At 41.2% G+C, this 68848-nt stretch overlaps 1 protein-coding gene across 1 annotated transcript; it reads left to right on the top strand.

Moving 5' to 3' along the window:
• The first annotated feature begins 11454 nt into the window (after positions 1-11454).
• Positions 11455-62751, top strand: MAP3K9 (mitogen-activated protein kinase kinase kinase 9). The gene is made up of 11 exons (XM_086462333.1): positions 11455-11755; positions 17084-17497; positions 39799-39979; positions 48626-48774; positions 52275-52450; positions 54919-55159; positions 56314-56436; positions 57191-57344; positions 59396-59508; positions 60164-60979; positions 62270-62751. Exons 1-11 carry the CDS (start codon positions 11455-11457, stop codon positions 62749-62751), a joined length of 3150 nt encoding a protein of 1049 aa, XP_086318459.1.
• The last annotated feature ends 6097 nt before the right edge of the window (positions 62752-68848 follow it).

Raw genomic sequence — 68848 nt, 5'->3', positions numbered from 1 at the left:
ATGCTGATGACAGTCATACATTTCTGACCACATCTGCCAGAGAAACATGCAACCTTCACCAAGCCATACAGGCCTTCCCAGAACAGCAATGACTGCAAAATGGCCTGGAAACACTTTTCTGGAGATAAACAATAGAAATGATCTAACATTAAAAATAACCCTAAAGGCAAAAAATCAGAAACGACTTCGAAACAAAGGAAGGGTGGAGTAAGGAACACTTTTGGAGAGATTTATACTCTTCTTCGTGCTGCTTACAGAACCGAGAAATGTCAGTGAAGATTGCATCAGAAATCTGTAAGCTATACGCCTATAGCTGTTACAGACAGTGTTCTAAACATTATAGAAATTAGCGAACCTATTACAAAATTTGCAGCAGTTAAAATTAGATTTGGAGTGATTTATCTTTTTGCCATTGTTTCAGTGTATGACATGACATGAAAAGAGGTTTTGTTGCAAACAGTATTTTAACCACAAAACGCTATTTTACAGTAGAAAATGTACTTCCAAGATTTAATTCAATACTGAGTGTTACACAAATCATATGAAAAACAGTCTCGCTGTGGTAACAGCAGAATTAAGCACAGGTGGCCAAAGTATTTTGACTCTTGGACTGAATTTTGAATTTCTGGTACACACTGCTGCTTCACAGTTATGTTGGTAGCAATGCAACTAAATGTTTTATTATAAATCTTTAAATGGCATATGATGGAAAAGAAGCACAATAACTTTAAAAAAAAGATATATAAGTCAAAGCTTCAGGTATTTTGCAAGCTATATATTGAAAAGCATCTTTATTCACAACTATTGCTTCTATTGACATCAGGAAATCTGCACACAACTTGATTTTTTTTTAAACACAGAAACACTGTAGGATCTTGGTCTTACAAGTAAACAGTTTGGAACATATAATAATCCAACTTTTCACTAGCCTCCCTTCTGCCTTACTCCTTACAACAGATCTAAACAACACACATTTTCTCAAAAAGACTTCTATGTGATTGGCAGGCCTGGTAGAAGCTTCTGTTGGATGCTATTCTCAGTAGCTTATTGCATCTCCTGGTTCTATGAACCTCATAGTCTCATAAACTTTGAGATAAGTGCTTAAATTGTCAGATTTGCCCATAAATACAACAGAGAAATTAGGGGGGACTGAGTTTAATGGAGTGATGAAAAAAAATCGGCTCTAGGCTAAAAGTGTTTAATAGGAATGGGGCTGATGACTCCAGAAAATCCATCAAATTCTGTTAGTTGGAGCAACCTTCAAGGAAATTCAGTAGGAGGTGGCTGCGCAGGCAGAGTGTGTGGCCTTGTGTAGTCTACAGGAAAAAGAGAGATTTCAGTACTGAAAGCTTATCCTTTAAAATAACACCTTGTCTTCTTCCCACCGATAAGATAGCAATAGCCATTGTCTTTGTGATCGTTCTGTTTTTCTAACACTCTCTATCCAAAATAAGGGTAGAAGTGTGCTGAGAGTTAGTCAGTCTCTGTGGGTACAAACCTGGAAGCTGTCATGTTCTCTGAATCAGTCGGTAGCAGAGCTGAGGAAAAAGCCAGGAGTCCTAGTGTGCATGTACAGTTACATTTGAATTAAGACTAATTCAAACTTTAAGTGAAAATGAATTAACCTGCCTCACACTACTGCACAGTTTCTAAGAAAAAGAAACAAGACTACATCCAAAAAGCATGTGTTTCTTTTTTCTCACTCGTCCTCACCCTCAGGATCTGTAATGGCACATGTAGGTCCCACAGAAAATTAAAAAGGGTAAACTGGAGGGCAAACAGGAAAGAACTGAAATCAACCCCGGTTTCAGAGGATAAAATTTGTTCGGAGGGGGAAGCCACAGGAAAAGTACGGTAGGAGTAGTACGAAGCATGGACCATGAGAAGAGGCCTTCCGAGGAGGAACTGGGTGTTTAAGGGAGCCTGTGGACCTAAGTCTTCCAAGCCTCCTCGCAGACCTAGATGAGGCTGGCTTCAGTGGTGTCATTTGTAACAAAATGCAGGTAAAGAGAGTTCATTCTTCTACTGAGGGCAGCCGTGAGATCGTTTCTCACATATGCTAGGAGATGACTCGATGTAGTTCTATTTTCAGTGCTATACCCCTGGTGGGCTTACTGGCTGTGGGATATACACTGGGCCTGGCAAACTCCTTCCTGGATGGGTGAGAACTCGAGCAGATGAAGTGCTCATGAGCGAGATGACTCACAGTACCTCATTCCTTCACTATTACACAACTTGCCTTTTTTCCAGAGAAAGGTTTTCTTGCACATTCTTTCTGTGATTTTTTTTTTTTTCTGCTCCTTTCAGTAAAAGCGCCTGCCTTTGTCATGATTTCACCCTGAAATGAGCAGGGAATTGAATAATGCGACTTGGCAGCGTATCAAAGGTCCATTTTCTCAAGGGGAACAGGAAAAGGTAATAATGGTTTGAGGAAGTGGAGAACAAATATGCCCTATGTAGACTGCAATTGTTTCATCCAAGTGAATAACAACAATGAGCTCCGAGCCCTGAGGAAACAGCGTGCGGCTCCAGCAGGACCGAAAATAGTCTGGGCGAGAATTTCTTCATTGTTAACCGCAGAATGGAAAAATAGGCGGCCTTTACGCGGCGGCGGAGAGGTGGGCGGGCGGCGGCAGGAGGGGTCTCAGCGAGGCCGCCGGGCGGGCAGGGCGGCGGGGCCGGGCCGGGCCGGGAGGGCCGCGAGGTGGGCAGGGCCTCGGGGCAGGGGCGAGCTCCCTGCGGCACAGCGGCCGCCCGGCGCCCCCCGGCGGCACGGCGGGACGCGGCGGGGCCCCGGCCTCCTCCTCCCGCCGCCCCGGGGCTTCGCGGGCAGCCGCTGGAGGGAGGCGGGGCTTTTGCCTTCCTCAAGGCAGAGTTTTCATCCTTCTGCTGCGTTAATTGAGACCGATGAGAGTATCTGTGCCAATTAGTTATGGCTCCTGCCGGCGTGGCGATCTCGATTGTCCCTCACCGGTAAGAACGACCGAAAGTAAATGCTGGAAGGTTACTGTAAATGTCGTGTTGTGGCGTGTCTGAGAGGAGAGACTGCCCAGAGCTGATCCTGCAGCTCCTCAGCACGGGTGGCGTTCCCTCGCACAGCCGTAATGAGGCCTGTCAGGGATCCCCTACCCCACACAGCTCCGTAGTTTGCTAAACCTTTCCTTTCTATTATCCATGCAAAGAAACCACAGTGCAGTGTTGGCTGTTTAAGGATGGATACCTTCTACTAGGGTTAGGTAGGCGAAACAATTTGCACACTAAAATTGAGCAGAAAGGAAGCATATTTCTTTCTTTGATGGTATTGAAGCAGCTATGCTGTATTAGAAAGGATAACTGTGAAAATGGGGAAATGAACTTTTTGTAGCCATCAAAATGGTCTCACTGTAACATATTTTGCATATGCATTCAAAATAATATAGGCAAATAGCATGCTAGGTTTTCCTGAAGCTTATTATAAATGGTGGGTTCTGTCCAGCGTCTCGTTCCCACTGGTACTTACCTGCAGCCCCAGGGAGGTGCTTGCTTGTGTTGTAGGCCTCCGTCCTTCTAGACTCCCACAGGAGCACCATGGAGGCTAACAAGAGGAGTTCCTGTTGTGTAGTGATGGAAAGGCTCTGCTGGCATGAATTCAAGGTGAACGCTTAGCGAGCATTAAAGCTGTGAGTGAATTATGTAGCTCATTCTATTGAGTGCTGGTTCATCGTTACCCTGTTCCCTGTTAGCCTGACACAAGTTACAGAAAAATAGAAACAAACAAAAAAAAATCTGAGAATTGCAAAACCTTTTATTGTGAATCGTTTTCAAATCCCCTTTTCCTATAAAGCCAAGTGTCTTGTTTTGAATGCAAGGGTCAAAGCTGACTTCAAGAAAGATCTTACTTGTCTGTCCATAAACATTGTAGGTAGAGTCTTACCTGAGGCTTTTTGGGATTGAAGCTGAGACTCTCTGCTTCCCAGTGATACTAAATTTCATATTCCAGCAGCAGTGGAACAGGAAGACTTATCTTAAGCAATATGTATATGCAGAAAGCCTGTCATTCATACACTAACAAATCTTACTCTTACAGGCCCTTTCAGCAGCATAATTTGGAGGCAAAATACCACACCGTGAGAAAGAAGGAGGCATGTATGCTTCAGAAGGTAATTAAGTTTAATGTTATCTTTTGAAAACTCCTCAGGTACCAATTAAAGACACTCAACAGTCTGTAGTCTGGAACTGATCTGTGTAGGCTCACTCCATGAATCATACTTCCCTCATTCTACAAAAGCTTCAGCTGTACAGTGAACTGCAACAGTGCCTTGACGGTGTGCAGGACCACAGCCCACCAATTAGGGAAAGCAAAGAAAAGGTAAATAGATAACTGAAATTAATTCTGGAGTGTAAAGGCAGACTCCTTGAGACGGTTGCAAACATGAAATCCCTGCTCAATGGGTTGGTGTCTCTGGCTGCCTATTGATCTGGTGCTGCCAGTAGTGAGAGATGGCATCACGATAACAACATGATGTGTCTCTGCCCACACTGAACTAAAAAATCAAAACAGAGTTATGTCCATTTCCATGTAAGTACAAGGAAATCCCCTTCCAGATGCCTTACAAAATATTGAATGACTACAGTATTTTATTTGAGTTTAGTCACCAGGTACAGGCTAGACGCTGTATGGGAGAATCAAGACAGAAAATTTTCCAGTAGAGAGTCATACATTTTTTGAAAGTGGCTCCTCTAACTAATTCTGCTAAGGATTTAAACTGTGATTGCAAATAAAAGGAGACAGCAGGCAAATGTTGCTTATTCCTTCAAGACAGCATGGAAAAAAAGTTACAACTGCTGTGACCTAGTTGGTTTTATTTTAGATTGAGGTTTATTATTCTGAATATCAAGTTAACTTACTAAATACAAATTAGAGAAAAAAGACATCAGCCTCAATCAACAAAAGGATTATTTTACTCCAAATGAAAAGGCTATCTATTTTATGTCCTTAAATTTGTAATGACAGATTTAGCAGAGTTGTGATTTGGGAATAAAGCTGTGATATGGATATGAATGCTGGTATCTAATGGATGTTGTATGTCTCTGTATGGTGTAGGAATGAAGTTTGCATCCGTCTCCTATGGTTTGAGTTCAGACGCAGGATTCTTCATTTTTGTGTTGTGTTTCTGAAGTTATTCAAGGGTGGCTTCAGCGACCTGAAAATTGGCCCAAAGGCTTTGTTTGACAAACTTAAAACCGCAGCAAAACCACGGACTAGCTAATATCTTGTTTTCCGTGTTGTTATTTCCAAACAAAACCTCCTTGCCCTCACAAACAAGGGAGGCTTGGTCATTCCTTGGGCAGCAGGCCTCGAAGGGAAGCTGAGGTGCTGCAGGCAGCGCAGAACACTGAGCCAGTGCTGCACCATGCGCTGGCTGTGGCTCTCAAGGGTACTGTGCTGCTGCTTCGTTTTTCATATGAAACAAAAAGGAAGATCGAGGCCACCAGCACTGATAAAGATTTCGGGAACATGAAAGGTTTGCTGTAGTGTCTTTGCTGAACTCTGGTGGGAGCGTTTGCACCGCACTAATCTCAGTTCCTCTAGTCGTGTAAGTTAAAGTTTCGTTCCACGGACCTGCGAAGCTGTGGTGCGCTGTTGCCAGTGTGGCAGTGCGGTTCTCGTGTTCCTCTACAGGAGCAGCAACTCAACCAAGAGCAAATTAAACAAGAGCTATAAATGTGGCTTGGATTGAGATAATACACAGTATGCAAGTGGTAGTTATACTAAGCCAAAGTTAAAAATTATTTCTGTCTGTATGTCTTTTAGTGTAGGCAGAAATCTTATTTGGAAGTCTTCCTTTGTTTTATTTTTCTTACAGGGATGCTGATAAATGTATGAATGCTTCATGTAACACGTGAAATTATACTGTGACCTGTAATAAGTCATGTAATCATTGCTATATTTTATTATCAAAACAAATTCAAACTAAATTTAAAAGTCAAGCCTGTCTGTAAAATCTACTGGAAGCTCCAAGATTTTGGCCCAGAATTTCCACTTTTCAGTGTTTTTAGTCTTCTTTTATTTTTCAGGTCAGCTGTTCTATGGAGAAAGAAGATACAACCATCTGGGAGATTAGCATATATATTTTATGAAGCAGAGTAGAGCGCTCTCTTTTACTGACTCAGATGCTGAAGACCCAGATTTGCAGCCTGCCTCCTAGCTAGCACAGCACAGTTCATAAAGCTTCTGTTACCTCTCTCCCCTGCACGAAGAACAAACCTATGCTAAAGTGATATTTTCAAAGTGGTACTGCTCTAAAATGGGGAAAAAACCCACAGTCCGGCTTTGCAGCTGTGCAGACAGGCAATTTATAATGACAGAAGAATCCATTTGTCAGTAAAGCTTACATTGTTTGGGGAGAGATTATCAGCAATTGTTGAAATAAATCTGTCTACTGGCATGAAATGCATCTCCAGAGTGGTGTATATGGTTGTATCTGTGGATATAACCACGGGACACAGCTGAGATACATCCTCTGAAATGTATAAAGGCCAACTGAGAGCATTAGTGCTGGGTTAATTTAAGATGCAATATAAATTACCATGGGATGTGAAAGGAGTGAGCTGCACTAAGCAGATGTGTCGAGGAGCATGTCCTTAATCTTTTATACTTTCATATCGTACTGGTAGAGATGTGTTTTCATCATTGTTGGACTTACAGTGGTTTTCTAGTACTGCGGTGTAGTTGGACTGTGCTAGTACATTTTTTTCTTTCTGGACATTCCTCTTCCTCTTTTTTTTTTTTTTTTTTTTTAGCATTCTGTTTTTTTCCCCTCACAGAGCACAGAGACTAGGAGTCTAGAGTGCCAGCGTTTTGATATCCAGTGTAGATTTATAACTATGGACTGTCACAGTGGTCACCTGTTGTTATAGAGCTGGTAACTCCAGTGAAGAGAGAGGAAAGGCATCCATTGAAAGAGAGAGTACTAGTGTAGTAGTCTGAACAAACATCTAGGAAAGACAAATCAAAAGCTGAGATGATCATCCTAAATTTATATGAATAATGGAACTGAATAAGCAGTGTACTTCCCATAGCTTCTTAAAACCAGGGCTGGGAACAGACTGACCTTTATCCTCTAATCATTTGTTTGGTTTTTAAAATGTAGATGCAAAAATGAGCCTGAATTAATATCCTTGGTCCAAAGTTCCCAGTTTGGAGGAAGTCTGAACTACATTCAGAGTATCACCTGCGTTTTGTAGCTTAGAATCTCCTTTTTAAACATATTATAACAAAATCTATGTCCAAACTTTGGGAAGCACTGAGTGTGTATTCAGACACAGGCTTTGAGAACTGGATCTGTTGTATCTCGAATCTAATTCCTGTTAATCAGATCTGCTGAATAATAATGGGAACATATACGGCCTTATTAGAAAACACGTAAGAAAAAAACCCTGCAGTGTAGCATTTAGGCTGTATGTTCACCAGAAAGGCATGCACCATTTCAAAAATCTTTCTGTATCCTGCAAGTGCTAAAATGCCATCTTTCGCAGACTGCATGCAGACAGTCTTTAATGTTCTTCTCTTCTGCCTTTTGCCAGTTGCTGAAATGTGAACTTAACATTTACTGATTCTTCTGTTTACCTTGATCCTAAGAACAGCTTTCCCAGTCTGGCCAAATCTTTTCATTCAGAAACCAGTCTCTGACATGGCTGGTAAAAGATGCCAAGAGAAGTCTGTGAGAAGGGGAAAATCCTGTCATGGCTCTTCAGAGCATTTCCCTGGACACTCTCCCAGCTCCAGGCACTGGCTGTTCTGGGCTTCCTGAGAGACGAACACATCACCGGTGGAAAAAAAAAAAAAAAAGGAAGGAAAAAAAAGGGGAGAAAAAAAAAAAAAAAAAGCCAGATGTCTTTGAGAAGCAGAGCTGACTGTGTACTTCGGTATCAAGGTGTTCCACGAGATGGCAGGGTTCTGTCTCGGCAGGGTCACAGCAGGCAACCCCAGCCTCTGCAGGAGTCATTTTTCTCCTATCACAGCGCGCTGGTTTTGGCTGGGATGGAGTTAATTTTCTTCCCAGTAGCTAGTACGGGGCTATGGTTTGGGTTTCTGCTGAAAACAGCGTTGATAATCCAGAGATGTTTTCGTTATTGCTGAGCGGTGCTGACACAGAGCCAAGGCCTTTTCTGCTCCTCACGCCACCCCACCAGCAAGTGGGCTGGGGGTGCACAAGGAATAGGGAGGGGACACAGGCGGGAGAGCTGACCCCAGCTGACCAAAGGGGTATCCCACACCGTATGGCGTCATGCTCAGCGTGTAAAGCTGGGTAAGAAGAAGGAGGGGGGGACATTCAGAGTGATGGCGTTTGTCTTCCCAAGTACCTGTTACAGGTGATGGGGCCCGGCTGTCCTGGAGATGGCTGAACACCCGCTGGCCGATGGGAAGTGGGAAATTAATTCCTTGTTTTGCTTTACCTATTAAACTGTCTTTATCTCAGACCAGGAGTTCTCGCTTTTACCCTTCTGATCCTCTCCCCCATCCCACCGGGGCGGCGAGTGAGCGAGGGGCTGTGTAGGGCTGAGCTTCCAGCTGGCGTTAAAGCACAACACATAGTTTTCACCATCAGTAACACAACTCTCTACTTTAAACCTATCAGTGCTCTGTATGCAGTGATCAAAAGAAGTGTCAAACAGCTGAAAGACAGGAGACATCTATTTTCTTATGTCTCACTCAAATTTTTATATTACAACTTTTAAAGCACAATATTCACATAAAGCATAGTGATTCCCCGCTGTGTGAATTAAAGAAATATTTTTTTTTTTCCTAAATAAATTTGGACGGGAAAATATTGTGTGCAACTGAGGCTGTTTTAACAAGGGACATTAACATCCATCCTTCAGATTCCATCTCAGTCATCTATTATTTGAACACCAGAGATCATGAAGACAGCTCTTTGTCACCCCTCAGCTTCCTGATCAAGACAAGCTAATGTAACTCTGGGCTGTTGCTGGAAGAGCTACCTCTGCTGTCCTTTTGACCTGTCCTGCATCCTGCATCCTTACGTTGTGTTGGCTTTAACAACTGTGTGTACAGTCCTAGCGCAAGTCAGATCAACCTAAAAAGCTGAAAACTACCGGCTTTTACTTGGTGGCTTAGCTTTCAGTTAGATAAGCTGAAACTGTACAGCCACACAGTCACTACTGCTGCAATCAGGAAAGCAGGTCAAGGATGTGACAAGGGGCAGGAAAGTCCCGGAGTAATAATGGATAAGCTTACGCTAATTGTGAAAACACACCCTTAAGTAACAAAAGAATAGTGGAGAGGATGCACCCTCAGCTCTGGCCTCACTGGCAGGAGGAGATGGAAGATACAGGAGAAAATGTATCAAAATGTATGAGAAAAAGGCTCATTTCTTGGACAACTTCAATTGAAAACTAGTGCTGCAGCATGCCCAAATCTTGCGTGTGTCACATTGAAACGTTAGTTCCAACCTCAACTAGATATATTTTGCTCTTTAACAAAATAAGGGTATTAATATACCAGCTCTTTCCAGGCAAGGTATTTTTGGTTTCTGTCAGAAACAAAGGCTATGAATTGTGTGTGAAAAGAAGAAAGCAATTAGAAACATTTCAGTTCCCTGCAGGGTTCTCTGAAATACTTGTTACTAAGTTTCAGTTGGGTGGAGGTGTTTTCCCAGAAAACAGACAAGCAAATTCAAATATTTTATGAACAACAACAATGATTTTGAATTACCTCTTTAACCCAGAGCACACTATTCTTATGATCTTCTCATTCTTTTTAAAGCCTAAACCCTGGTGCTTCCTAACTGCAGGAGCATAGTGCTAAGACAAGGACAAACAAATAGACAAAGCCCCACTGCACAAAATTTAAGAACTATTAGCAGTAGTACATAAAACAAAACAAATGCCTCACTAGGGAATGGAGAATTAAAAAAAAAATTCATCTTGCAGAGAAGGATTGTGTAACTCCATTTACAAAAGGCTGAAGAAAAAAATAAGCCCACCTGGGATTGTCCTTCAGCATCAGCAGGCCTTGTCACGGTGAAGCATGAACAGAGACTTTTCATTTCCAGTTTTACCACTGAAAATCAAATGAGGATTTTGAAGAAAGTTGGAGTGACATGGAAAAAAAAATCTCCCTTTTATATCACTATGTATGAACAGATTCTGTTGACAAGATCTTCACAAGCTGTAAAAATGTTGGTAGTGGGGAGAAGGAATTTGTATTTTCAGGGCCTAGAAGCTATACACGAATGGCGAGAGTGAGAAACAAATTCTGTTCTTCATTTTTTAACAAAGGCAGGCATGCACCCGTATTAACCTTATGCAAAAATCATGCCACTAGACTAGATATGGAAGAATATGGAGTAATTGAAAACAGGGACTTTCTTGGCCTCTGCTTTGGTTTCTGGCCTTCGCCCCTGCTCCAGGTGCCGCCGCCACCGTTATGCCGGTCCCTTAAGGTGCAGGGGGGTCAGCGGGACAGCTGGCAGCAGGGCCAGGGCCGCTCCGGTGGCCCAGGAAGGGTGGAAAAAGCGTGGTAGGACAGGCAGCTCTGCCTACACACGGCCATCACCCCAAATCCCAAACGCCGGCACCCAGAGGAGACCCGGCCTGGCTCGGCACCCCTCGGGACCCCGGCGCCCGGGAGCGGGGGCAGGCGATGGAGCGGCCCTCGACGCCGAGGGACGGCAGTTTTAAGAGAGCAATGGTGTTCCTCCGGGCACCGCCGCAGGGCGGCGGCAGGCCCGGCCCGCTCCGCTCCGCTCCGCTCCAGCCCGCCCTCAGGTGCAGCGCCGCAGCGTCCCGCCGCCAGCCAGCCGCGCGCCCCCGCCCTCTGGCCACCGCCAGAAGAAGGTCGCCCCGCCCACCCCGTCGCTCCACCCTCGACCCGTGTCATGCCCCTTTCACCAGCCAATGAGAACAGGCGGGAAAGGCGGAGCTTGGAACGCTTACTGACAAGCGCCGCGAGGCCCAATGGGAAGCAAAAGCTGACGAGGCGGGGGCCAATTGGGGGGACACCGGTGAATGCGAGACTCCGAGGCCGGAGGCTGGGCGGGGAGGGGGCGTGGCCAAGGGGCGAGGGTCCTCTATCAGGTGAGGGTAGTGTTGATGGGCGGTAGCGGCGGCCAATGGCGAGGAGGAGGCGGAGCCTCCCGTCCCCTCCTGCTGCCGAAGCTGCCAGAGGGTCAGGTGGCTCCGGGATGCGCGGTAGCGGCGGCAGGCGGAGGCGGGCGAGGAGGAGGGGGAAGATGCGGCGGCGGCTCGACTGCACGCACTGCCTGCCCTCGCCTCTTCCCGCGCTGGGCTGAGGCGGCCCCGCGCCGGCCCCCCCCCCCGGCGGCGGCGGCGGCACCTGCTGCCGGCAGGCGCCGGGCCGCATGAACAATAGGCGGCGGTACCGGCCCCGCCGTCCCCCGCAGCGCGCCCGGCTGCCGCGGGCGCCTCCCCCTATGGAGCAGCCTCGCTATGGAGCCCCTCACAGAGCTCAGCCAGGAGGGCGCGGGCGGCGGGGAGCCGCTGGGCGGCGGGCCGCTCTGGACCGCCGTCTTCGAGTACGAGGCGTGCGGCGAGGACGAGCTGAGCCTGCGGCCGGGGGACGTCGTGCAGGTGCTGTCCCGGGACTCGCACGTGTCCGGCGACGAGGGCTGGTGGACGGGCCAGATCGACCAGCGCGTCGGCATCTTCCCCAGCAACTACGTGAGCAGCGGCGTGCAGGGGGCCGGCCCGGAGCTGCGGGCCCGCTACCCGCCGCCCCCCGCCATACAGCGTAAGGCGAGCCGGGCCCGGGGCGGGGGGCTCGGCGCCACCCTTGGGAGGGAACCGGGATAGAGGCCCGGTCCCGGCCTTCTTGCGGGCCTGGGGCGGAGACCGGACCGGCGGAAGTCAGGACTGCCGGGGTGGGATGGGGTGGAGGGAGCACCGGCCCGGCCCTCCCGAGGTCCCTGAGGCGAGGCGGGACCGTCGCCGGCGCGGAGGGAGGCCCGACCCGGCCCTTCTGCTGGCCCTCACGGGTGCTGGGACGGCCGCGGCGGGGGAAGGCCCGGCCCGGTGGGGAGCGGCCGTGGGGAGGCCGCGGGGCCCGGCTGGCGGGAGCGAGCGGGCCCCGCGATAGCCCTTGACGCGGGAGTGGAGGGGGCTGCGGCGGCCTGGGGCTGCCCCGGGCCGGCGGCCCCACTCGGCTGGTCCGGAGACGCTCCGGCCCTGTTGTCCGGTCCGTTCCCTTTCCCACCCGCAGCCGCATTCCTGCTGCTCCAGTGCCCTTCTGTCTTTCAGGCTAGCGCCTCTCTTCGGGGAGGCAGAACCTAGCTCAGCGTGTTAGCCTTTCACTGACGCCAGGAGCCGTTTCCCATTGTTAAGTCCTCTGTTTCCAGGGGCTGGTAAATTTGCACCAAATGGCTGAAGCTTGATGGCTAGGCAGTGGTGGAGGCGGTGGTGGAGTCACTGGGGACTCCCGGTGACTTTCCCTTTAACAATATCCTTAAGGAAAGGCTGCTGGATAGGAAACAGTTGCGTTCTGCGGTGTTGTTTCACTGCTAATACTTGTTCAATATCTTCCTTTCTGATGACCAAAAGCTTGTTATTGCTGACTTAAAAATTCCTAAGTTGACTTGTGTTACCACATTCTTCCTCAGCCATTTGCTTTCTTGCAAATTCTGATCTGAAATAGCTGTGGATGAGTTTTATCCAAGTGTGTATATCTGGGCCTACCTGATGGTTGCTTCACTAAGTTGCGATGCTGAAGGCACAAAGGGATTAGTTTGTTTCTGTGAACTTCAGTGTAGTTTTGAAGCCTTTGTTGGAGCCACAGAATAGGCCCATTTCATCTCTACATTTTTTTAGCCCCTATGTACAATTGTGGAAAGAGAAACAACGTGGAATGACTGTTTCTAGATCCTGTTTGTTTATCACTACTGACAATTCAGGCTTTTTTTTGGAGGGGCACAGAAAAATCTTCAGACTAGTAGTCTTTTCTAGAAAGTAAAAGGAGTAAAAAGATGCTTTGTCCTATCTAGGACATATCTCCAAGGAATACAGCTAATAGCTTTTTTCTTATTCTATGTTCTGCTTGAAAGCATTTAGGCAAAAACTCCGTAATTCATAGTATTACTGCCTTTGGGATTGTGAAGGGACTAGGTTGGGCAGCGGTGGTGTTTTCTTTCATGCTGGAACAGTATAGATAAATTATTTTTCTTCTTCACATGCAGAAAACACTGAATGCTTATTAGGTTTTGCTGTTGAGATAATTAGGAGAACCATTTCTACAGACTTCTTGAAGCCTCAGCTCCCCTCTTATTTTGGCTGTTCAAGTGCAGGCTTTGTAACTAGGGGTTCTCCTGTCTTAGTGCACTTTCTACAGTTTGATAGTTCAGGATCAGTTGTGGAGCTGCACATTCCCCCTTTATCCTTCTCGTGCTACAACATGACTATACTAGTTCTGCACTCTCAAGTCATCAACCATACATTCATGATAGAGTAGTTTATTGCCCTCCAGTAAGTTTTTTAATATGCTAAAGGAGTATGTTGCTTTTTTTTAAAGAAACAATGCAGTTTGCACAGGGGCTAAAGTTGGTTGCTGTTGAATTGGATTTTCAAGTTTAGTGTTAGAAATGCTTTTGCAAGAAATGATACCGACTTTTATTGCTGGTGATGATAGTTTGATAGGCATTTGGAATAACAATCTACTGTTAACTTACTGGGATGTGAAGTATTAAAAGTTCTGCAGGAGCAATGCAAGGTGTTATGCCAGATGTGCGCTTCTGCACGGAAGCTGGTTTTAGTTGCTTTCCTAAAGTTTATCTTCGTGTTTGAGTGTGAGTCCTAGAGATTCTGCTTCCACTGAGAGCTGTAATAGTATAGCTAGTAATTGCATGCTGTCTTTCAGCCATCCCTGTAGTGTGCTTGAATCTTACCTCAGGGGTCTTGTGAGCCCACTGAGGCTGTCAGCAGTGGGCTGGCTTGAGGGACCCTCGTCTGTGCTGTGGGCTCTTACGCACGACAGACTGAATGAAACAGCTTAATTGTGTGGTGTGACAAATGCTGATCAAACAGCAGCTTCTTTGCAGTGGTAAACATGGCCACTGGTTCATGGTGTACAGGCTCTGTAATTCCTTATTGGTGCCCAGAGGAATGGTGACACTTAAGCTCTTAAATTTGGAGGCAAAGAATGTGCGTTAAACTTTCCTGTTTCCCTTACAGTACAGTACAGCATATCTGCCAAGTTAAACTGCAGTTTGGAAGGGGGGATAGTGTGTTTAGAAAGGTGAAGAAAAAGAAGTATTTTATGCACCAAGGTAGCTGTATAACTAAGTCTGTGGAAACAAAGAGACTAATTCAGCATAGAAATACCTTTAAAAAAGCAACCCCAAAACTTCTCTAAAGATGAGGTGTGGGTTTGTTTTGTTTTGTTTTTGTTTTTTTCTCATTAAGCTACCCAGCGAGCTGGCCAATCTGCCTTAAAGAAACGTGCATTTTCAACGTAAAGCTAATAAAAGACAACTTTCTTTGCAAAATAACTTGCAGTGTAGCACGTTAAACTTCCCCTGGAAGCCTAATTCTCACCGTTTGACGTCCCACACGGGTTCCAGTTCATTTAGGCATCCCGCAGGGGTGCGTTTTTCCCGAAGTGAAACGGGTGGCAGCGCACGGAAGCGTTGTGCTTTCCGTACCTTCGGTTTTGCTCTGCCGCCCCGTCGCGCCCCGGCAGCGGGGCGAAGCGCGGCAGGGCCGGGCCGGGAGCTGCGGCGGGGCCTCCCGCCCCGCCCCGCCGGCGGAGCTGTCCCTTCAGCACCGCCCGTGCCGCCGCTTGCGGGAGCCACTCGCTCCGCGGGTCTCCGGTGCCTTGGGAATCCGGCCGAGGAAGAGGCTGGCTGTGAAAGCCGGCAGCGGGGCGGGGGTGGGGGATGGTGGTCTGTCGGCCTTGCTCTCTGGCCTATGCGTTTGTTGGTTTTCAGTCTTTTCATTGACCGTGACCCTAGGAGCGGGTTCAGTGAGCCTCCTGCCAGCAGCAAAGTTCTACTGACTGAAGGCAATAGGACTCGGTGTCTGATTTCCTTAACTCTTTTTGTCAGTGAGAAATACCAGAGCAGCTCCTTCTGTGTATTCCATTGACAGGGTAGTCTCATATCTTATTAGTTATGGTCATTACAGTCTTGTTCTAAAACGTCAGTGTTTTGGTCAGAATCTACTCCTTCATCTTTTCTAGTAATGTCTAGCTTCTGAGCATTTGAACACCAAAGCTGCTGCTGGAGGAGTGGAACCTTCTTTGTTGTGTCAATCCTTGAGGTTCAGAGCGTTACCCAAATGATGTACTCAGTAACAGACAAATAAATTCTTCTTGTGTTCTGGACTGGAAAGGGCCTTTCCTCCTTTTGGGAAGACTTCTCTGGTCAGTTTTCTGTCTTGTTTCTCATTAATCTTTTTTTCCCGGAACACTAGGAAAAAGAGCACAGGCATCCTTATTACACTAGCTAAGGATTCGGATGTACTGGCTCTATAGGAAGGCTGATGTTATAATCCCTGTATGTGGTCAATTCCCTAGCTCATAGGTTTGACCAATTCACAAAAGTAAGGCAGGCTTTTAAAAATCATGTTCGGGGAAGATGGGGCTTGGTCAAAAGAAAGAGGAAGAAGTTTGCAGCTGTGGACAGCAGAGTTCATAGTAACTGAGACATCTTCTACTATAGGGTTATACTTAGGAAAGATGTTTTATTGGAATAAGTAAAATATTTTACTGAAACGGAATGTAACGTGCTCCCTTGCCTAGCATGACTACATAATTTCTTTTAAAAACAGTTTTATGTGTACAATGAGTAACTACAAAGTCCAGTAATATAATACAGTGCTCTGAATTAATGCCTACATCAAGTTAGTCCATTACAGACTTAACTTCCTTTCTACTAGACAAAGCAGGGGAGCCATGTCAGATTTGCCATTTCAAATGCAGGAAGGTGTTAAAAGTCTTGGTGACTTTCTGCTTAAATCCTCGCATTATGGTATTTTTCCTTTAAAACTTTCTTTGCCTCTAATTCGTAACCAGCAAAATGTCAGATAGAAGGGCATCTGATATCTTACCAGTGGCTTACTGCTGCTGTAAATCAAGCTATGTCGGCGTGTTTCCTTTGGTCAGTGTGTGGGTTTTTTGTTCTCCATTAGTCAGTGCTTCGATGGGTTCCTTTGGCCATCTGTGAGCATGAACTATGTTTGTTGTACAGGATACATCTTCTCATTGCTTCTGTTCCCGATGTAATTTATATGCTGAATTAAGATATCTGCATCTGTAGATTTTTACTATACAACGCCAAGTAGCCACCAGTTACAGTGGCAGCCTGTGAAGTGTAGCTGTCAGTGCATGGGAATAGAAAATGATGATTCTGTTATTTCATGTCGTTTCTGTAATAAAAATGCAGTATGCATTAATCAAACACTGTTTTTCTTATTGCTAGCTCTGCATACTCAGTATGTGGTCTGATCCATCTGTGATACTATCGTCAGTAGCGTCAGAATTGGTTAACATCTCTTGTGGGGAGTGAATCTGCAAAGCTTGTAGAGGTGTGGAAGAATAAGCGTGATTTGGGAAGGACTAAAAGATTGTTAGTGGCAGCTGAATGAGAGACATTCAAATAAGGGGCAAATGGAGGAGAAGGTGCATTGTGTGAATTTTAGCTATCTCACATTAAGCACTGTACAGTGAGGTCAGTGAAGATTTGCCTGTGGGTGTATTTTTCTTTTTTTTGAATCTTGTACTGTCATTGAGGGCAGGAAAGGAGGGTTTATCCTTAAGGGGTGTCACTGTTATAAGCGTTTAAGTGTGTTCAGAGGAGGTTATTTTATTGAGTGTGTCATTCATCACCATTCACAGTGAGTACTTCATACAGGTTTTATGATACTGCAAGATCTGTTTTACTACACTGTTTGGCAATGAAAGATTGTCAGAAGGGTTTACTAGTTTAATTTGTATTGTTTAAGAGTGAAAATTGGTCCTCCAAGGGTAAGAGTGAGGTTGGGCAACATGGACCTTCAGCTGCTGTACGGGCTGCGTAGTTGCTAAATGTTTACATCTTTTTTTTTTTTTTTTTTTTTTCTCCTCTTTCCCTAGTCCTGGAGATCGACTTCTCAGAGCTTGTTCTGGAGGAAATCATTGGCATAGGGGGCTTCGGAAAAGTGTATCGAGCTGTGTGGATAGGAGATGAGGTTGCTGTCAAGGCAGCTCGCTATGACCCTGATGAGGACATCAGCCAGACCATTGAGAATGTCCGCCAAGAGGCCAAGCTCTTTGCAATGTTAAAGCATCCCAACATCATTGCCCTCAGGGGCGTGTGTTTGAAGGAACCTAATCTTTGCTTGATCATGGAGTTTGCCCGTGGAGGATCGCTAAATAGAGTGTTGTCTGGTAAAAGGATACCTCCTGACATACTAGTGAACTGGGCAGTACAGATTGCGAGGGGAATGAACTACCTGCATGAGGAAGCAATTGTTCCCATAATTCACCGTGACCTGAAGTCCAGCAACAGTAAGTGCTACACAGTGAACAGCCAGGGTGCTGGGATGTAGTTTTGGAAAGATATCGTACAAAGAAGAGAGGGGAGTAATGTTAACTTAGCGATCCTTTTTTTGTGAACCACTGTATCCTCTAATCCAATCCCAGAGGGGTTTATTTTTCTACAATATGGTGCTACAGACCACAGGAAACATGTAAATGCTTTCACTTTGTAGAAGCAACTTAAATGATGGGATGCAAAAGCAACTGTAAATGGAGCATGCTTCTCTAGTACTTCATATATATATATACACACAGTGTCTCAGTTTTATTGGCATTTCAGCAGACTCTTGTATGTCGGAAAGTCTTGTTGAATTTAAAATGTGTATTCTCCTTTCACTTTTTGGAAGGATAAATGCTCCTTTGGAAAGATAAATGCTCCCAAGTTTTCATTTGACTTGCTAGATTTTGCTTTATAGATGAGATGCAAGCCTGTTTTCTATATGAGAGAATTAACCCATCCCTGCTGAATTGGATCTTCTCTGTAACCCTCATAGAGCTGGTGTTGACAGAAACATTGACTCAGGTAAATGAAACGTCCCAGTGGGTGCGGTTCTACACCCAGGATTTAAGCTGATCTTTGTGGTGCTTTACATGGGATGCAGCTGACCCATTAGAGCATGGGGACTGAACTTTGGTAGTTATGATTGTGGAAATCATGGTGAATAGCTGCTCTGTAATACTAATAGCATTATTGTCTGCCACTTGGGTATGGTTTTTGTAGTGTCTTTGTCTTTCCAAACTTAAAATTGCCCTGAAGTCAAGTGCCTGCATAGAACATTATTTATAAGCCTGGGAGCAAACTGCTGCAGTGGTTTAAAGACTATCATCTCCTTTCCTGATGCCTGCATGCAGCTGTTTATCCTTTCTCTCTGCTCGTCTGTGTCTAGATGGCAAGAGCAAACATGTACCTGCATGTTGGCTGCAGTGGTTTAGATAGGTGTGTCAATATGAACTCCTTTTCATTTACAGCTTGTGTTAAGAAGCAGTGCTGTGAACTGGGTGGCTGGGATGCAGGCACATGTTCTCTTTCGCTTTGAGGGCAGTAACATCTAGCAAAGAGGCCTGACAGATGGGGAATTTTAATATCTTAGATTCACTAGAGCTAGCATTAATCATTACAATGCTGTAAACTTCCAGGCCTTGCGGAATCTTCTTGTGGTTTTCAGCCTCAAATCTTGTGGTAGTGAATTCACATAGTTTGTTGTGAAGGGGACAAAAAAGTATTAGCTTTTGTTAGTGAGTTTGAAAATAGGAGTTGTGAGAGCTTTCAAATTAGTTTCTGTAATATTCTTCTTATACTATTATAAGTTTCCCTTTTTGTTAGAGTAAGGCAATCTTAATGTCTATAAAGATTTTGTAATGTTTAAACCCTTCCCTTATGGATGGCAGTGTGTATGGGCATATTGATAAATGCTATAAATGATTGGCTTGGTTAATGGATGACTGGCTGCATCTGTGAATAATAAATAGTTGCTTTTAAGTGTTGGGCCTTTCCCTCTTACCTAAGAAGATATTTACTTGCTTATTTTGCTAATAGGCCATTAAGACTTCAATGCGTAATGCTATCTGAACATTTTTGAGGTTTAGTACAGAAGTTATTTCTAAGATAAAAAGCTGTTAGTTCCTGGTATTTTGCTGTTTTATTCAGACTAGAGACTGCTACTTGTAAAGGGGCAACATATCTACCAGAGAAGCAGCCCAACTAGAGGGACACCAGCGCTCAATGTCACCAGCCAAACACAGATATGGATGCTAGAAAACATCTGTGCTGTCAGCAGCTAGAGTAAATGTCTCTTGTCACAGTGAATCAGCAGTACATGATTGTGCTGCACTGTCAATGGTCAGTGAGTATTTGAGGGTTTTGCTACATGTGTTACTAGAATTTTCCTCTTTTGGGAGGAAGCAATAGCAAAGGAAGAATGAGTGGGAACACCTGTGGAAGGATTCAAAGACATCCTGTGTTTGAAAGGGAGAGGCAGAGAATTTACCTGGTGGTCTTGACCAAAGATACTATCAGACCTAGTACAGAAATGATGGGTATAGGAAAATTTTGGCCCAGCTAAGTCTGCAGAAAGCAGTAGTACATTTGGGAAATTAAATGTAGGAGCTGGTACTGGAGGGAAGGATTTTAGTATTTTAAGAAAAATTCATTGTTTTGTAACTCTGTTTTGAAGTAAGATGAGTTAGTAACCTCAGGTATGGGCTTGACATATTACAACAACTGTTTACTTTAGTTTGGCGATATAGAGTTCTTTGTTCTGTGGTGTGTGGTGGAAGAGAAATTTTAAAGTATACTATTTTAAACATTTGAAAATGTATATTCTTTTCTGGTTGTATCTATAAAGCAAGCGTCATAAATGTTAGATTATGACAACAGTGGAGCTTTCTGGGGTGGGTGTGGGAACATGGACTGTTGGTCTCTTCTCTGTGGGTTTTTGTTTGGATTCCCCACCCCCCCCCCTAAAGTGTGTATTATCTATACATGCAGATAGATTTAACTTGTGGTTATCTGTAGGATAAACAACTTTGGACTGCCCAAGTCATGTCTTTCCTGAATGCTCTGTCACTGCATTACTGAAATCCTGTTTCCATTATATGTAATGAGCATCTTGGAAATGTCTCTGCTCTGTCTTCTGTGTAAAGCTTTTTACAAGTTCTGTAAATGTTAGTGGACTAAGTATGTTATTGCATCCTGATTTATATATGGCTTGTGTTTTCTGTGTTTTTCTGAGGTACTTGGTTTTCTCAATTACTGGGGGTAATTAAGAACAGGTTATGTTGTTAGGTTTGTGCCTGTGGAATTACAAGCTTGTAGCATTTTCTCTGCACAAGTTATCACCCACCAACTGATAGGCAGTAATGTGTCTCCAGAGAAGGAACAGCTTCTGCTTGCAAGAACTTGGAAAAGATTCTTGCAGACACATTCTTTTCATGTACTAAACATCTGCAAGTGCTGTAGAGCTGTCATGGGAGCATCAGCTGTATTGATCTACTGATTGGTACTGCCTATGTTCAGTAATAGATGATGATTCTCATGCATCTCATCTTGCCTTCAAGCACCAGCTGGGACCTGCACTATTGATCTGAAGCTGCGGGATGAGTTAGTTTGAGAGTTAGGGAATAAGATGGGGGAGTGGGAAAGAACAGAGTTGCCTTATTTAACATCAAATTTTCTACTATTCCAGTAGAATTCTCTAGTCAGAGAATGCCTTGCTTTCAGATGTCTGCCTATATTTAGGCAGATACAGAATGCATAAGGACAATACTTCATGAATAACCTTTTAAGAAGGTCATGCTACATTTTGAACAGTAAAATAAGGGCACCTTAATACAAGTCTGAGAAATTACCCCATTATATATGTATAAGGATTTGAAAAAAACCCATCCTTTTTAATTTAAACTATTGCAGCTTTGTGGACTCAAGTAGTAGGTACGAAAACAGTGCTCTCTACAGTTATCAACATTTCTGATGACATAGTGAAGAACATAAGGTTTTGATTGCTTTGGGAGGTAACTTTGTCTTGTATAGAGGCTGAACTTCCAGGGATTATTTGAAGATTCCAGGAGGTGTCTGTTTCTTGAGATTCTCCATGTCAGAAAGCACTCTCCAAACCAATTGTCTGTTTTCCTTCTTTTAACCAAAAAGGTGGACAGTTCTGTTCCATCATTTTCCTTAATTTTTTTCTGCTTTTCATAACTTTACATTTAATGCTAATACATTAAGAGTGTGGGAAAAGTGCCCTGTATGTTTTAAGTATTGTGTTTGAGGCAGATTTTTATTGTAAATCTTGGAGGCTCTGAGGGCTGCCTGTTTCTTTGTTTTGGAGAAACTATCAGGGAAATGAGTACATAAAGATCTTTACAGAACAAATTGCACACCTGTGATTATATTTTTAGAGACCCTGAAATTCTTTTGCCGAGTGTCAGTTCAGTTGGCAGTGCGTCTGGTAGGCAAGTGATCCAGTAGCATTACCAATTTGCATGTCAGTTGTTACACGACTACACGAGAGAAAGAAGATAACCCAGGAAAGCTATTTTGTTCTGCTGTGTGAGGAGATAAGTATGTCTCTCTTTTTTTTTTTTTTCCTTCTTTTTTTCTGGCATTTGATTCGAGAGATTCAATTTATTCCATGTGAAAATTAATCTTATTTATCTGACAGAATCCTCTCTGGCTTCTTTTTCTTCTCTCCATTTGGTGATGTTGGTAACCTTTCCCTCTTCAGCTGCATGTTGGTGCTCCACTTGAGTGTATGTTACAGAACTGGTATAGGCCTCTCCCGATACGAAGTCTCCTAAATAATCTAAATGCTGAGCTATAGAAAACAACTAAAACAACTAGGAATGCCCACTGAAGTCAACATCGCTGTGTTTTAGCACAGCTCTTAGTTTCCCTTTCTCTTCTCTGTGATTTGAGTCTGAATTCTGTCCAGAGGAAGGTGCTTGGCGTATAATGCTTAGGATCAAAAAGGGCAGTCCTGTTGGTTTTAATGAAGTATTGTAAAAAACGAAGCTGGTCCAGTTTGTTTCTTTTGTCTGTCCATGTTAGGTATGCCAGAATTGCTATAGGAATGATGCCAGTTAACTAATGCTGCAGAGAACTAGCAAAAGCATATTTGCTCTTTTTTTGACTGGCTCAGCAAAATACGTTTGCTATTTGCACTACATTGAAAGATTTTGCTGAGGGTGTTCATGCCAGTTAGCAAAGTGCTTTATAAAAGTCACCATGTTTGTGTTCCACAAAGTGGCACAGAAGATTAGCAGCAGTAATGTGGCCAAGGTCAAAGAAAGAGATAAGGACAGAGCTCAAAATAAACCCCAACAATTCTGATTCAGTCAAGTCAGTAGTTCTTCCCTTCTAGTTCTTTGAAGGTGTTTACCTCTCCTACTTTTTGGACCACCAGGGTAAACTTGTGGTATCCTGAGGTTCAAAGCTCTAGCTTTCTAAAGAATTCCAAACTCTGCTTATTTATTTTATGCAGTTGTTAAGCCTTTTTCTGTTCATAAAGTTGCTAACAGAGCTGGCTTTCCCATGGTCTCTTGACAGTTGTTCCTCGGACTTATAATATTCTTTGTTTTTCTTTTAAAGTATAGGCAGAATTTAAAGGCAGGGATTCCTTGTGACTAGTTCAAATCCTACCCAAGGACAACAGGACTTGAACATTACATATCAGTTTTGATAACATGTGATTAGTTATCTCATTCTTTGTTGCAGTATTCACATCCCAATCCATTCATGATTGACACTCTTCTGTTGGTCTTTTTGGAGAAGGAAAAGTACTTAATGTAAACTTCTTCCTCTGTCTGTCAGTGTTGTAGAGGAGAGCTCTTCCAGGTTCTGCTTAAAGTGTGTTGGCAGAGCGGTCTGGAAGTCTGCACTGTTATTGCTGCTTCTGGTGCTTCAGTGTAATTTGCTGACTAACTCTGATGTTGTACCTTCTAGCAGAATGGATTTCCTTTGTCAGTGCAATTAAATGAGTGTGAGTAATGCTTCATGTAAAGTATAGTGAAACTATTTCAATGGCATCTGAATACTTTACACTGGGTGAATAACTGATCTGGCCTTAGCTGGGTGGTCCCTTGCACTGTAAGAGGAAAGTGCTAAAAGTGTGAGAATGGAGTGGGACAACAACAGCTGGGAGATTAATGCAGATGTTCTCCAGTTTGGTTCAGGGAGCAAAGATCAGTAAACATCTGTTTTTATTTTTTAGATTTAAAAAGCATGTACAGTAAAATCAAGCCTTTTAAGCAGCCTGAATATACTCCTAAGGGTGATCAAAGATGACTTTTCAGGTTCTGCCCTTAAGCTATTATTTGATTCCAAGAACACGCTATACAATATTGCTAATGGTGCATAACTCCTAGTTCTGGTTACTCTGCTTATTTCTCTGTCTCCCCAGAGTATCGTCAGCCTTTGTGCTGATATACTGGTCACTTGTATTGTGGTTTAAAAAAAAAATCCAAATAACTGTAATTTTTTGCGTGTGGTAATATGGTGGTGAAATTCATGCCAGTAATACCACAACTTTTTGTTGAACAGAAGGAAAAAATATTTTAATTTCATGTGTTATTAGTTCAGAAGATGGAAACTATACCTGAAAGTGATGCTAATTTTTAAGCTATTGAAACACTAGGAATTCACAGAAGTAGGGTGACAGTTTACTTTGGGGGACTTTTTCCTTAGCTTGTCCAGATTAGTGCAACTACTTTCCTCTCTGAGAGGTTTGACAGATGCTTTGATGTTGCAGTCTTATTTTCAGTAAGTTTTAGTAGATTTCCAAGAGTTCCAAATTGAAAATGAGTCTCTTGTAAATGGCTTGTGTTAGTTGAATATGAATTGATGTTTTCACTGTTAATTGCAAGTCAAAAATTGAAAGACTTCATGGAATATGGAATAAGTTTGATGTCTACAAGAACACTGTGCTATTCTGTCTATGGAAAGTACCAAAAAGTCAATTTGACAAATGGAATCCCTTATCTTCATAGACAAGAATGGAAAGAGTTCCTCTAATTTTTAAGAAGTTAAATTGTGTCTATTACTTTTAGAAACCTAACTGATATACTTTTTATGTCTTTGTGCCACGGCATATATTTTTCTGCAGGATTCTTTCTGCTTCTGAGGAAAAAAAAGTAACCAAGAGTTATGACACTAAGCACTTTCTCCAAATTGTGCATATGGAACCATAGAACAAATACAAGCAGACCCAAGCACCATCATGGAGGAGCTGTACCTAGGCATCTGTGTGCTGCTCCCATGAATTTGCTGTCTGACCATCTGTGACAGATCTGGGATAAATCTGTGGTTTTTCTGAAATTCCTAAGTAGCAAGTCAAGAGTGAGAACAGCCTTGTTGCAGGGAGCTTGAGTAACTTTTTCAGCTCTGCTTTTTTTGATGTGCTGCTCCCGCGTCAATAACTTTAATTTGAATTTTGAGATACTTCTGTCAGCAGCTTCACTCTTGCTTTTCTCCTAAAACAATTCCTTTCAGAATTTCAACATAACCGAAGCAAACAAACTCACTCTTGAAGCATCAGGAGTTAAGTGCAGTCTTGCTCTTTGAAGTGATGATTCATTACCCAAGATGATTCGTTAATTTTAAATAATAATATCCCATTTTGAAGATGGTGCATATTCCTTTATGACAAGACAAGGAAAGCCTTCAGCTGTTGGAAGGAATGCAGGATGTAGCACGTCATTTTAAGTATCTGTGTTTTGGTACATGTTTACTTTCTGATTCTAGGGTAGTTTCAGTTAGATTGGTGTGACTTTGATTTCCAAAAGATTGCCAGAGTTGACTGGCGTATCTGATAAGTGCTTCTTAATTGCCCAACTGCTAATGGAGGAGTTAATTCAGCCTTCCTCAGACGTGAACTTTTTGCAGACACAGAAAAGAAGTAGTACCAGAACCTCATGCACTAAGAAAAGAAACTATCGCAATGCGGAAGGATTTATAAATATGTCGTTTAGTTTCATTGGTGAGAAAAGGGCTCACCTGTGTGATAGTAAATCTTTGAGTCCCAGCCTGTAGAAGAGTCGTTATGTGGTAATGGCAGTGTGGTGCAGCATTGTTTAGGGTTCTCTTCAGAAAGAAGTAGCCAGAGGATAGATATCCCTCCTATGAGCTGCGTTACTACCACACGCAGCCCTTTCACTCTGCTTCCTAAGAGCATTGTTATATTACTCAAGTGTTTATTATAACACTTTTTTATTAAAACAAAAAATACCCTCCCAAAACACTGAATTTTATCTAATGCACACAGAGATTCCAAATTATCTCTGAAATCCTGTATGTGCTTTGAATGCTGTACTACTAAAGTCCTGGGTGATTTTTAGAGCTACAAGCCAAGCTTCTAGTTAGCTGTACAACATCTTCCTCTGATGCTTCATCAAACAGGCTTCTGGACTTTGCTTTGGCTGTTGAGAAATGTTAAGATTTGCTGTTTGTATTACAACTGCAAACCTTAATTTAAAATGTGAGCATGGCTTCAACCTTGCTGATGCATAGACTTCTTGTTTAGATGTGCAGCAAATGATAGTCAGTGTTCCAATAGCTCCATTTAGTAGTAACACCTAAATATTTCTGCCACTAAGATTTAGCTTATTGCAATGATTGCTGTTCTTAAATTTGGGATTCCTGGAGGGTTCTCGGGGTACTACAAGGAAGTGTCAGTATGGATAATTGCTGTAAAGGTCGTATGTGCAAGGGCAGTGGCATGTATGTGAACCAGGCCACGTGGTCCATCTGCCATGGAAGTATTACAGGATTTCCTATTGTTTCTTCTCTTTGAATATGGGCTTAGGAAAAGATGTTGGAGAGAATAGTCTTTAGTTGCTTTTGACTTCACATTGTTGAAAGATCCTGAAAATAAGAAAAATCCCATAACTTTAAATTAATGGAACTCAATATGCTTAATTCTGCTTGTTGTCAATCTTGCCCTTGGATTTATTGATTTGCTTTTTCTTGTTTGATGTAATCAGTCACATAGTGTGTGGCTTTGATAGGATCATGGCTGTCTGGTGACAGGGATATTACTGACGCTTCGTCAGGGTACTGTGTAGTCACTAACAGAAATCTAACACATCAAGAAATGAACAGCTTTCTGATAGCTTTACTGCATGAGCTGTTATCTTGCATGGACTTTCATGGGCAACAGTGCAGGACTAACCTCTTTCTTGGCAGCTGGCAACTTGTTCTACTCAGCTTAATGTACAACTCTGCAGTATTCAAGAAAGTCTGAATTTCAGCGTTGTCAGCTGTAGCTTCGTGTTGATTGTGCGTCTCAAGTCTTTTAACATTTGTTCTGATGAATGAAAATGCTCCTCTTCCTTTTCTTAAGGTTTTTTAATTAAATCTGATTTGAAAAACAAAACAAAAACAAACCACAGAACCCACAAACAAACCCCTCAAAAACCCAGCTTCTGGTGTGGTTTGTGCTGCTGCCTGTGAATTTTTTGTCTTCCTTACCTTCTAGGTTGTGAAGTACCAGCCTATTCCAGGAATAAATAGTACTTGGTGTTATTGACTGTTTCATAGAGGTGTCTGAGTTGAAACCAAAGCGGTACAGTTCTGAGCTACTTTTTTCATCATGAATTTCATGTTTCTATTTGCCTGGAAATGGCTCCCACTGAATCAGCATTATTATTAAAATCTCTCTTCAGTTTCTTGAGTGACAATTAAAATGATGTCACTCATGTGATTCTGCTCTTCGCTTTCCTTTTTTTGTTGTTGCCTAATACAGTTCTTGATTTGTTGCAAGCTTTCGAACTGATACGATTTGGTGAAGCACTGTATTGAGTACAGATACAATTATATTTTTTACTTGGAGCATTTGACTGATTATGAACAGTACAATAACCCATGCGGGAGCTAGAGGATTGTTCCAGCATAATATTTAGTTTGAAACCAGAGCTGAACAGCTCCATTTTCCCAGGAAACTCACCTGAGTGTTCTCCAGGAGCATTCAAAGTGTTTTGTATCAGATCACTAAAGCGATAAGGCTTTTTTTCAGCTTGGCTAGGTGAAAGGATCGATTCTAAATATATCGTGGCTCTGGAGGCCTTTACGATCCCCTCCCCCCGTTATGCATTAGCTCTTTAGAGTTACTGTACTGCACGGCTTAACATCCAAGAACTGCTGTGCTGTCACATCCATCACCTCCTCTAGGTTGATAGAAGACGACAGTTGGCCAGCTTTATGGATTTGCTGAACCCTCATGCATACCCAATAATTAAAAAGCTATTGCTTCCAAGGTATATAAATTTCTTAAATGTGTTGTTGCTGGATGGTTAGTAATAAAAGAGAGAAAATATTTGGTTATTGCTACAGGCGATATTTATATTGTTTGTTTTTCCTTCTAAGATGTGAAATTTTGAGTGAGTTTTAAATTCTGTACTCTACAGAATCTTATGCAACACTTAGCCTTCTGTACCACAAACAAATATTAGAATAAAGATGCAGTCCTACTGAAATGAACGGCAGAGTACCCGACAGAAGGTAGGTAAAGGCTGCATGCGGAAAGCCCGGACACAGTCCATGTGCAGATCTGTTAATCACTTTAAGGACTTTGAATGCAGGATCAAGAGCAGATTGCTCATTATCTGGATACTTGTGAAGCAAAGCTGTGCAGGCTGACTATGGAAGGTAGAGCTAAAATTGCAAATTAGATTTTGGCAAACTGCTACAGTATGAGGTCTCGTTTTGGAGTGAGTTTTTGGAATCCTTTTCCAGAAGTTTAGTTCTGTCCTCAAGGCAGTGTGCCAGTGTACTGCTGGTAGGACTTAATAATTGAAAAAAGGAACATGTGGCAAGCTCAGTCCCTTGTCCCCTTTGCAATAACACTGCTTTTTTGACTTGGTAGGCAAACTGCAGACTTACTAGCTAGCTTCTGGCTCTCTGAGACCAGGACTCTCAGACAATGCAGCATCATGAAGCACTGTATTAAGGCTGACTTTTTATTTAACATCCAGTATTTCCCACCACCATCATCTGAGCTGAAATGTATCTCAGGAAGTTTTGATATTCATGGGAGGGGAAAATGGGATTGGAACAATCATAGTAAGTTCAGTGAAGCCATCTTCTATGCAAGGGTATTTTTGTTGGCTCTATGGATACTTTTCTCCTTCAAATAAGGACTTTTCAAAAACTCTAGGACTGTAGTTAATATTTGCTATTACTATAGTATCTTCTAAATAAGAACTCTAAAGATTTCAGAATGCATTGCATTTTTTCAGAGTACAGTGGAAGTTTTTATTAATTTTTCAGATAAAAGCAAGTATAAAAAGTAGTAATTGGCCCATGCAAGAGGTGAAAGATGCTTATCTCATTTTTCTGAATTAATCCCCATTAAAAAAAAAAAAATCCACATTTGCATGAATTTCACAGTCTCCCAGCAGTTGAAAGTGTTTGGACTGGAAATAGATCTAGAAGGAAGTTGAAGGGATTTGGACAAAGTGAAGATTATACCTAGATTGTGGGGAGATGAATACAAAAAAATACTATAAACTGAAATTGGCTGTCCCAGCTGTGAAATTCCAGGGTGTGTGTGTCAGGGAAGAAATTAAAATTCAAGTGTAGTACTAATATTTTAGTGTTCTAAACCTCTGGCTAGGAGTAGAAGTTCTCAGAAAGTGTCTTCGGAGCTGTCCTAGCTGGGATAACTTTATTCTGTGGTCTGAAAAACAAACCCTTAGAAAACACATGGGGTTGAGTGAGGAGATTCTTTGTTCAAGACAAGGTTTCCTGTAACAGATTGGCTTGATTTTGGACACATTCTGCCATGGGTGGGTGGGAGAGTCTGGATCCTGTGATATTAATCAGACTTTTTTCTTCTCTGGCATATCTTCAACTTCAGTAAGCCTTTAAATGACTTCTGAAACTTCTGTAAAGCAATTTTTTGATAAATTGGGAATTGTTTGGAAATGGAAATACTCTGTTTCCTTCAACTCTTGCACTTGAGACTTCTGCTGTATTGCTGGCAGAGAGAAGTTTAATGGTAGTACCTCCTCATACAGGTCTGGATTCCTCTTAAATCCTACCATGGAAAAGACTTACAGCTTTTAGAACTGAAACCCTGCTCATGTTTTGCATTTAAGGGTCTCGGAGTGAAAAAGCGTCGGTTTCTGTAAAGGTTTTACTCTGTTGTTTTCTTTTCTGTAAAGCTCTTGCACCTGGGATTTGATGGACTCTGTGTCTGATACATCTCCTTACAGTACTTGAGTTATCTAAATGGAGGAAGTGGATGTGCAGATGCTTATCCACTATCTGAAAAACTTTTGCCATTTTGCATTTTGGTAAGTGAAGCCACAGTAAGCTGTTCTGTTTGCAGGATGGACGAAGAAATAAAATGTGTCCAATATTCCCACCCACAATGAGTACTCAACTGCAGCAATGGCCTTTCACACTCCAGCTATGACAGGGTAAGCATTAGTTCCCCTCTTTGTAGCTGGCTGTTGATCTTACTGAAAACAGTGATCCTGCAGTAACAGGTGAGCAAAGGCCTATGGGGAAAACAAATCTGCTACTAGGCTGTTGTATCCATAGGTGGTTGAGTTGCTCTGGAGTGATCTTGAGAAACACACAACTGCAGCAAAAATGCATGGTATTATTCTGGGAATGAAAAGAAAATTTAGGTGGAGTAGTGTCATTCCATGTGAGTTTGAATTCCTTTGCCATTTTTCAGCCTTTGAGGTCTTAAGTAGCGGTCTTCTTGCTTCAGTCTAGCAAAACAAGAATAGATATGGTGAAGCATTGAGACTAAAGGAGAAATCTAGTTGAGAGTCCAGATAAGAGTGTGGGAGACTGGGGAAGAAACTTCACTAAGTCTCTGCAGGTAGTTGGGTGGCTACTTAGTGATTTAAATATTAGATTAAATGTTTCTACACCAAATAAAATAACAAAGATGACATATTTATCCTGTGTATAGTCCTTCCTCTTGTCACTGTAACCCATCCATCACTGTTGCTGCCATCTAGCTCTTGGACTGTGTAACCAGCTGATGTGGCTCTAAGGAGGCAGAGTACAGCACAAAATGAGTAGGGGCTCTTGGGAATGGGTGTGAGTGGGATGTGCTTGCAGGCTAAAGCCTTTTGCTGGAGTTTTTTATCATGTCTTGATATGATTTGCTTTCCTCATTCCTGGAATCTTGGATGGCAAAGCATTTGACCCACAGCAGTGCTAATGTTGGTGAAGACTGAAACAGAACTACTGAAGTGCACTGACACTGGATTCAGATATTTCCACCACCTTTGGGTTTTTCAGGCCTTCTCAACTGTACATCATCAAGTTGCTGTCTCGGTCTGGTCACATCAGGGCCTCTCCTGGGACTTTCACCACCCTCTCTGTCTCTCGGTCCGGGAGCTCCGTTTAAGCTCAGGCTAACTTGAGGCACCTTCATAGTGAGATTTTCTTATGGTTCTGGTGAACAAGCTTCTGATGCTTTCTTCAGACTGTTCTCCCAACCTGTTTCAAAGCACCCCTATCCACCCTAGCACGCTAGAAACACTGTTCATGGTAGGTGTCTCTATGAAGAATTGATAAAGCTTCAAAATATAACAACAGAACCCAAGTTAATGTTGCTTTATCACTAGGTAGTAGCCCTGTGGTTTCATGGTTTGCCTAGAACTGTAGTATTTAAATAAGAGTGGCAGATATTCTGGCACTAAAATACTGACTGTATTGTCTCAGTTGGGGAAAAGTTATATGGAAGTTAAATGTGAAGCCAGCAATCATCCATTGAGTCAGTTCTAAAAAAACTTTCTTAATTTCCCTTGTGAAAACTTTACTTCTGTGAAAGTAATCTACCTCTTTAAACTATCTTTTCATGCATACTGGAGGTAGTATGGTGCTGGATGAAAATGACAAATCCAGCTTTTTTTCCCAACATCAGGGATCCTTGTCTTCTAGCCTTCTCCCTTTCTTATTTCTTTCTGTATGCTTTCACTTCTTATTGCACTGAGTCCCTCTCATTTCTTTTATTTCTCCATTCACTTAATGATTCTAACCATTTCCATCAGGTTTGATGTTCATTAGCTAACAGATTTCTGTTTCTGTGTGCCACGCTTAATGAGTAGCGTCAAGCACAGGTAACTGACTATGTGAATGTAAGCTGGACCTTACAAGAGACAGTCTTGGATTTTTTTTGCAATTTCTTTTGTGTTTCTTAATACATGCACATACAAACACTCTGGACTGGGAAGGGGAGCATGAAGTTGCTGATACAGCTGTTGTCATGAAATATGGGGGCAATGGGCAGTTTGGTGGTTAAGTATTGTGGTGGTATTGCAAGGTAATGTGGCTTTCCTTGGTATTCTGTTCTTACCAACTTTTGCCTCTGAAGTTGGGAAGTTCTTTATTTTCTTGGTGTGCTGTGAGCTAAATAAATCGTGAATACAACAGCAGAGTAGTTGAAGACAATGAAGCCAGTACGGCAGAAAATTTTGGTATGCCTGGCTGTTCGTGCTATTTTGTGCAGTAGACAGCAGCCCATTTCCTCTACCTTCATATAATAAAAATGGGCTATTTTTGCTGTGGGTGATCACGCTGTAATAGTTCCTCCCTGAATGTTGTTCTGCTTCTGAAGTGATGAGTCAGCTTTTAGCACAAACAAAGCAAAGGAGCATTCTGTTCAGCACTACACTATGCAGATAAACCTAATCCTTTCTCTAGGCTGAGAAACCTGAAAAAGGCAATTATATGTTCATATTTTACTGCATTGTCACTTGATTTTGATGGTGAGATGAAATAAGGAGCTATTTCCTACCAGTGTTTTGATGTTACTAGCAACTGGATCAGTATGGGTTAAAGTGTTTATTTTTCCATACTTGCTCTTTCCCACTACTTTGGCCCACTGGAGACTAAGAATGCTGCCATAACTGTCCAAAAGTGTAACTGAAAACTAAAATAACTCTCCTAAAATAAACAAGCAAAAAAATCTGCCTGTGTTACTGCCTTCCAGGGGAAGTTTGTGTTTGTGAGAGGATGTTATAACATGTTTCTGTCTCTGCTGGTGTAATGTGAGCAGAACGAAGGATTAAAACAGCAGCTGTTAATTTTGTTGCCAAAAAAACTTTCTTAATTTCCCTTGTGAAAACTTTACTTCTGTGAAAGTAATCTACCTCTTTAAACTATCTTTTCATGCATACTGGAGGTAGTATGGTGCTGGATGAAAAATAGGAGGTCTGTTACTGAGGTTTTATAAAGTCACCAACTTAAAACCTAAGTAAAGATTTATCATGTTTGTTTTAGTTTAGTGATCAGATTGAAAGATTCAGTGCAGATGGTTTACCTGTTTATGTAGGGTAGAAGAATATGTTTGGAAGAAGAGTAGGTGGGTTTGAGAAGAAGAAAATTGAATGAAAGGGATGGAAATGTGTATATTCTGGCAGCAGGAAAGAGATCCAGACGAACTAGTGCTTCTAGCATGATTGGAAAGAGGAAAAAACATGTTGTAATAGAAATAAATTGGGTTAAGCAGAATGAAAAATGTATCAACAATGCAGTTACTTGGATAGGAACATGATGATAAAGTTGAGAATATACCCAAAACAAAGTTTGCTCAGCAGTTTTAAACTTCTTACTGCAATGGCTAAGAAGCGGGAGTGATACCAACATGTTAGATGTGGTTTACCCAGCCCTCTTAGGGTTTGTTGAAATGTGGGTACAAGTAGATCAAAGGATATACAGCTTTATACCCCTATCTTTACCTTGTCCTGTTGTATTTGTATATCTGATCTCATGTCTTTCTGGTAGTTGCATGAGTAATGAAAATACAGCTGGAAATGAAGTCCTCCTTGCGGTAAGTCTTTGTGTGTTAGAGACGTTTACCATTGACTTGGCAATTGATTCAGTGATCATTAAGGTGAGTGGTGCAAGATGCAATGAATTATGACCTCCAGCTGCCTTTGTGGGCCATGGAACAGTTTTATTTAAGACTGATTTAACTGTAGTTCCAGTTTGACTTACATTAGCTGTCCTACTAATAGAACAATATATTTCTGAAAGCTTAATTTGAAAAAGTTCAGAACACTGAGATAATCTTGCAACTGTAAGTAAATTTTTTTTCACCAGATGGCTATCTAACATCTGGTGTGTTGGGGAACTTCTCTAGTTGAAATTGCTTACTTACACCAGACCACAGAGGTTCATGTGGTTTGAGCACTTAGCACAGATGTGCCTCTAGTTAAGAGAGGCTTCTGTAGAGAGTAATTCAGAACATGTATATTAGATTTGTACTTGGAATCCCCTTCTGGAGAGGCTTTGCCTTTTCTTACTGTGTTTGGAGCCTAGGAAGACTGCCTTCTGAGATTTCATCCAAGCCAGCTTTCACTGTAATGATCCATGAGGAATGGAGGAGGGGGGGACAGGGAAGAAATTCACTTTTTGAACATGTGAGGCTGTGGTAGGTGTGCATCTGTTTAATGCATGCAAGACAGAATTTCATCTCTATATAGATGTTTATAACTTGCCTCCAGGGCAGCTTTTCTGTAGCTTTACAGTTTTTGGCCAAGTTGGAACTTGACTGGCATTTAATATGATAATTTTTTAAACTCCACTCTTGTATTCCTTCAGCATCCATTTGATCCTCTGTTTTGCCTACTTGGAACTAACCAGTGGTTTTGTGTACTAGTACAGGATGTCTGCAGTAACAGAATTTTAAAGCTGCAGGATTCAGTGTTTTCACTGCAGTGATTTTTCCTTCTGAAAGGACCTAGAATAGTCCTAGATACATGTAGTCCCAATCCTAAACATGCTAGTGTGAGTTCATGAGTTGCTAGTGAATGTTCAGTGTTCTAACATGAAGATCCATCTTTGGAACTGTCCTTAAAGGTCTCGTTAGACCAACAGCAGCTTTAGTCTGTCCTTCTGTTTAATCCTGCACTGTCTAGTGCCCCATAGAGCAGGCATCTCCATAATGACTTGTGATGACGAGATGGAAATGAAGATCCAGTCGTAGCAACTCCATGAAGGCTAAAGGATATAATGGTATCTTGGAAATCTTAAGTTGCTTTTTATATTGCTTTGATTACTAAGGCAGATGTTTTTGTCTTTCTAGTAGAGCATAATGATGTGGAATGGGGTGGAGCAGAAGGAAGAGCTGAGTCAGTGTCAGATACTGTTGGCAGTCATACTTCAGTGGGTCTGTTTCTCTGATGTCTGTCTTCAGTACAAATCTTTGTTTAAACCACAAAAGCATATGAGTTGGCCCCGCCTTTAGAAAAAAAACCCTCATTCTTCTTGCTGTCACTGATGTACAACTGTGACTCGTGAAACTGAGAATCATCCCCTTGGAATCTGTTATCACTAGGCTTGGTGTGCTTCTAAAGACTGTCAGTAAGACTGACATTGGATTCTATCAAAAGCCTGCTAGCTATTGATACACATTCAGAATGATACTTAAACTGGGGAAGCTAAACTGGCTTCACTTGACCTCAAGAAGTTGATTTCCATCCCTTCCAACTCTGTTAGAAAAAGTGCTAGCTCAAATCACAAACAAGGGTAAGAGGATCTTGGGTACATCATCAGTCCTTTCCCCTCCCCCCTTATTAACTAAGAAACCATCTTTAAATGATACCAGCATTGGCTGGGTTAGCTCCCCATCACTCTTTGTGGAGGCTGAGACTGGAATGAGAAACTCCAGTTGTATCGGGAAAGTCTCTGACAGTTCTGTTTCAGCATCAGGTGTTGCTTACTAACTGAAGAGTATTAGATATGGTGAAAGATCTGGGTAATGGCCAGCATTCGCTGATCTGCAGAATGTGCTACAGACAGTAAACTCTATCAGTCTGCTTTGGCTCTGGCCTCTTAACTATTGCTTCAACAGTCAACTAAGTCAAACCATATCTTAAGCAACTGGGCTTGTTCTTGTGGAAATTCTTCACATTACTGTGATTCTGAAGGGGTAAATGTCAGGACCTATTGACTCAAGGGTAATTCTCTGATAGTATGGATCTTGATTGCTGAGTTCACTCATGGCAACAAAGACAAATTAAAGAATACGATTAAGAAAGGCTGTTTACTAGCTGGGATGGTCTTACAGGCCTGGGAGCTGCAGTTAGTATGGTGACCATGACAGTAATTGTCCATGAGGTATCAAAGTCCCGCACATAGGTCCTAAATCTTCAGAGAGCAGGCTACCAACTGCCATCTATAGCTTAACCACTCAGAGGTGACTGAAAATGCTGTAAAGTTAGTGATGAAAGCAAGCCATGCAGTGCTGTCTTTTTTTGTTACTTTTTCCTGAGCAGAAGCCAAAGCATAGTTTGAAGCCTGTGTTAAAAGGTACTGAAAATATAACAATGACAAGTTTTCTCATCTCTAGCAATACACAATTGTTCGTTTACTTGCTGTAATGTCAGAATGACTAAGGATTGCACCAGACTGAGTCAAGTGATCTTTGAATTCTGCCTTATACTATTCTGCTAGTTAGTCTGTCTTGTCATCAAACCAGTAAGTGTTGGCTTATTGCTATTGGTTACCTGAACCACCCCTTTGTTTATATGGTGTCTTTTCTCTGTACTTCAGAAAGCCTTCTCATAAGATTCTGATATGAAAATATCCTTGATGCTTCTTGTCAGGCACCAAAGATGTTCTCAAAGAATATGGAGGAACCTCAATAGACATTTTAATTTAAATGAAAAACCTATCATAACCTAGATAAGAGGATGCCCAGTGCTTAATTTCTATCTTTGTATCTCTCTGAGCTCAGACCTCATTAGGTCTCAAGAAATTAAACAGTGGTGTTGAGTCATTACCAGTAATGATTCTTGAGAGTCCTTGTGGTAATAAAGTTCTTAATAAGCTCTTAGTAGGTGAAATTACACATCTAAATCATCTGTACCTTTATCTGAATGACTGTGTGGTCCAGGGGAGGTCTTGCGAGGTGATACCGAGGTGTATTTGGATCATATTCCTTTCTTGTTGCCTCAGCTGGGACACCTTGAGATATGGAAGAGCTGTCTTGCTGGACAGAATTCATCTGAGCTGTAATCAGTTTCCCATTGTCAAATGCTTATTTTCTGGAGGGCAAGTTCCAAGTCTTTCAGGAATAGATGAAAATGTATGTGAGCACTTCTTGGTTTTTACTGCCGTGAGCACACACGTTCATGATACCCTTCACCTAAAGTTGCTAACAGTTTTTAATGCTAGTTTAAGCCCCCATGCTTTGCTTCACACTTGCAGTATGCAAAGAACATGGTATTGGTGATTTGCTATGTTAAGTTGTTTTGCTGCAGCAGGTGGATCTTCAAAGCTCTCTGAATGTGCTTATAATACCTGTTTTGCTTCATCAGTCCCTTTCACCTGCTGACAGTTGGCTCCTACCCATGCTACTTAAGATCAGCTTTTAGCTTGTGCTACAGAGGCAAAAGATGATTTTGAGTTGTTAGGAGCAGTGGTATATAGCATACCTTCATCTACAACTTGGCAGCTCTGTGCATGCACATAGGAAGAGATTTCTTGCATGGGCCCTGTTGGAACAGGGAAACGGTGACCCACCACTAACAAGATGACACACATTCTGTGTGGTGCTGCTGATTCGGCTCTCGCTCTTCCCAAGTTGCGTGCAAACTAGACCCAATATCTTTTCCTGCCAAACAATTTCTCCTCTTAAGGCTGGGAATGTGAAAGATTTTCAATTCAATTTTCTGCCTTTTTTAAACCTCTCTATCTTGTGCAGATCTTTTAAATCAACAGACCAGAATGAGAAGATTTACTGCCTTGGTAGGTTGGCTGCACTTTTGGTAGGTGCTCTGTATTTGTGTCTGAATTTTTGTTGTTAGGCTGATCATCTGGCCACTGTTAGCTCTGCCCTTAGTGATCAAATCTATTCAAAGGACAAAAGGTATGTTAACCCTCTAAGTGTAGGAAGTATGTTGCTTATTTGTGTTTCATATTGTGGTAGGCTAATACAAGTGCAGAAGAAATAGGACTTGCAGAAGAAAACTTGCACTAAGCATTAAACAAGAGGCAGTAACTGGTTGTAGGTAAAGCTCACAAGCAAATGAGACTGTGTTGATTATCATGAGTGAAATCCATTTGTAGTGTCCTAGCAACCTGGGTTGTGTTCTGCATAAAAGAGTTTAAGGAGGAAACTGAAAGGAATTAATATTTTAGCTACTTACAAGTTTCTTCATTGAAATCTGGGCAAACGCAAGAGGGAGAGTCAAGGTTTTCAGTTTGAAAATCTGACAGGTGGGCTAGGGAGACTCCTAGCTGTTACAAGTGAGCCTATTGATACTGACCAAGAACTGAAACAGATGCTGAAGAGAAGTATGATTCTTAAAATTAATTTTTGCAATTTTGGATTCCAGGATTATTATCCCAAGCAGTTATTGCAAGGGAATAGGAGGGGAGCTAAGGATGTAAGAAAGGAATCAAGGACCTCCAATAAATCCAGCTCTTTTATTGTTCTTCTTTGTGTTCTTTTGTCATGGTAATTTATCTTGCTTAGCTTACATCTGACAAAAGAACAAGTTCATGAATACAAAAGATCTATGTAAGTACTAATTATTTTGTTAGAACTTAATACAAATCGAGGTAATTAGATTTAAATAACCTCTTGCCAGGAAGGTGTGTACAACCCAACTGTGGTATCTGGTGCTGTATCCTGCTAATGAGCTCGTTCAGACAGAATATGATCTACCTTGTGAACAACAAATTTGCTTGTTGCTCGTTGTGCTTATTGAAGGAAGCAAAAAAAACCCCAAACCCATGCTTTCTTGTTTGAGTTTTGCTTTACAACTTCACTGTATATCTATATATTACTGCATTTAAATTTAAAATGAGATTTTATTATTCTGCTAGCTCTTTAGGCAGAGTGGTACATGCTAGAAGAAGAAACTTGATACGTATACTCTAGGAAGTTTTTCACTCTTGCAATGGTTAAGTGACTTGTTAACAATTTCTCTTAGCAGTTCTTCATCTGCTAGAAAGACAGAATAAAGTTCAGCTTACTAGAAGAGACACAAAGGGAAGCCTTCTCTGTACCTTGGTTTCTTGTGGTGGTTCGGTTCCACGCTGAAATGTGGCTCTAAAAATAGATATGCTTTCGCCCAAATGAAGAGAATAGTAACTCTAGGCCTCAAACTCCTCCTTCCTCTGGAATTAGGAAAATGGAGCATTCAGTAACATTAGAAAGGAGTTTTGCAAAAGAAGTAAGAACCAAGAGCTTAACCATAAGTCTTGTTCATTCACATCTTGAGTTGGCCCGCAAGAAACTTTTAATGTAGTAGTATTTTGTGAATTCTGAAGCCTTGTAGGAAGGGCAGCTGATTTTTAATTTTCAGAGAAGAGACAGTTTGCTTAATAAAAGTAAATGCAGTATTTTAACATTTAGATGTATATTACTTATTCTGCAGAAGGGTTCAAATAACACTGTTGGCTTTTATTTCATGGGAAATCCCATTTTGATTATTGGAGGGAAGTATGAGAATGAATGTGAGATTCCCCCCCACCCCCCCAAAAGCTGTGTTAGTTTGGGACTGATACTTGAGTCTTTCCATGGACTGCTAAAAATGGTCCTGAAGATTTTTATATGTACTGTAATTTTTGCAATGCTTTTGCCTTTTATAGGTTTTATTATGATCCGTGGTTGTTTGGTTGTGAGAGATTGGGCTTTTTTGTTGTTTTTTTTTCTGCAATTCACACACACATACATTGAAAGGGGAAAAACCCCTCTTACTTTCTAAGAACCTGTGTCTGTAACGACATTAAAAACAGTAGCTGCATAATGATCGTGTATTAGTGGCTTGATGTCTTTTGCTGTGAAGTCATTGGACTAATGCTAATACAAATATCTTTTCTTTGTGGCCCTTTACAAAGTGGCTGAAAATCATTTCACAGGCTTATGGCTACGTTAGTTATGGAAGTTCAACGGCCTGTTATTTTCTGTTGCTGGATGTTACATTGCAGGTCTGACTTGTGTGGTCACTTTGATAGAGGACAATGAGGTGCTGCTAAAGCAGAATGGATACTTCTGGCCTCTAGTTTACACTCATTTCACATTGGTATGAGAGTACATGACAGCTTTCTGAGTAAAGAGGAATATGTGCTTTATACCAAAGCATTCTTGAGTTCTGCCTCAAGGGTGGTTTTAAAGTTCTTTGATGAAGACTCATTTGCCACTGGAATATGGTAGAAACTTTGGCAGCTTAACTAAAAAAACTACTTTCATAATGATTGGGTAGGGAATCTATAACGTGGTGTGGAAGAAGCCTTGAATTGGGCATGTTATTACTGATAATTGATCTCTCTTTTTTTTTTTTTTTTTTTTAATTATGACTTAAAATCTGTGACACAGAGCTTCCAGTCCATTTACATGAAGGGTATATCCAGCCTGTGTGTGTATCTGGATTTTAAATAAAAAAAAGTCCACTAAGCAGTTCAAGAAAAAGATGCTATTACTGGCTTGCTAAGAGAGGATTAATTAGGAAATGTCTTCCCTTATCTGGATTTCTAGAAGTTACAGTGGTTCACTTCCTCATAGCAGAGAGTTATTATACAGAATTACACTACGCACTACATTAAATAATTATGTTGTTATCTGTTGGTGTTCTGTGGCTTGGTATTTTGGTTAAATTTGAAGTTATTTGCTAGACAGCTGTTCGCTTGTCAGATGAAGAGATCAGCTTGAAATGACTTGTAATGGACTGTGGTATGTTTGAATAACTAAAAGTCAGAGAGAATCTTGAAATTTGGGAGATCTCCAGGAGGGTCTTGTTTGCATAAATGCTAGCTTTACTCTGCATACCTTTTATTCCTTCCCCTTGCTTTTCTCCAGTACTGATACTCGAAAAGGTGGAAAATGGAGATCTGAGCAACAAGATATTGAAGATCACGGATTTCGGCTTGGCCAGGGAATGGCATAAAACTACCAAAATGAGCGCAGCTGGGACATATGCCTGGATGGCTCCTGAGGTCATCCGCTCCTCCATGTTCTCCAAAGGCAGCGATGTGTGGAGGTATTGATTTGGCATTAAGTAATAGGATACTAAAGAGTAACTAGACCTGCCAGGAAACCTCTTTTATGTTTAAGAATGAGTAATGGTGAACCAAATATTAAAATTTGGGTCTTAAGAAAACTTTATCCACCAGCTTTCCATCTATCAGACTCTGACTGCTTTGTAATAATTGTAAATGTTTCTTTTTTTACTGTAGAAAGTGGTGGACCAGCTTCTGCATGCCCTTAAATTTCTGTTACTCTCTTAATTTACGTTCAGATTATTCTAGGGTTCATAATCCCAATTCCCTCTGCTTTATCTAAAACAACTTTTTCTGCTTATTTGGCTATTGGCCGACATAATCAAAGGCCATAAAACAATCTGTGAAGTACTTAAAATTGCTACTTTGTTGTTTTACCAATGGTAAGATCGTTTTATGTTTTGGTACTGATCTGTCACCGATGTATATGTACACAAACACATTGTACCTAATCGAATTCCCTGTGCAGTTTCAGCCTGAATACAATGTTGTTCACTTTTATAATAACCTTATAAATTATTTTCACCCTTCCAGTCTTTCATATAAAATAATAAATCTCTTCTCTAGGTCTATCTGCATATGTAATCCATAAGTAGTAATTTGCATGCATATATTGTCTTTTCCATTCGTACACTGGGATTTTTTGAGAATAGGAACACTAGTGGGGAGGAGTGTAAGGGTTAGCCCATAGACTTCCAGAAATTTGAAGTTTGAATATGACTGTTAAGTGGTAAATCCAGAATTCAGTAAATAGCTCTAGGACAGTAACTTTTCTGGATGTTGTGTGACAAAATTAGTACTGAACATCTGAAACAGATGAAGTAGATGGAATTTTGTTTTTCCTGTGGGGAGAGATGTATTGAAATGTCAAGGTGACTTCGTTTTCAGATCAGTAAGATTCTGTCGCTGGCCAGTACTGCTCCCACACAAGTATGTGTATGCTGTGAAATCTGTCAGGATAAAAAAATTGTCCCAGCTGGCAAAATTGTCTGGCTGTTATGGCAGAGATTTGATGGGGGGATTTTCATTTTCCTTACCCAGTTGTGCTGAACAGCTACTATATTGCCTTGTGATAAGTCTGTGTATTTTGCACACTAATGGTGTGGATAAAACTCTGACTCTGTAATTAAATGTGGTAGCCTCTGCAGTTAATCTGAGATGAATTGAGCAAGAACCAGGCTTTTATTCTGAGTGAAGTCTGGCAGAAATGAAAACCTCAAGGCTGTGTACCTTTTCTGTGCACATAATGACAGTACCGGTTTGTACACAGCTTGTCAAGCTCAAACCTCAATTTGTTCTTCTCTGAGACAGTGCCAGGGATGGCCTTTACAGGTAACATGGGGGAGAGGAAAAAGGGAAGGGGGAAACAATTTCCCTCTGGTTGTAACTTTATTAATCCAGGCACACCATGAACAGATCAGTAGATGTTCTGTACCAGTATGACCTCATTTTGAAAAAGATAAGACATAATAGGTCAGTTGGTGATTTTCATGAAAGTCACTTAAGTGCCTCTATACCTATGTAAAAATACCAGTTTGGTCATTTTCTTAAGGACTGTGAATCACTTCAGGACTTGAGGATTGTAAATAATTACTTATTAGTTCTTCAGAATACTGTATTTCTCTTTTTAACATTCCTTCATCACTTTTCTCTTTTTATAGTTACCAGTCTTCCCTTGAAAACAAGTTGAGTTCCTCTCAGCGCTCTCTCTTAAACAGAGGGTCATCACCATTAAGAGAGCTGTTACACTGTCTCTGAATAAGCCTTCTCTCTCTGGTGGCCAAAACCTTGAGTCATAGTTAAATGAGCTGGAAAGAACATGGTGTTTGAGGCACAAATGCAGAAGACGAATACTTGCCAGCGTGGTCACTACTAGTGTGTCAATGACTGTAAGCACTGGATTTTGCAAAAGCAGTAATGGACATGTGTAATAAATCCTATTCCTCACCCCAAGGATGCAACTTAAAATTCTTAACAGCATCAACTTTTTTATCCTATTAGATTTGCCCCTCCTCTTGTCCACTTCACCTTCTTGATTAATCGCTGGAGTCAAGGGAGTGTTTTGTCTGACAACCTTCCAGTTTGTCTGTGCAGCATCGACAAAATTGGCTATCTCTGTCTCTGATGTTCACAAACTTTTATTTCAACACCTTTTCTTTAAAGCTTATTAGACTAATACTGCTGGCTGAATTGTTGCCCAGCCTTTTAATAAGAATCTTGTTCTGCTTGTGTTCTCGCTGCACAAACAGGTGAAGATGCTAAAGAAGATACTTGCCAGGACTGAAATTTCTCAAGTCAGTCTTGTCTCATCAGTAATAATTGCTTTGTGCTATTCCTTTCAAAACATGTATCAAGCTCCATTTAAAAAACTCAAATCTGTTTGGTTTTGGGTTTTTTTTGTCCAACTCTAGAGGAGGGTTGGCAAAGAACTTATAAGGCTGAGGAATGCTCCCATGCACTGGTGTCTGTCACTGTAAAGCTTGTTGATAGTAACAGTACTTAGCACCAAATTTTCACTAGCAAGATGTACTATGAATTTTACTGTACTGCACCTGCAAACTTTAGATATACAGCAGAAACCTTGTGCTTATATTGCACAGAGGACAAAGAAGCTATGTTTTTATTTAAATTGCAGAACGGTAGGGGTTGGAAGGGACCTCTGGAGATCACTAGTCCAACCCCCCTGCTAAAGCAGGTTCACCTAGAGCAGGTTGCACAGGACTGTATCCAGGCGGGTTTTGAATATCTCCAGGGAAGGAGACTGCACAACCTCCCTGGGCAGCCTGTTCCAGTGCTCTGCCACCCTCAGAGTAAAGAAGTTTTTCCTCATGTTCAGGTGAAACTTCCTGTGCTCCAATTTATGCCCATTGCCCCTTGTCCTGTCACTGGGCACCACTGAAAATAGTCTGACCTCATCCTCTTGACACCCGTCCTTTAGATATTTATAAGTGTTGATAAGGTCCCTTCTCAGTTTTCTCTTCTCTGGGCTAAAGAGCCCCAGGTCTCTCAGCCTTTCCTCATAGTGTAGATGCTCCAGCCCCTTAATCATCTTCATAGCCCTCTGCTGAACTCGCTCCAGTAGTTCTCTGTCTCTCTTGAACTGGGGGGCCCAGAACTGGACACAGCACTCTGGATGTGGCCTCAACAGGGCAGAGCAGAGAGGGAGAAGAACCTCCCTTGACCTGCTGGCCACACTCTTCTCTATGCACCCCAGGACACCATTGGCCGCCTTGGCCACAAGGGTCCATTGCTGGCTCATGGGTAACTTGCTGCCCACCTGAACTTCCAGGTCCTTATCTGCAGAGCTGCTCTCCAGCTGGTTGACCCGCAGCCTATACTGGTGCATGGGGTTATTCCTCCCCAGTGCAGGACCCTACACTTGCCATTGTTGAACCTCATTAGGTTCCTCTCTGCCCAGCTCTCCAGCCTGCCCAGGTCTCACTGAATGGCAGCACAGCCTTCTGGCGTGTCAGCCGCTCCTCCCAGTTTAGTATCATCAGCAAACTTGCTGAGGGTGCACTCTGTCCCTTCATCCAGGTCGTTGATGAATATGTTGAATAAGACTGGACCCAGTACTGACCCCTGGGTCAGACCCCTGGGTCAAACCCTCTAGCCACAGGCCTCCAACTAGACTCAGCACCACTGACCACAACTCTGAGCTCTGTCCTTCAGCCAGTTCTCAACACACCTCACTGTCCACTCATCTGTCCCACACTTCCTAGGCTTCCCTATGAGGATGTGGTGGGATACAGTGTCAAAGCTTTGCTGAAGTCAAGGTAGACAACATCCACTGCTCTCCCCTCATCCACCCAGCCTGTCATGCCAGAAATGTCAGTTCCTGTAAATCTATTTATGTGTTTGAGAGTAGAGTTACATATTTGCTTTGGATTTACAGGGGTGAAGTTGAAGCAAAGATACTGCAGCTTATCCAATACTGTACAGCAGGCTAATGTTAGTAGGCATATAGTTCAAATTGCCCTATCACTTTGGCTGCTTAAATGTTTCTTGTTTGCTGCACACTTCATTTTTGACTTGTGCCGCTGAAAAGACAATCATGTTGTCAATATGATTGGTATGCAGCATATAAAGCCACCATACAGCCTTCATCTGTTTTCCCTGTGTTCCTCAATTTCGATGCTTTTAGGATGTATCTATTCTGAGACCAGTCAAATAATTAAGAATTTTAATTTAGGAATGGAAAAACAGAACTACCTAAACTCATCTGATTAGCAGATCAGGACGTTTCAGGAATTCATTGGTGGGTGTAGGAACGTCAGTCTTCAGACTATTTCATTTTAATCAAGTGTTGACAAGCACTTCCATCCACAAACTGTCTGCTTGCAGGCTTCTGAAGTCTTCTGTGTGTAATGAAGTACTGATGAGGCTTCAGTACCTGGCAGATAAGTTGACTAGCAGTATTGGTAGAAGCTGACCTGGGAGGAGTGTCTGCTGCTGACTGTTACGAAACAAGCAGGAAATGCCACCTCTGGAACTGCCAGTCTGATAACAGGCAGAATGCTAACTGTTAATAGCCTTTAAAATGTAGTGAAGTCGGGTTTTTTTTAACAAAAATAATATTCTAGTTTCTGTTGTTGCTGGGATCTTCTTGTTGGGCTGATAGTTCCTTTCTCATGGAAAGTGCTGAACCTAGGGAGATAGGTAAGAGGAATCTGGGGTACAAATGCCGTTGAACAGTAACAGTGAGAAGAAATTACCGATTTTTTTTTTTTTTTTTTTTTTACTAAATTCACAGACTTGCAAGGGAGGTGGCAAAATCACATGTGAAATCCTGCAGACCTCCAGCCTCCCTCTCCCCTGAAAATCCAGTGTGTAGGATTGAACCTGATGTTAAATGGCTTAAGGGATTACTGGATCACTGAGAGATGGTTAATTATTCATACAAGTGTCAGCTGACTTGGACACATGGTCTGTATCACATGGTTCATTTTGTAATTAAAGTCCAAAAAATACTATTGGGTGCTGGAAAATAAATGAGCTTGATCAGTTTTTCTTCCTCCCTGTTAAGAATGAGAAGAGGCCTTTGATTCTTTCGTCTTTTTTATATAAATCTCTTCTGCCTCTGGCTTTTTCCTTTGTAATTCCCAGTCCTCTGCTTGAGAGCTAATGGAAAGCACTGTTCAGCACCTCTCTTGCTGTTTAGTCACTTGGGATGATTGTTGTTCAAATGCCACAAAGGAGTGTTTCCCTAGTTCCGTGGAAGCAGTATTCTCAGTAATGAACAGTAAGTATGTGAGGAAGAGGTGGTATTCAGTTTTGTCAGAAACAGTGACCTTCCCTGCAATATATACTTCTAGTGTCACATTAAAAGAAACACCGATCTGACCATTCCTTTCTTTTAAAAATTACCCCGAGGAAGCAATGCTTTGAGCACATCGATAGTGGTTTCCTAACCATACTGTTAAGAGAAGTATCTAATACATGCTTTTTGTAGTACTAGTGGTAAAATAATAACACAACTCTTTAGTAATTTTTCCTACCTTTTGATATCAATGCTCACATCCAAACTGAAGAGTAACATGAACGATCAGTCAGATTTAGACAGGCCAAACATATATTCAGTCCAGTATTAATTTTCATTGAATGTCTGATGAATCCTAGAAGGCCCGAAAGAAAATGGGAAATCTTTAAACTCCTCTTTATTTTTTTCAAATGAGGCTCTTGATACAGTAAGAAATTGAGAACCTTGATGGAAAGAAATAATCAGTTATAATTATCATTAGAATATCAAAAGTATGAATTACATAGGAAAAATGCAAAAGATTGTATAGGTGAAAAAATACGATATTTTGCTTAATAAAGTACATTAGCTGTGTTAGCAGCAAAGATGGAATCCCTAGTGACTAAATTCCCCATCTAAATAGGAAAAGTAGTATTAGGACTGTCCAACTAAGGTGGCAGCAGTTACAATGAATGTTAAAGATGGCAGGCACAGAGGGAGACTGCAAGAGTACAGGTTGTGATAATGAAAATTTTGGTTACTCAGATAGGTCAGTTGTTGCTTTGAAACAAGAAGGGTTTAATCTTTTAGCTTCAGAAATGGCTGTTTCATGGAGCAGCTATTCAGGGAGCTTTTAGGAGGAGCACTGTTTCATTTGGTCTTCAGGTGTGCTTAGGAGACCTTCAAAATTGTACAATATGACCATGGTTAGAATATATGTGTACTTAGATTCAATATGTTTGCAAAAACAATTAAGAAAAATTAGTCCATTACAGCAGCATTTAGTCTCAAGGAGATGAATGACAACATTGGGGAATTTTAGTAAAAACAAGAAAAGGGTAACGTGCAACATGGATATCTTTTAAATACACAATGTTTTAAAGCTCAGAGTAGATCACAGGGAAGGCTTTAAATGAATGAAGAAGATTATATAGAAAAGTCTACTGGAAGGCATCCTTCCAAAAGTTGAACCTGTATCCAAATGAGGAAAAGTTGAACATAAACCACTCAAGAAGATTAAAAGAATTTTGAGGAGAGACTTGCAAAAAGCATAAAAACAAGTAAAATGCTTTCAAATGCAGCACAGGTGAGAACCCTGCAGGAGAACACATGGCCCAGAGGTGACCAAGGTGTAAGAATGCAAAGTAGATAAGGCTATAGCAGAAAAAACTTAGGAAGTGACTTGTGTCTGCTAAAATGGGATAAAGAGAGGCTTTTAAAGCTGAAAATGTCTCTTTAAGGGAGCTGAGCTGGAAGACCTCTCATACCAAAGTACTGTCTGCAGAGGTGTTAAAGCTGACTGATAAAATGAACAGTAACAAATTGCTGGGATTTACAGTAACACCCAAGATTTCTACAGGAACATGAGTCAGCTGTGTTAATAGCTGTGCTGTGTACTCTGTTGCTTAAAGCTGCCTTAATACCAGAGAAATGGAAGGCAACAAACTTGATGACACATCTTAAAAGAGCTTCCTGAAGATCAACAAGTCTGATTTTCAGTTCTACTAATGGTAGAAACAGACTAAAGAGAGGGGAGCTGGTGGACATATGCTCATATCTGGTGAAGAGTCGGCTTTTGTGGAGGGAAATCATATCTTGTAAAAAAAAAAATAAAAAATTCTTGAAGAAGTTACTGAGTTACTGAGTACATGGGCAAGTGGTAAGATTCCTTATACCATACCGTATTTGGATTTATAAAAACTTTCAACAAAATCTTTTGTAGAAAGCTTTTAAAGAAAGTAAATTCTTGCTGGAAAAGAGGGCAAGTCTGTTTCCCATCACTTAGTCAATTCTGAATTACTAAAGGAATAAATCAGTTTTCTTGGTGGGTAATTCTGTGTTCAACATAATCAGAAGTGATTTGAAAAAAGCAATAGATGATTAGATAACACTTTGTTGATGATACCAACTTATTCAGGAGAAGAAAAAATTACTGCAGAGAGCTGAGGAAAAGTTTTACTATACCGAATGATAAAATAGATGAAATGGTAATAAATACAAAGTAGTATCCATGGGAGAATTTCACATGTACAGTGATGGGCTCTAAAATGTTACTATTATGATGCAGTAAAAAGATACTGGTGTTACTGTGAGTAACCCAGTTCATTTTGTTAGGAGTCAGAAAGGCAAGAGGCAAATTAAAATTTAATAGGAAAGAAATAAAGAAGAAAACCAGAAACACTGTGCCTCTCCGCATACCTTTAAAACTTTATGTGGTTTTGATCATTCCAAAATAGAAGGTTTAAATAGAATGAGACAGTACAGAGGCTGTCAAGGTCAATGGAAGATATGAAATGGCTTCTGTGCAGAAGAGTAACTAGATTAGGATTTAGCTAGATTAGGATTTTGGGGGCTGGAAAGAAGATGATTTAGGCAGGGTATAGTGGGAGCCTGTGAAATCATGAATGGCATGGAAGGAGCTAATAGGGAACATATGTTCACTCTTCCTTGTCTTGAAAAAACTACAGGGAAGCAAATGAAATTACCAAGTGACAAGCTGAAAACAAAAAAAATGGAAGAATTTTTTTGGCAATGCCTCATTGAATACGTGGAACTCACTACCACAGAACATAGTGGACATTACATGGGTTCAGAAGAGAATCAGACAAATCAATGGAAGAAAAAACTCTCGGGTCACTAAGTATGTAGAAACCATCTCTGGCTCAGGTTTCCTAGAAGCAGAGGGCATATTCTGAGGATGTGTTGTTTGCCATATACCTGGGGAGAGAACAGTCTTGGAACTATTTCCATAACTTCATAGTTCGTAGAACATCTGAAGAACAACTTCTGAAGAAGTATTTTTCACTCATTTTTAAAAATCACAACCTGCCAAACAATCCTCCTTCACATTTTTGAGAGTTTCACTGGGTTCTGGTTTGAAATTTGCTAAAGTAGTTAGAAGATTTACGTTAACGTTTTTCAGATTGTTCCAAGTTTCCAGAGAGAAAATTAGTTTTGCCTAAAAGGCAAAAATGGCACCTTATTTCAGGCTTACTTAAAAAGGCAGGTAAAATAAGGCACTTCACGAGCTTGGCAGCCATGATGAGCTTGTCCAGAAAACTGCAATTTCTTCAGACTCACCCTGATAGGTTCAGGTACTTTCTTGTTGCTTAACAAAGAATGTGCTGAAGTTAAACACCAATTCTCTTTTCTGTTTTCTTCTTGGTAGTTATGGTGTCCTGCTTTGGGAACTGCTAACAGGAGAAGTACCATTCCGAGGAATTGATGGTCTTGCAGTAGCATACGGTGTTGCCATGAATAAACTTGCCCTTCCAATCCCTTCCACATGTCCAGAGCCTTTTGCCAAACTCATGGAAGGTAAGCCAGCTGAGGTGTGAGTATGGTTTGTGCTGTTTCTAGGGTGCTGTTGAGCATTGCCTCTTTGTGTTGGTTTTGATACTTCAGAGCACAGATTTCTCAAATGTGTTATTCAGTGGTGCAAGTTGTTATGGGAGCTAGGCTTGGCTGTAGTGTGCTGTGACAGTTACCCTATTACAAGGGTAGTATGTGAAAGAAATTTCCCTGCATTTTTTATAAACTGGCTTTATAGGAAAGTGGGAGCTATTGCTGTCATCATCTATCTTGTTGTGTTCTAGTAGTGAGGGCTCACCAGCACTTCACATATTTTGGTCTAGCTTGAAGTCTTCAACTTGTTAGGAAATTCAGAGCTTGAACACCTTGCTAGGGAGTGCCTGATTTAGAATGAAGCTTCATCTTGCTGCCGTTTCAGGGAGAGGGTTTAAATGTGGCTTTGACATTTGAAAACAACCCAAATTTTCGGTCAGAATGATGTGATTTTCTGCTTTGTGTGTGGAGATAGTTCATGCATAAGGTGGGCTACATATGGATGAAAGAAATATAGGAGTTTGTCATCAGAGCTGCTGTAGTTATTGAAAAGGATTTTGAGGAAGCTTTTTGGGGTGTACCTATGTGGCCTGCTCTGATGGCTATTGCAAAAAGGCTTACAAATCTCCTGAGCTTCAATTGTTCTTGCCTCCTACTCTCACAGTAGTACCTTTAGTGTTTTTTTCATTGCTTGTTTTCCCAAGGATTTCCAAGTGTTTATATCTAATAAACATTTTTATGCTTATCTGGCAGAAATGAAAACTGAGGTAAAGAGAAATTAAGCATGTTTTATAGTCTTAGTGAGCAAAGAGTGAGTCTGAACATAGAACAGATATTCTGTGGCCTCTGGTGGTGTTTTTAGCCCCAAGAAGAATTTGATTTATGCAAGAAAATGTTTCTGATGGATTTCTCTGCTTTTAGAATACTTTTGCATTTCTATGGTCTTTTCTGTAGGTTACAGGCTTCAGTTGAGTTAAAGTAGAAAATTTTACACACTGTTATGCTAAAAAAGAAATGTCCTACTGGATAGTAAACAGCAGCAGTGTTGCAGGTATGGTAGCTTGGAAGTGATGTAAAGCAAGAAGCTGCATCTGAAAGAGTTAATGGAACTGCCAGCTCAGTGTTGTGCCAGGGCTGTTTATTTTGACACAGTTCCCTATAACAAGGATCCTGGATTTCTTAAATGTGAGGTATCTGCTGCTGGGGTTAAAAATAATGCCCTCTATTGGTAAAGTCAGGTAGAGGCATATGGCCTGTACTTGAACCCAGCAGCGCAGGGGTGAGCACCCACATGGCTTTGGAAAGCTTGGCTTCTCCAGATGCAGGGAGAAGAGAACAGGAAAACAATTGCTTTCTGCCCCTTCACCAAAACTGTTTTTCAAACAGGCTGTTTCCCATCTCGGGTGAACTCTTGTTCCCTTAATGCAGCTTTTACTTTTGAATTACTGCCCTGGTGGTCTTGACTGAGACAACAAAGCTGAACTTCCCCTCTTCACAGAAAAGACTTGTATGTTACAACTGTCCTCATTAGTGCAAATAATGGCGGATCTAGCCCTGGGAAAATAAAAGCCACAGGCCACCTGCATAGTTATCCTGTTCACTCATTCATGCATTTGGCTGGCTGCAGTATTTTGTTTTACTTTGGGTCATGTTTGCTTTGCCATGCTTAAAACCTGAGGTAAAGAGGCAGGGATTATGGCACTGACAGTCCAGCTGTATCACCCATTGCTACTAATTGATCAGCAGCGGGGGACCTTCAGAGCACTCTTTAACATCCTCAGTTCTCCATTTTGATAAGAGAAGCAGTTTGAAGTCCATAAACGCAAATGTGCTCCAGCTTATGCCTCCTGGAGCCTGAATCAGATGCTTAAATACCAGCATCTTGATACTAGCAGTTTTGAAACCAAAGCTCCCAAATGCAAAATCTCAGTAACGCTAAAATCAAAGAAAAGACCTGTGAAACCAAGCCTCAGCAGTTGCACAGATTTTGTGAAGTGTTACTTATTTTTAATTACAGCTGCTCCTTGGTGTATTTCAATCTACCAAACTGATGAATGAATTAATGTCTTTTAGGACATCACGAAGATTTTTTTTAAGAATGTTTCTTTTTTTTTCCAACCGTAAGGTCTAGGAAACTTTAGAACATTTTTATAACTCTTGCCTCCTGCTGCAGTAATGTATGTCTTCAATCCAGTGACTGTTTAGAGCAATGATAGTATGAACATATTGAGAGACACCCACGTGTTAAGTTTCTTCTGTTCATGCACAAAAGGTGTATCCTCTAGAAATATACTTGAATGCTAAGTTTTTCTGTTTGTTTCTTCTCAAATGTTGGCATGCAGGAGTTTAGCAGTACTAAAGAGAGTAAGGATACTTGTTGAATAAGAGCCTGTGCGGGTATGGGATGATACAGAATGAGAAAGTGACATTTTCTGCAGGAGTAGAAATAAGGGTGAAGTAAGAGGGAGGACTGAATGAGTAAGAATTTCCTATTCAAAAGTGTTGTTAAGTCAAACATTTTTACTTAATGGCTTTTAAAAAACATGTTCTTAATGATTTCATAGCTTGAGATGTTACTTCATACCATTTTCTATTTCTGTTTCTGTTTTCAATGTTCAATTCCCATCACTGTAAAAGGAGTATCTTTTTGTACTATTGCTAGTTGAGTTGCCTCGTGGTAAGATGGATACCTTAAATTCTGCATTTTTAGAGCTCTGTAATTGGGTAAGTCATTGCATTAGATTATAAATGAAAAAGCTTCTTTGTCTGTCGTTTCTCTTAAAAGCAAAAGACAAAAGCCTGATCAAACAATTTTCTTTCAAAAAATAAAAAAGAACCATTAAAAATAAGAAAACTCCAAATGCACTATTTGATGTCATTATTTACTTGAACCTCCTATTTTCACTCATTATGTGCCCAGTCTGCTTTGCAGGAAAGATTTTAAGTTCTGTAGAATTGACTCATAATACCTCAGCTTAGTATTAGAGTTTGGCATTAGAAAGAACTCTGATAGATACCCTTCTGCAGTATGGCAGTTAACTCTGCAGTGTAAGTGTGATAAAAGAACTATTTACAAGAGTCTTGCATAGTATCTCCACTCTGTGAGCACATACAACTTAAAGCAAAATATTGAAGGATGTTATTTATGATTCTTTAATATATGCTTGAAAATGTGACTTTCTGTAAAATTAGTAAACCCCTATTTTACTTGGCATATTATTGCAGCAGAACCTAGAAGACCGGGTAGTTCAAGATCTTCAGTGATGTTGGATATTGTATAAGCATGAAAGGGTGAATTCCATACTTGGCTTATGATTGGACAATAGTCAATACAAGTGGGAAATGGGAAAGATGGTGTAACACATAGTGTGCATGCCACTCTTAGCCACTGGGGATCAGTAAAGTACTACTCATCCTCTCAAACCTCCATACTAAGAGATACTTAACAGTTGCTTGTCTTTGTCCTTTTCTAGATTGTTGGAATCCTGACCCACACTCTCGACCTTCCTTTGCCAGTATCCTAGACCATCTCACCGCCATAGAAGAGTCTGGTTTCTTTGAAATGCCCAAAGATTCCTTCCACTCCCTTCAGGAAGACTGGAAGCAAGAGATCCAAGAGATGTTTGATCAGCTCAGAGCCAAAGAAAAGGTAAGTAAAGGAAAACACTCCATGCTTGTGCTCTCTAGATTATCATTTTCCCATTTCATAATTCTAACAGGGATCATTGTTTAGTGCATCCCAGAGTTAATTTTGTATGTGCTTTACTGGAGCTTGTAATAAGTCCCTGGATCAATGGCAGGTTATGATGCACACAAGGGCAGAATCATGAGTAAAATAAATATTTGCATCCTGAGCTGCTACTCTTTCTAATATTGTAGTGAGCTGCCATTATACACTGTGCAAACTGCTATGATGAGTTGTCTTCATTGTTTAATGCATTTGATAACTATTTCACTGTTAGCATCTTGATTGAGAAGCCAAATGATAACTGTTAACAGTAAAAGTAGGAGGTGTAGTTTCAGCTCATACACTCTAGCAAACATTGCAGCTTTGATTCTGTTAGGCTTGTGTTTTCCAAGTTTTGAGCACAGCCAAAGTGGATAGACTATAATAAACATGAGTGCTAGCAGGTGAATGGACCAATAACTGATATAATTGAAGCCTGTTTGGGTAAATAGCAGGAAACAAAAATGCTGGCAGGAATAAAAGGAATTATGACTGTCAGCCTTAAAAAGTAGAAGTGAAAAAGCTGAAGTTTTCTTCAAGCATACTTGTAGAAAGCACACCTTCCTGCATCCATCTTAAGGTCCTTTCAGAGACTGTCTTTACAGTTGTTGGTATGACATACTGCAGTGGAATCACTAAAATAATATTTATTCTTCTAAGTTCATGGTCTCTCGCCTATAACTGAATTTGTAATAAGCAGCCAACTTGATTTGGGCTCAGAAGCTGGGTTTAAGAGGCAGAGAGAAAGAAAAGGAGACTTTGGGGCAGGGGAGAGAAGTCCTACAACAGTACGTTAAACATTTCTAGTCACATATTATAGTAGCTTTTGGGAAAAATAAAATAGCTAATAGGCATTTCCCTGCTGCTATTGTCCCATGGCATAACTGTGTTAGAACAGTTTTTGAAAACCAGAAACTTGAGCAGACAAACAGAAGACCAAACAGTAGTAGCTAGACTGCCCTCAGGTTTTGAGTACTGTATTCCTCTGTAGCAATGGGCAAAGAGAATTTTACATCCTGTTCACCTCATGAGTAAAATGCACCAAAATTCCGTGGTGATGGGACAGGTAACAATGATGTTATTAAACAAATACAAAAAAAATCTAAACTAAAATCTATCTGACAATCTGTTTGAAATTCAACTTGAAGTCTTCAGTTTTTACCTTTGGCAGTGGAATTAGCCAGCTGGAGATAATTAATCTGAGTGCTTGTTTTGTCCTTGTGGTGAGAGGAGAGCAGTGCAGTGAGAAGACATTTTGAGATTTCAGGGACAATTTTGGTTGATTCATTTTGCCAACAAGGGAAACATTGAAAAGTTTTGCTTATTCATCTTTATGCCTAAGGAGCAGCCACGCTTGGTGGAAAACGATGGGAATGACCTCCTGACGATGTTTTCTTTTTTGTGTTAGAGCTGTGGGTTTTGCTATTTTAATGATGCACGAGATGGCAAGTTTATTTTTAAACAGTTTAAGTCAGTACTGAACATAGGTACTTACTGAACAGGAAAGTAAGGATTAATTCTTTTCAATGATACGAATAAATCTTCCAAAATGGATTCCCATATGCATGGTACTCTCCAATGACTCTTGTAAACATGTTCATGTCAGATATCCAGCATATTTTTTCATGACACTGAATTTAGGATTCAGTGCCTTTTCATAGAATCACAGAATGGTTGAAGTTGGAGGGACCTCTGGAGGTCATGGGGTTCAATGTCCCTATTCAAGCAGGGCTATCTAGACCCAGTTGCCCAGGACCACTTGCAGTTGGCTTTTGAAGGAGGAAGACTCCACAACCTCTTTGGGCAACCTGTGTCGGTGCTCAGTAGGCTCACAGTAATAAAGTGTTCAGAGGGAATCTTCTGTGTTTCAGTGTGTGCCTGTTGCTGTTTGGCCTGTCACTGGGCACTGCTGCAAAGGGCCTGGCTCTATCTTCTTTATACCCTTCCTTCAGGTTTTTATATACACTGATAAGATCCCCCTTTCCCCCCACCCAAGCCTTCTCTTTGCTAGCCCATCTCTCTCAGCCCTTCCTCATAGGAGGGATTCTCCAGTCTCTTAATCATCTTCATTGCCCTTCTTTGGACTCTTTCCAGTATATCCATGTCTGTCTTGTACTGGAGAGCCCAGGACTGGACAAAGGACTCCAGGAGTGGCCTCACAAGTGCTGATGTCCAGGCTTTAATACTGATATGAAGGGCCTTGAATAGCAAGCATAGAAATTCCTGGGGGCTGTTTTAGGGTTTTGGCTTTCAGCGGAGCCTTTAAACAGTGGTGCTAGCAGTGCTGTGAGCACAAGTCATTGCTGCTGTACCTTCAGGATAGGTAATGTTAGTCTTAACCCACAGGCCACAAGGTAGCATTTTGTTTCTCCTTTCTTATCTCACTGCAGGAGCTGCGCACATGGGAAGAAGAGCTGACTCGTGCTGCTGTTGAACAGAAGAACCATGAGGAGTTGCTACGAAGGCGGGAACAGGAGCTGGCAGAACGTGAGATTGACATCCTGGAAAGGGAGCTCAACATCATCATCCACCAGCTGTGTCAGGAGAAGCCTCGAGTGAAGAAACGCATGGGGAAGTTCAAGAGGAACCGGCTGAAGTTAAAAGATGGCAATCATATCAGCCTGCCTTCAGGTTGGTGACATGTTAGGCTGTGTCAGGTGAAATGGGAGGAACAGGTGAACCTGTAGCTTTGGTAGCTCCTTTCTACTCGTAACTTACACATTAGAAAGTATTGGATACACTTTGGGAAAAACGTGCTTCTTTGGGATCCAGAAACTAAATTGGATGCTCCTGTGGCTAGCATTCCTCAAAGTTCCAAGTATGAAGGCCAGAAGTAAATTTGAGATGTTACATGTTTGTTAGTCAGTGGCTCTATATGGTTCACGGTAAAAATGTTGCTGTTGCGTTTTAACATATTCATACTCAAAATGATCAGTTTAATAAAGGAGGTACATAAAAAATGATAGAGATTCTTGCTCTGGGAATATTTGACATAATGATGCAGCAGAAACTGTAATTGCTGGATTTCTTGGTGTGGGAATCTAAAAATTGTCAAAAATACGTTGATAGCTGTGAGACTACAGCCCTGCATTGGTCATATTAACACACCAGTGACTTCTAATACCACCGTTCTAGAAGAAATGTTAGATATTGGGCAGGTGCCAGGGAAGTCACTCTTAAGAGTGAAGATGGTGACTTTCAGAAATACAGAATCTTTAGCATTTCTGCTGTGGATTCTGTATGGAGATTGAAATTCGTAAAAGAACAAAAATGTGGGGTTTGTAAATCACCTAAGGCTCATCATTACCACAAAGTGATGGCTTACACTATATTTGTTGTTTTCTGAGAAAGTTTGGCTGTTCAGAAGAGCATGATAACATGTGTATGTGAACTCTGCTTTTCTTTAGGTCTGTAAACACCTCTTGCTGGTGGTTTTGCTTAGCTTAAGAAACGGAGATATAAGTTGAAAGGAATTTATATAGGGATATACTTTGGCATAAATGTCAGTCAACACATGAGGATCTATGTGTGTATACATCTCACACATGCACTAAGAAGATATATCTTCATGAGTGTGAGTGCACATCTTTGTTCTGAAGTAAATGCATGTACAGCGGGGGACAGCAATTAGCTGTAAAACTTCATTTCTACATAGGTCCTGTAGATTGTGCTCTTTGAAAGTTACCATAAATTATTCTTTCTTTTTCCTTACATTAAAAGAAGAATTGTAACTGCGTCTTTCTGGTTTTGTCTTCATTTTTTTTTCTTTTTCTTTTGGTAAACAGATTTCCAGCATAAATTTACTGTGCAGGCTTCTCCAACGATGGATAAAAGGAAAAGCTTGATCAGTAGCTGCTCCAGCCCTCCTGCAAGTCCTACCATTATTCCCAGACTCAGGGCCATACAGTGTAAGGAGCTCAATGTAGTATTGAATTTGGAAAATGTGCAGTCTGTCAGCGTGGTAAGATGTCAAGATTGCATATATAGGACAGGACTGTAAAAAAAAAAAAAAAAAAAAAAAAATTGCTTTCTGTCCTGCATGTATGCATTTAGAGAGAAAAATGGAGTGTGGTGGTGATGCGGGCAAGTATCACCTTCTTTGGAGTCCAAACCTTACTTACCCAAGTTCTTGAAATATTGCTGTTTGATTGTATAGAAATTACATTCCTTAGGTGTACAGATTAATTTATTAAAAGTACTGCAGACTAGATCTGTGAAACATCATTGAAGTGGATTAAGTTACTGTTGGAAGGAAAGAACAACAAGGGCGCTTGTCATGAAAATAGCATTACCATACTAAACCAGAATTAGGCAGACAAGCATATATTAGAAGTACAAAAGGAATGTTAATTCATTTGTAGTGTTTGTATTGGCTATCATGACACTTGCGTATCTGGTATCAAACTGGTGGTTCTAAAAGAGAAATCAGTGATGGAATAAAGTTATAAAGCTTATCTATAATAATTTTGAAGGGATCTGGTTGTTAGGTATCTGTGTGATTGATAAATGGTCAGAATTATGGGAAAGTAGCCTGAATGGATGTTTTCATTACTATTCCTGTTCAGGCCTATGTTTTATTCTTTATGTTGCTGTGGAACCAATTCTTTAATTTGGGTATCTATTTTTTCTTTCCCATTTCCACTGTTCTTCCCACTTGTGAAGTGGCTCCTGCCGAAAGCAGTAAAACGTGGGGACGAAGCTCAGTCCTTCCAAAGGAAGAAGGAGAGGAAGAAGAGAAGAGAGGCCAGAAGAAAAAGGGACGCACTTGGGGACCGAGCTCACTTTGTCACAAGGAACTAGGTGCAGGAGAAGATGGGTAAGAAAGGGCCTGGAACCAGACTGGTTTCTAGGTTCTAAAACTGGTTATGAAAGTAAACTGACCTCTAATTAACATCAAGTAAAGTCAGTCATGAAAAGATTATACAGTGATTATTCACCCTTCTGCATTTGTCTCTGAGCATAAGGAATATGTATGGCAGCATAGGGTTGCTGTGCTAAATTGCAGAGACTGGATGAAGCTTTATGTTGAACTAGTGTTGAGACAGTTCAGTTGTGATCTTATTCTCAAATATTCTCAGTCTGATTTTACTCTCAAATAATCTCAAGGATATATGGCAAAGCCTTAATTGTCTTTAAACTTAGCATTGATTAGTCCCAGACTGTTGCTGTGGCATGGGTGATCTTTACCCTGTTTAAGTTTTCACGCTGGTGGTGTTACTGATTTTACAGAAGGTGACATTTGATGTAGCGTACCAGTTAATCTCTTAAAAACTTGCAAGCTAAATGGGGGTGAGCCTAGGAACAGGCACTTTTATTCATGACAGTATTGTATTAATGCCTCAACATAGTTGAGGTTGCAGAACGTTATTAAACACCAGAGGTGCCATGTTACAGTTGTGGGGAAGTTGTTTGCAATTTGCTGAGCCAATAAGTCTTGTCACCTTATCACTCCTAAAGAGAGGTGCTTTTGACTTCCCAATAGAAAAAGGCGACAGAGAAGTAACTCAACCATAAGACAACAGAGTAATAACCTTCCTGTTATTTAATCTAAATAGATCACAGGTAAGAAATCTGTAGGTTCCTGAGTTGTCATGCTGGTGATTGAAATAGCTGATTTTGCTGGTAGTGCTTTCAAATTGTTCCAGTTGCTCTTTCCTTGGAGCAGTAACAGATAATACTGCTGTAGTAGGAAGGTACTCTAAGTTGACATGTATTGAATTGTTTTCAAGTGCATAATGTTGTCTAATTAAGAGGATGTGCAGCTATTCTCTGCACAGGTCTTTGGGGTCTGCTTGTAATTTGGGGGGGGTGGGGGGGAGAGAAGGAGCAAAAAATAAAAGAGAAATATGAAGATTTTATAACCTTGAGGCAAACACGGCAGGTCTTGAAGTTATTCTGGTAGCTATTTATCTTTCTGTTCAGATTGAGCTGTGCTTTGTCAGTAGCAGCAAATCTTCAGTCTGTTTTTTGCAAGGGAAGATTGCTCTGAGGAGTCATAAGGAAGCAAACGAAGTTGATGTGTTCTGCTGTACAATAAAGGGCAATTCCCAAGGCCCTTTAGATAACTATGACTGTAAAGTGAAGACTAAACTGAAGATTACCGCTGGCTATCACTTACAACTTTGCTATCTCTGCATATAGAGAACAGAATACGTGTTTTCTCAGCTCCATGGAAATCTCTCCTTCCTCAATAGTTGTCTACCCATATTGTAAGAGCTTTGACATTTACTTTTGGAGGTGATCATACTGCTAACATGGATTGTTTTCACTTACCAGCTTTCCCTTAATATGCTGCTCTATTTATAGTATTTACCCTAACTTGCTGTATACATGGATAATTTAGCTACAACATACATTAGTTGGTCGGTTGTGTTACATAGCTGAGTATGGTGTGGAGGGAGTAAGTCAGAACAGACCCACATGCTGGATTGCGTCTCTGTTGTAAAACCATGTGGTTGTATGTCTTGACAAGTAGGATTCAGCACTATGCTATGTGGATTCAAGTTCATAGCAGGGTACTGCTTTTTTTTTTTCCCTGGTGGTAGGTTTGCCTTGGTTTAAAAAGAAAATGTTTCATCTGATTTTTGTAGTGGTGATTTCTATCATTCTGTGTTTATAGCTGTTGGTTATCAGCAGAGGTCTTTTGACTGCCATGGTGTAACAAATGAGGGAGGGACTTTTTGACTTTTTTTGTATTTTAAGGTGCTGTAAAGATGTTGCAAAATGTCTTGCTATGTGAGGACTTAAAATCTGTGTAATTAAGATGGATACATGCATACCTTAAGTAAGCAATAGAGAATATAGAAAGGGGGAATAAAAATTGATTGTGAGCATGGCACATTTTCTCCCATCTTTCTACTGTTTCAGTCTGAAAGCTCTGGTAGAAGGATACAAACAGTGGTCATCCAGTGCACCGAACCTTGGGAAGATCCAGAGAACTGTACCTGCTTTTCCAGGATTCACCAGCTTAGCCGAGATGGGTAAAGGAATTCCCTGGACTTTATGTTCTCTTTCCCACTTCCATTCATATTTGAATGAACCTCTCCTTTCCTGATCTTCACCTGGTACCTAACAGCAATGTTTTCATTTTGGTGATATCAGTTTTTCTTTTATTTTTTGTGAAGTAACTACTTTCTCCTTCTGGATTTTCTTTTTGTTCACCTCTCTGCTTGTGCTTCTTACCTGTCAAGATAGCAGTCTTTTCTTAATTCCCCTCTACCTCTCAGCTCCTTTCCTGTTACTGGTTTTTAGATGTGGAGCATGGTTACATCTTCACTTTCAAGGAGAGAGCCTTACAATTTTCCTACTTTTTGCTGCTCACTCCCAAACATATAAATGTACTCTAGAGTAACTGAGGTGTAGGTTGCTTCTGTAATGCTGTTCTGCAGTTGATCCCCAGTAGATTAATGTGTTACTAATTTCTTCCACTTTGATAGTGTTTCCAGTTACTTGTCTCAGCCTATCGGCTTTGGAGACAATAGCGTGTGAGTATTTGGCAGTTGGTGAATGATGCTTGCAATGAGGACAGTTGCATCTTCTGAGGAGAAGCTTATTTTCATGTATATTTGTAAGACGATGAAATTTGCCAGTGAAAATGTTACATCCGTGCAAAGTCTGTTTTCGTTTGCTTTCCAGATGATGAAGACAGCGAATGTCTTAATGGGGAGGGCAAAGTGCATCCTTCACCTGGGCACAATCAGTCATACCTCTGCATCCCATTTCAGAAGAGTGAAGACTGGGATGGCCCTTCTAGTGATGCCAATGAGGAGTCCACCCCTGTGAACTCTGCTACTAGTACCCCGCAGCTGACACCCACCAACAGCCTCAAACGTAGTGGCTCCCACCACAAACGATGTGAGGTTGCATTACTTGGTTGTGGAGCAGTGCTGGCTGCTGCAGGCCTGGGTTTTGATCTGTTAGAAGCAGGGAAATGTCAGCTGCTGATTGAGGAGGAGCCAGAGGCACCTAAGGAAGAGAAGAAGAAGCGTGACAGCATTTTCCAGCGAGCTGGACGCCCACGCAGGAGCACTAGTCCACCTTCCCGAAAGATCTTCAAGAAAGAGGATCCCATGTTGTTGCTAGGCGAGCCATCCACATCCCTCACTCTTCTTTCCCTGTCTTCCATTTCTGAATGTAATTCCACCCGATCCCTGCTGCGCTCAGACAGTGATGAGATTGTGGTGTATGAAATGCCTGTCAGCCCAGTGACTGTCAAGGCTCCCTTGCCAGCCATTACCAACCCACTAGTCAATGTCCAGATCGAGAGGTTCAAACAAGACCCCAACCAGTCCCTGACTCCCACGCATGTGACAGTCTCTTCCCACACCCAGCAAAGCGGGCACAGGCGCACACCTTCTGATGGGGCCATCAAAGGGAGTGGACTAGTTGTCAATGGGTGCCCAACCAGTGGATGCCCTTCCAGTAGCTGTTTAACTGGAGGTCTGGGAGCAGGTAGGTTTTCAGCCATCTTGCTTTTCCTCTTCAGAATAAAGACCCAAACAGTATAATTACTTGTTAGGAAGTAAACATATTGCTTGTACAGCATCTGTTGTGATGGCCAGCCCACAAGAAGAGCTTATGGATGCTATCTTTACACAAATAATGAACAGAATAATGCAGAAATGGTCTCTGTTCTAGCATCTCTGCACTAAGGAACTTTCTCTGCTCCCTTGTGCTGTGCAGCAGAGTGCAGCATTGTTTCTTAGACAAAGATGGTCCCAAAGTACAAATATTGTGCGGTTTTGGCAGTTCCTCGGGATTCCATCTCTGTTGCCTTTATACTGTAGTTTGTAGTGCCATTATGATTTTGAAGGAAATTCTGATCTTTAAGGTGGTGAAAACTGGATCTCTAAAGCAGTTTGTGGCTGTGCCGCTGTTGCTCTTACTCCTTTGCAAGCAAGAGGGATCTTCCTGGATAGGTGGTAGTCTCACTGTTGGAGTCTTTAGGAGTGGCTGTGACTTGATAATTTAAACCATGCTTTCCTGTTTTCTTGCCCTAGTAATTCAAAGGGGGGAAAAAAACTAAACCAAAACAAAAAAAGGACTAGAAGAATAAATTCAAATCTGATTTAATCTGACTTTTCCCGATGGTAAAACAAAATGTGATGTTATCTGTTGAAGGGCAGTCTACTGTAAAATGTGGGTTAATGCAGCTGAGAATACTCATTAAAATGATATTCATGACAGTTTAAAAGTTACGTTGTGTTTATAAAAAGAAAAACCAAACACCATCCCCCACCCTGAAATGAAAACCAACCAGAAGCTTCCACCGTAGGCAGTGATAAATGGCTCTTCCAGGAACTTGGTCTTGCTCGCTGCAAACAGGTGTCACACATCCTGCTGTGCAAGTGTCTCCCTGATCCATTCAAGCTGTTAATGGGTAATATGCCCTCCGAAGGATTTGGAGAGTCCTCACCTCTGGTAGGAGGTCAAATCCATGCTCTCCAGTCTGAAAAATGAAGAAAACAAATGAGAGAATGAACAAAACTCACTGCTTGTGCTAGGTCAGTGAAACAGGTGTCTTGCAATGTGTGTTGAGAACAGTGTAGGGGTAAAGAAGCCAGTTACTTGCTTCAGACTGGTGTAATCTTGAAGATACGGAGTTTGTAGATTCTGAATGGAGGCTTTCTGCTTTGAAAATGTTTTCACAATGTACCTACAGTAAACTAAGATCTGTTGGAACCATTTAGCAGTGCCATCTAACATGTTTCCCTCTTCTCTTACATTCTCTGTTTTGGATAGGTGTGTTAAAAACACCTAGTCCAAGTAGAGATCCCAATGAGGTCCCTCGCCTGCCAGACCCCAACCTTGTTTTTCCTCCAACCCCGAGACGATGGAATGCACATCAAGACCCCACACTGGAAAGACCCAAGACATTGGAGTTCCTGCCCCGGCCACGTCCTGCAGCCAGTCGGCAGCGGCTTGATCCCTGGTGGTTTGTGTCACCCAGCAATGCGAAGGGTGAATCTTCTGCCAACAGTTCAAGTACTGATACTCCAAGCAATCTGGACTCTTGTTTTGCTAGTAGCAGCAGCACTGTAGAAGAGAGACCTGGACTGCCTGCACTGCTTCCTTTCCAGGTGGGTCTTCCTGTAGAGGAGCGGACACTGTTGGACATAGATGCTGAGGGGCAGAGCCAGGACAGCACCATTCCGCTATGCAGAAGTGAACTTAACACACACAAAGCTGCAGCATATGAACTCAAGCAAGAATTCTGGTCTTAGTATGAAATCCACTGGGGACAGTGAGCCCCTCTAAATTCAGTCTTACTTTTTGCACTGAGAATGCACTTTGAAGACAGATGAGATGGAGGGACGCTACAGAGATCATATGGTGCTGCCTCTGCTGAAGATGTGTTGTTCAACTGCCTGATTTTTGTCTGCAGTTGGATGAAACATGGCAACTCCGAGCTGCTGACTTTTGCTGTGGGGTTTTTCTGTAGTCTTCCCTGCCCTCTTATTGCAGTTTGAATCTGCAATGAGCTAAAATTATCATATCAAAGTCTTTGTCACTGACCTTGTAGGGTTTGGCACTTGCAGTAAGTATATTGGTATCTATCCTGGTATTAATCAGTATTTTCAAAACTCAAATATTACACTAGAGCAGACACCAGTGTTTGATGTTTTCCCAAGGAATCCAGGACAGAAACAAGTAAATATCTGGAGACTACCTTCTCTGAAATATATTCAGATCATTAGATAGGCTTGGGAATCATGGTCCCACCACTGAAGGAACAGAAGTAGCTGTCTTAGACTTGCTTGTTGTCTTTTGCTCATGTAATAGTGCAAGGTGGAACAGATTGCAGAGGAAGGGCATGGCATCTCCACTGATTAAGGTCTTTGAGAACAGAGTAACTAGACTATGAGGAATGAGTAGGTGTAGTTGATCCTGACTTCAAGGCCGGTTAGATGGACTTGAAGTCCCTCTCAGCCCTGTTTTTCTATGACCATGTACTTTCAAGAAGATGAAGGCTTATGGTATGGCTATTTGCTCTAGCTTGCTTTTTTGTTTCAAACTTTGGTTCCATCAGCCTTCTTTCCCCGCCCCCTGTATCCCAGGCTCATAGTCAAGTTGCCTCAGCTTTGGGAAGGGAATTAGCAGGAACTCTTTCTTTAAAGCTGTGTTGGCTTGCAGAAGTAAGTTATGTGTCCCTCACTCTTCATTTTTTTTCGTTCCTGTTTTTCGTCCTTTTTTTAGATTTCTTAGGAGTGGCCCTTGAAACCCAAGACTGTTCTTATGCACACTGATACTTGTGTAATGCTCTTTTGAAATTGAGGCTTGTTAGTAGTTGGATGGTGCAAACAGGAATCAGAACATCTGGATTCTGTTTTATTTTGTCACTGACTCACTGTGTGACCTTGGGCAAATAATGTAACCTCTGTGCCTGAATTTCCCCATCTGTAAATAATAGGAATAATACCTACCTCACAGGGGGAGGGGTTGGGACATATGAAATAGGTATAAAGTCCTTTGAGATCTTTGAGTGAAAGGCACTATAGATGTGTAAAACCTTTATTTGTGTTTAAATATGTAAAAACTTTTATCTCTGGAGCAAGAACAAGACCCCTGTCTTGAAGGAGGAAGTAACAAATAGGGTGTGCCTATGCTCACGGTTTTCTGGACAGAGACTGCAAGTGTGTCTGTGCCTCTGCAGGTACATCTTATTGGCTTTAGTGACAGCTTTACTCTTCCCACTTTTGGCATTATAACTAAGGGATGTGGCCTTTATATGAGTGTAATAGGGTAGTCTGCTTTATTGCAGGGTACGGCTTATCTGTTCACTCTTTTTGTACAGATCTGTGCTCATTTTGCTGATCTACTGACCATTTGGGTGCAAATAACTGATTTGACAGTGCTGCCAATGCAGTGCTCAGCCTGTTAGGGCAGTCCAGTCCTGTTGTGAAGGCAGTGTAGCCGAATATGTTCTCACAGCTGTCAGCCCAGAGAACTTGTGTGTTTAGATCTTTGTAACCTGATGTTGAAAACCAGCATGCATGGGGAAGTACTGTATTAAGGTTTTTTAATTCTGTTTGGGGGCTAAACCCAGCATGTTGCCATTAGTCAAATGCACCCTTTTTTCAAGCAATTATAGTATGTTTTCATGGAGAAAGGTCATACATTTCTTGTTTATCATGTTCCATGAAACATGTTTAATGGCAGAATTCCTTTTTGCTGCCTTCCCCATTGAATGCTCCAGAGCTGGCCTTAATGATGCTATGCTAGCTACTGAAGCTGGATAGACTGTTGACTGTGTAGGCAAGGTATTCTGATATAGGGCTAAGATACTTTAAAAAGAAAATTTATTTCTGACACTTTTGTTAAATGTAGACCTTTAGCATTATTGATTTCTTAAGCATTCATCCTTTTGCTTTCCATTTCTGAAAACTCAGTTTGTGATCCAGAGACTAAAAAAAAAAAGGCAAACCCCACCCAAACAGATGGTTAATTTTGATTGTGCTATAGAAACAAACTCAAGAAAAGCCCAGTCAGAGGGAGTTAAAAGCAGGAGGTTAAAACTTACCTATTCTTCGTAGTCTCCCTTACCATGTTAGAAAGTCTGAAACGAAACCGGATCAGCTGTTCTGAAATGTAATATTTTCTATCCAAAAATTATCACTGCAAATGTCATAGGAAGCATCATTTGCTCTTCGAAGACATCACCTGGAATAGCTCTGTTCGAACAGAGATTTTTAAAATCCATTCACTTGCGTGGAATGGGAGGTTACCTTTCTAGGTCACATTGTTTTAATTCAGCCCGCTAAACTTTCTGATAATTGGCCAGTTGCTTTCACTAAGTGAACCATAAGGTTTCTGACAAGTTCCCAGCAGGTGAGGCAGCTATAAAGCCAGGTTGTTCTGTCATCTCTTTTGCTTAGGAAAGTTGAGGATGAAGTATCAAACCCCCTTCCTGCTCCCTCACTTTTAGATAATTACTTGGTGAAAGTGGTGTGTAGCTGACCTATTAGAAGTATTTCCAAAGAGCACCTTCCCTAACACCAAATGGACGTTGCTACGTCAGAGGAACTGGGTAGGACAGATGACAAGTAGTCAAGGATCCACATCAGGGTTTCCAACCTAGATATTCTCTATTCCAAAGATGCCAGAAAGACTAGGTAGAAGCATAATGTTTGTTGGCTTTTTTAAACACTCCTTGGATGCAATTATCTTCACTGAATCTAGCATGTGAAATAGAATGAAGTAGTCTTTGAGCACCAACCCATAACTGTCTTCCAGTTGGGAGCCCTGTGGCTGACCTGAGGTATCAGGCAAGAGGAGTCTGTGGTGGAAGCAAAGCTATCAGCTTTAGCAATGTGGTGAGGTATTCTCTGGCAGGCAGAGGGGCTCTCAAGGCAGAGTTGTCAGGTGTTTTACCTTAGGCATCCCAAAAGCTGTTGCAACTGGTGTCCTGAGGCCCAGAGGCTATGTGCACGTTCAAGCTAGCTTGTAACCTCTCCTTATATCCATCTGCCCCATCCTGGCTTGATTTCTCTCCTTTCTTAATCGGTTGGGTTTTTTTTTCTTTCCCAGTTCTGGGAGCTGAGATGCTCCAAATCTCCAAAGGAGTGCTTCACTGTGGCCCACTGGATGCTGAGAAGATATGAGCCCATCAGCTCACAAATCTCTTTTGCTACTGGTTACTAGTGTTCCCATTTGCCAGGGAGACAAAAGTTTCAGAATATTGTTGATTGACATACCTTTCTAGCAGCGTTCTTGAGGAAGCTGGTGAAAATCTTGCTATAAAAAAATTCTAATAAATGTTTCCTAAGTATCCAAATAAGTTGCACTTTTCTCATTTTCTCAGAGAAAAAAAAAAAGATAACATGAGAGAGCAAAATCACTGAGCGATCTAAAACACAATGGGGTAAAATGTGTTAAAGTAAGTACAGGGCTCACAAAGAGGAAGCGACAAATTTTTTTAACTGATAGTAATAGTAGTAAGATTGTTGCTGAGAGGAATTTTTCTGGTCAGGAAATATGTATATATTTTCGTTTAAATATTCAGCTGGCAATTGTATCACTAGTTTATGATATGCTGATTTAGGAAATAGGAAAAAAGTTTTCCAGCCCTTCAAAATATGCTGTCCTTGTAGCCTGTTTGGTTTTCCTGTAAAATTTGGGTGGAATCACAGATGTAGCAACCAGTGCAAAAAATGACAATTTTTTTGATAAATTTCTACTGGTTTCACAGAAGTTTAGTGTGGGACGGTTAGAGAGAAGAAAGCTTTTGTGTCAAAACTAAGGTGATAATAGTTAATGGATTTTTTTTCTAATACTGTTGCTTCCTATGGACTGCACAATGCTCTGTTTTGCCCGCAAGTAAGTCTTACCTCCTTTCACTCTTTTTCAGAGGTGCAAATATAACTTTTTATAGGTATTTATTTTTTCCTTCAGATTATTATTGCAATGGGTTTGTACTCAGTAAGGGGCAGGGAACCTCAGTGAAAATATTCTTTTTGTAATGGTTTTCTAACAAAATGAGTATTTTCAATGTGAATTTTTCATTATTGATGTAGAAAGACCTGTTCTGGTTTGCCATGCTTTTGTGCTGATGAACTTTTCTGTACCTCTAGGAATAGGAGTAGTTGCCTTCCTTTTCATAGCATGCTGTTATCTGAAGGCTTTATGGACAATAGAGATGTTACTTCAAGATGTCATGAAGCCAGATACCTCTCATTCTGTTGAAAGTGAGGCAGTAATGGTCAAGTAGAGAAAGGTCTCTGCCATCTGGAGTGTTCTGTTAAATAGAGAATGACAGGAAACCTCCCATCTTGAGTCACCTTTTGATCTTGAGCATAACTTTTATTTGAAACTTAATTCATCTCTGTGGGATGAATATGGGAGCTGGAGTCCCATTAGATGTATGGAATGAAACCTAATACTGTATCCTAAAATTCAATGATAGCCTGTTACTTTTGTAAGTAATTTTAAGCTAATATTAATGGTTTTGTTTCTTTGGGTTTTTTTGAAACCTTTCATATTGGAAAAAGTGCTTATTGCTTTCTAACCTTTTCCATGTGTTTGAGAAATATCCTTAAGAACTCTTACAAACTCTATGGCAATTAAGGAAGTTTGTGTCTTGCACAGTGATACAGGTCCTCCTTTTGGCTTCACTTTTTTTCAGTATGAAACAAGGATGCCTATATTTGGAAATTAAGATTTCTGATCCTTATCCTGTTGCTGCAGAACAGGTATTTTTAGCTTCCAGATTTATAACTCACTTAAGGATATAATTTGGGCAAAACTGAATGTTAAGAGTGAGGGGAGAGGCATGTGTTAAAACACACTTGCAAACAAGCAATAAGTACAGTGTGTATGTGCAAGGAGAAGCAAAACATACTCATGCTGTCACATAGGATAACTTTGAGACTTCCTATCTTTAGGAAAGAATGCCTTCCTATGTTGTTCTGTTTCTTATTGTAAGATTAGAATATGGTGGTTTGCACAGCCAGTGGTATTTTGTCTAGCTGGACAGAAAGGATCTTTAACAAATTTTTAATGTGTTTTTTCTCTTTCCAATCCAGTTTGTTGTTTAGATTTTCTTTTTTTTTTTTTTTTTTGGCGGGGGGGGTTAACAAACAAAAGAGTCTTAAGAAGAAATTATGTTTGTTGTTTCCTCAGCCCTAGTTTCACAAGGCAGTATGGAAATGCATTTCTGGCTTGTTCTGCTGCTCCCTCTATTGAATGCGCTAGTAGAAAGTCACATGCTGCAGTTAAAATCTGCATTTGCTTTTGTTTTTTCTCATGCTCAGCTTTTTTTAAGCAGCTTCACCATTGGTCAGAGATGAATACAGCTTCTGAAATGACCTACATCAGCTTTATTTTCGTATGTTAAAAATAGTCGTTCCCAGGCTAAGAGGTGTGTGTGCCTGATTAAAAGGTACTTTGCCACTGGTTATGGGGTAGTGGGTCTGATTTGGCTACCAGAATTATTATTGTTCCTCTCTAACAAGGATCTCCATTTTTTTGCAACTGGAAAGTCTTCAGCATTTCATCAATATTTGTATACAAGAAACACGTCATCTCCTCCTGCACATGAGTGAAAAATCTTTTTTTTTCTTTCATTCTAAATGACCAGGAACATAATTTTCCTACTGAGAATGGCTTCTTGGGCTTTTGGGTTTTGTTGTGGTTTTGGGTTTTTTTTGTTTGTTGTTTTGTTTGTGGGTTTGGTTGGTTTTTTTTTTTAGGCCTATGAAATACTTATATGTTAGGTGCATCCTGTATTCCTAGGTGCCTTCTCTCTCACATGCCTCCTTGCTAGGGCCTGAGGTTCTTCTTTGGAGGGAACTCCTGGTTGTAGCTTTCAGTTCTGTAGTGTTG

Source organism: Leptosomus discolor, chromosome 3 (genome assembly GCF_034619465.1).
Source record: "Leptosomus discolor isolate bLepDis1 chromosome 3, bLepDis1.hap2, whole genome shotgun sequence".
Classification (NCBI taxonomy): Eukaryota; Metazoa; Chordata; class Aves; order Leptosomiformes; family Leptosomidae; genus Leptosomus; species Leptosomus discolor.
Note: the sequence above shows the minus strand (reverse complement) of the source record. Positions and strands in the feature narration are given on the sequence as shown.

What these genes read in the sequence shown, in the direction of transcription:
- MAP3K9 (XM_086462333.1), top strand. Translation starts at nt 11,455, where the DNA reads ATGGAGCCCCTCACAGAGCTCAGCCAGGAGGGCGCGGGCGGCGGGGAG. An exon ending in TTTTGCCAAACTCATGGAAG is followed by an intron (nt 48,775 to 52,274) that starts GTAAGCCAGCTG and finishes GTCCTTTTCTAG; the next exon opens with ATTGTTGGAATCCTGACCCA. An exon ending in CTAGGTGCAGGAGAAGATGG is followed by an intron (nt 57,345 to 59,395) that starts GTAAGAAAGGGC and finishes CTACTGTTTCAG; the next exon opens with TCTGAAAGCTCTGGTAGAAG.